The sequence below is a fragment of the Cyclopterus lumpus genome, chromosome 7 (assembly GCF_009769545.1).
Source record: "Cyclopterus lumpus isolate fCycLum1 chromosome 7, fCycLum1.pri, whole genome shotgun sequence".
Lineage (NCBI taxonomy): Eukaryota > Metazoa > Chordata > Actinopteri > Perciformes > Cyclopteridae > Cyclopterus > Cyclopterus lumpus.
The window spans coordinates 12,939,324-13,011,103 of record NC_046972.1 but is presented as its reverse complement, the minus strand read 5'-3'; the positions used below and the strand labels follow the sequence as shown (position 1 = coordinate 13,011,103).

Sequence of the window (71,780 nt, the reverse complement as noted above, 5' to 3'; positions counted from 1 at the left end):
CCACTGTGTGTTTACTGGCTGTTTATATATAAGCATACTGCCACAAAGTCAAAAAGAAGGCACATATGGAGGTATTTTTCAGGGCTTGCAGAGCATGATGTCCAGCTTATCTCTGTCCAATATCATTACATACCAAGTTTATTTTGTGACATCTCTATAATTTGGTTATAAACCTGAGCGAGAGAGAGAAGAGAGAGAGAGAGAAGAGGGAGAGAGAGAGAGAGCGAGAGAGAGATTGCATGTCTCTGTTCAGTGCTTAGGAGGAATCTTGGATGTTTCAGAGGAACAGGAAGAGTAGTGGTGATTAAACCATCTGACCATAAACAAACGCATGCAGGTCTAGTGCCTTACTGCAATCCAGCAAATTCCTATTTCTTCCTTCTTTTTATCTGCCATTAAAACAGAAAAGGGTGGAGGAAACTGTGGCAGCCAAATCCATTTTCATTCTAAAATATGAATATAATTACTATTATCATCCTCCTCAAATGCAGTTGTACACAACCAATATCGAGTCTGACGTTTTAATTGAATGAACTTTAAAACTGCAGGTTTTGACACATCTGGAAATTCAAACATACAGAGGTCAGAGTACACTAAAATATCTAAATGGGTTTCTTTTTGAAACTCTTCTTTCTCTTTGAAAAATGTAGATCTTGATAAATAATTTCCTCCCGAGCAGAGAGTGGTAAAAAACACAACAATGATTATAATCTCCCTCCATACCTGCAGAGGACTGATAACTGCCTCTATTAACCTCTATTCCGGTGCTGCTGAGTTTTTAAATAGATTGAAACTGCTGTCTGACAGGCAGTTCTTATCCAAGCTCTGTGGCAGAAGTTGGACCTCAACAATTTCTATTGCATTCTTGCTTAGTGTGTAATGGAGAAAGGGATGAAAAGGATGCAGGGAATAGTGGAAAAACACAGCCGCTATATAATGTGTTGTGGTTATGTGACCATAAGCACTCTGTACAATCTTACCATCACTTCCTCCTTGAGAGGGCTCCACTGCTGACAAAGGCATCTCTGTGTGTAGCTCTCAGAGGGGGTTGAGGCGGACCTCCCATCAAGCGAGGAGGAGAAGGGGCCTGTACAGGGCCAGTGGGAGCCAGAGGGGCTGGAGTGGGAGCAGCAGGCCACTGCTACAGAAAACCCAGAGCAGAGAGAAAGAACAGGTAAGACCTGAAAGGGCTGCACTGAGCGTGACAGACAGACCAGTTTGTGACCTCAAACCCACAATGCTAGTCCAAACATTGTCCCTAACCAAACCAGTCAGCTTAGAGAGCGAAACACAAACTTCTAGACTCAGCTTGGATTCTTTGTGTGAAACACCTCAGATTTCTGTGCAGTGACGTCTGAAACAGCCCGATCAGCCACTTAATCCCTCTCATGAAAAGTCCTCGCTGCAGTCTGTGTTGGTGTTGACACAGTGATGATTTCTTGAAAAATAAACAACCTTGAATCTATAAGTGTGTACGTTCCACGTGAGCTGCTTCAGTTTCAGCACGGCCTGTGAAACATAAGCGAATTTGGGATAAAATCCCATGAACCGTATCTGATGGTGGTCATTATGCAGTAATAACTTCAGGGAAAGTATCAGATTGGAGTCACTTGAGTGTTGGTAGTTTACTCTTAGTAAACTCCACCCTCTGTATCCTGTATTAGCAATGATGGCACTAAATTGCTTTGCTGTAATGTGCCATACATACGTATGTTTGAGAGAGAAAGAGGTCTTGTGTGTATACACATGCAACACTTTCCAGATGGAGCACAAAAACATTTCAGCTGAACTCGCTTACCCATCCTGCCCTAGACCTGTTGGTTGCACTGGGTTTAGCTTTGAAAGGGTTGCGTAAATTGCTTTTTTCCTTGTGTGGAATTGAACATAAGGACCATTGTAGCTCGATCTGGGTTTGTGTTAGAGGGAGTGTGTGTGTATATATGGGGGGTTCGGTGGCGTGTACCATGTGGCTGGACCACAAACTGTGGAGTACATAGCGTACAGAAGGGGCGTGAGTGAGGCCAGAGGAAGCTGTCACGATGGTTATCTGTCATGGTCTTACTCAGATGGGGTGTGCTGTTGAGGTTATGCTAAATATTATTTTAGTGCACAGCTCAGTGCTCAGAAAAAACAAAAAGTAGGAAAATGCAATATTCAGGGAAATGTGGAAGGATGATGACTGAAGGGAGATTGTTTATTCCAATCCCAGACAAACTCCTTTACTCCATTTTTTTTTGCATAGCACAATATCCTCCGGATGGGGAATTGGATGGAAAATCAATGAAACACAAGGCAGAAAAACATCAACAAGATACAGATGTTGTCGTAGCACAGAATAGGGCTGGACAAAAAAGTATTTTAATCAATTGGCTGTTTAATCGAACCATGACAAAAGTCCCATAATGAATATTATTTAATTGTCTAAAAGAACAGATTTAATTTTATGTTATGTTCATTTGAGTTTTTCAAACATTCTTTGTAAATATCATAATGTATCAATATGATTCACCGATAGTGATTACAATTTTATATTGCAATATATTATATACCCAATACACTATTTACAATCAACATTTGAATGTAATAAGCAGGGATAGCAATCTACAAACATTACAACATTAATGAGATGGACATTTTTCCCTCAACAAATGTGTTGTATTATTATTTATTTAATCAAGGTAATAGTTAATAAAGTTAAACATGGAGAACATGTGATTACATTTAGCTCTGATTTGACTGACAGAGGTCATGGTGTTTTTTCCATCCCTAGCTGTGGCAGTGAAAGAGAAGGGAAAAGAGTAGAGGCCCCTTTTCTTTAAAGACGTTCTTCATGGTGCTATAAGGGCCATCTGTTATATGTTAGACACAACATGCCTGCTAGTGGCTTCCTAAGAATCACAGGAGAGTGCCAACCTCCACGAATTCAGATCCCTTTTCCCCATTTCTCAATTACTTTGCTCTTCTTCCCTCCTCTTGGTAGTGCAACTTACTTTTACAGTTTGGCCTTTTGTTTTTCCCAGATCATCTTCATGTTTCCCTCCTTTCTCTCCTTTGTTTTCCAATCCCTATATCTTCTTTTATTTTTCTTTAAAGAAATATATTTAGCTGTGGTATTTTAAACCTGGCTTCCCCACCAAGTACACAGAGCTGCTGATCATATTTCTCTCAAATCTGTGTCTTGGCTCTTCAGACTCCCAGCAGCCTTATAGTTCATACTCTCACTCTCAGACCCAGACAATGTGTCTACAGAGAGAGTTTCGTAACACCCTTCAGTGATGGATGGCTATGTTTGTCCAAACTCTTTTATGACGTTGTCTTTTCTTCAAGGTAAAATTCATGAAGCCACATCAACAGGAAACTGCACTGAACTAAGAATAACAGTGTAGTGTTTGACCCATAACTACATGCACAGACTGGTCATGTGTTGAGACACATACTTTGCACCTCTCTATTTCTAAATTAGCATGCAATACATATTTATTATTAGAGTAAGAGAAGTTATATCTTTAAATTGTGTTATTTAAACAACAACATGCTATTCTGTTGGACATACATAAATAAATATGAACATCCCTGGGAAAATAATGAGGCACACTTCATACTCTGTGCCTCAGTCTTCACAATCAATGCACACAATTAGAGTGTTTTTATTATTACAATTACATTTCTTTTGACACGTAAAATCCTGAATTTTTAAATGGACTAAAAATACTAGAGAGTTGAGTCCAAGTGTATTTATCTGTATTTAAAAGTCTCTAATAAAAAGCCACTTTTTCTGATGAAAAGCAATACCCATGAAAACATGGTTATGGTTATGAGCACCTCACTGGAGTGCAAATTACATTACACAATTCACCATAATCATAAGTAGATGTGAGTTAATCTATGTAGAAGATGCATGCCCTTGTCCATATCGGGTTTCGTGAGAGGCTGGGAGAGTGTGCCATCCAAGGAGGAGTGCTGGTCCCAGAGGACCCTGGGACTGAATGGTGTGTGGGACCTTAAATGGGCAGAGATCAGCCTAAAGTTGCATCATAATGGATTTAAAGAGCAAACAACTAGACATTATTACCTCACACCGATGGATGCTGTAATTTTGTTTATTTACGTGATTAGAATATCTTGCATGTCTTCTATTGTAATACAAAATAGATGCACTCGGTCGGAGGATTTCATACATTCTAAATTACAAAATATAATTATTCCTATCTGCATAAATTGCTAATGTTTTCCATGTGTTTAATGGGCCCTATACATTGTTAGACATGACCATGTTGTCATACGTATTAAACAACTCTTTGTATTCCCTTGTGATGCTAAGATAGTTTGATATGTCTGTTTTGCAATGTACCCCTGATGTTGTTGTGAACATTGGACAGAGAACAGTCCTGGTTCTGTTATCTAATAATAATAATAATAATAATAATAAATTTTATTTATGTAACGCTTTTCAAAATTCTCAAAGACACTTTACATACTTAACATTAAAATCATCATAAAAGAGCTCAACACTAAAAACATAGAACACACAGTAGTCACATATGATACATTATTGTGCTCCCTTCTGCACTTTTGACCTTAAGATTTGACCGTTCCTAAAAGTATTATTGTGAAATAATAGTAATTTACCTCACGTATATGTGGACACATAGCTTGAATTTGACTTGGCAATGCTGGTCAACTTCCTACACTTTCTGTGGAGTTGCAACAACAGACTTTTTGGCCACTTAGCAGGTGAAACAGCTGCTTATTTACACATCCAGCAGTTACAGCAATGGTATCAATCATTTTGAGTTGTGTGTGTGAACAATTAGCAGATTTGAGAACAATATTATCTCTGTTTTAGCTCTGTTACTGGTCCCTACCAATTCCTGAGGGAAACATCTGGTACTTTAGTTGCTCGTCTCTAACTCTGTCTATCGGCTGAGCAGGTGCTGGAGCAGGTGCTGGAGCAGGTGCTGGAGCAGGTGCTGGAGCAGGTGCTGGAGCAGGTGCTGGAGCAGGTGCTGGAGCAGGTGCTGGAGCAGGTGCTGAGCAGGTGCTGGAGCAGGTGCTGAGCAGGTGCTGAGCAGGTGCTGGAGCAGGTGCTGAGCAGGTGCTGAGCAGGTGCTGAGCAAGTGCTGAGCAGGTGCTGAGCAGGTGTGTGGGTTTATTTGAGCTTTTTTCTGAATACAGCTGCCTGTTGTGCCCTAACACGACACCTTCAGAGTGGTCTTGGCAGACTGGACAGTTAAACAATAAGCTGAGAAGCTTAGAGGAACTGCAGATTTGAGTGATAATTATCTGCAGCTTCATCACTACAAGCAACCCCTTTTACATTGATGCAACTTTAAAGGGTTGAGGACCACAGGTTTATCCTAAGCAAAACATGTGTGAGTGGCCAGCTGAAATATGTGAATCATGTCCTTTTACATGAAAACTTGGGTTAAAAGAGTTGAATGTGTCTATTTTGTGTGGTTTAATTGTACAAGTTTATGTTCTGTTTTCGAAGTGGGTCAGGCAGAGCTAGCTGGAAGGCAGGACACCTCCCAGGCCACTGCTCTGCAGCACAGCTGGCATTTAGACTGCAGACTGACCAGTGAGGATAGAGGCATGCACACAGTGTTACAGGCATGTACACACATACATGTATCTATATACATTATTGTGCTCCTGTACGTGCCACATACACTCACAATAAAATTTATTTGCAATGTCTTCCATTTGAGGGATTTACACACACTTCCGTTGACAGAAAAATCTCTGGTCTCTGTAATTATTAATCAAAGATAAAGCAGCAGTGTCTCTCCATGTGTGGTCCCTGGGTTTTTTTAATTAACATTTTCTCCTTTGGGTGATGTTTTAGCTCAGGCCTACGCCTTGAACACAGTGAGCAGCAGTCCCAGAGTCTCAGTGCTAGCATTGCTCCTTCTAGAGCAAGGTTCACAGAGATAAAGAGGGGGAGGGAGGCTGGGGGTCAGGTAGAGACGGAGAACTCTGAAGAGTTTCAGATAAATACCATCACAGTGGTTTGCTGGAAAAAGAGGAGCTGGATGAGGAAAGGAGAAGGTGTTTGTGTGAATGCACAAAGAGTGTCTCTTTGTGTGTGCTTGTGATTGTGGGTGTTACGTGAGTATCATGAATATTTTGAGAAAGAGGTCTCCACGGGTGGTGTACCTCCCCTTTGTGTAGTGCAGAGCTCATGCTCACTGCATGGAGAGGTACTGAGTTGTACTAATGGTGAAGTGCACACGCACACAAATGCATGCACAAACACAGAGCAACCCACTCGTCAGTCCCCCTGGTGTATATGCCAGCAGTGTTGTTTAGTCTAATTGGATAAAAACAGCAGCTCTCTGCAGCCCTGCAGCCCAGCAGCCCAGAGCAGCAGCATAGAAGAGAACAGGATAGTTGCAGCAGTCTGTGACTTCTGCTCCAGGACGGGACCTCGGCCAAAAGGCAAAAACCTCCCCCTCACACCGATTTGTCCAGAATGCCAGTTTGCCTTAATTGGCGCTCAGCTGAGAGACGACAGGAGAAAGAAAAAGAGAGGGGAACTAAGGGAGGAAAAAGCGAGCGAAAGGGAGGAAGGAAAATCTAAGTGAAGCATATTTTGGCAGGATTTCAGCTGGCTGATGGGGTGAGGAGAGGCTAATGTCAGAGGGGGGTTGGGCTTTTCACTGCGAAAAAGCTGAACTGAGACAGCTATTACTATACATGCTTATGTAATATCAATTTGGTGTATTCGACTGTTCCTTCTGCAGTTTAAGGGTGTGTGCGTTAATAGTGTACATTATGAATGAGTATAATGTCCAGGATGTATTGGATTTGCAATATCTGTATTCCAGAAATGTCACGACAAAAGAACATTAGGAAATTAATTGTGTTCATTTACACAAGCTGATTAGCTGATTCATAAATTGTAATCAAGATTCCTCTCTGAACACGCACGCCTCCTAAACACAGAGTGGAAAGACGATATATTCTCCCTGTTTGGCTGGCTTGGCTCAGACAAAAACACATCCATCTACCAGCGAGCTTATCTTAAGCAAGCCTTTAAATCCAGTCCGATGGGATCATACATGTATGGATTTTATTCATCCTCTCTCCCTGTAGCAGTCTTTCTCTCCCTGTCTGCGCAAGCATATGTGTGCAGATGAATCATCTTTAGTGCGTCTCATGTGGGAGATGGGGAGAGAGGGGGAGAGAGAGAGCGCAAAGATAAAAGGAGAGAGATGAATGAGTGTTAATGCACGCCTCACCTTACATTCCCTGCTCCCCTCTGCAAACCAGGGGAGGAACATTTTTCCCATATTTTTGATAAAATTCAGGGCTTCGTACGTGTCTCCTGGGTGTTCACTGATTCAAAGGTTTGATTTCAGACTGAGAAAAGAATAATGTATAATAATACAAAGAAATAGGATTCTCATACATACAAAAACTACATGTACAATCTTGCCATTCTGTTTATTGTAAGAATGCCAATGTGTTTAGCTGTGGAATATTTTTAATTCCAAACATTTGTGTTGCTGATATTGCAACAAAATATTGATCTATAAAAGTAAAATAAAACATGTTCATGTTTGTGGTGCTTTGAAGAGGCACTGCCAAGTAAGTGAACCAACCAATCAACTTGTGCAACAAGTACAAATGCCCCCTACTGGGTGCCTTGTAGAAACACGCTTTGGCATCCTTCAACTTAAGAGCACATGAAAAGATTTCCCTGCACTCACTTCATGAAATATGAATGCATCTCAAGAGCAGTGTATTCATCCTCATCTCTCCGCTGGGTAGTCGGTGTTTGTGTTGAACGCGCAGGCAGCATTCACTCAATTTGTAATCTTTTGCCCTCGTATTCTTGTCTTGCTGCTTTTAAAACCCTCGGTTCTGCTGTCAAATGTATTGTTCCTCAACCCTTTTTAAATTGTGCTCCTATGCCTAGACAGTGCTTGGCAGCCATATTGGCATCCGACAAGTGGAGACATTCAGCAGTGCTGTTCAATATTCCTCTGGTGAATTGCCCCTTCAATCACAGTCGCTTAAAGCATTCATTATAAGCAAAAGAAAGGCAGAGATGGAGGGAGGCCGGGAGGAGGAAGCGGGGATTGTGATCTATCTATATCTCTGCAGAGTGCGAGTGTTGCATGTGGAAACCCAGTGTGCTGTCTGAGCCTTAGAATAGATGATATATCTATCACTGTCGGCCTTCTCTCACTTGTGAAAAACGTCTTTCTTTTCTTTTTCTTTGACATGGTATAGTTGCTTTAGTCAGCCCTGTGTATTTGATGGTGAGAGCGTAAAGTCAAATGCAACTGAGTGTGTGTATACTTTACTTGTGTGGGTAATGGGTGAGGCAGACATGCTTCTCTGTTTACTCTCAGTCCCTTGTAGAGGACAGAAACATCCTGACAGCAATCTGCCACCACCCTGTCACTATGGAGATGGATAATGAAGCGACAGCACTGCCTACTGTTAAAGTTGACCATGCACCTCAGGGATGTGAGTGATGGTGCTTGTGCGTGCATGTTGGTTCAGTGCCAGACAATACTCAGCCTTCTCTTGTTTCCTGTCGATGCCACCAAAGATGAACCTGAGTGGGTGCTCGTCTTTGTTGCAGTTACCAGGTGGTGATTTCAACGCAGTCGGATTGTAGCTTGTGTGAGAGAAGCATGGCGTGATGAGTGCTGCAAAAGTGACATGGGATTACAAATCATAAACTCAGCAGCTTCAGGCCCATGTGTATTGGTCAGAAAATAATTGCTTGGGTCTCAGAATATGCAGTATTTCATAGTTGCAGCATCACCAAACCTTTTCATCTTCCTGCCTCTGCCTTTTATGTATTGAGTTGTGTCCTATACCGACATCTGTAAGAAAGGCTGATATGTCATAATGTACTGTTGATTGAGATTAATGTGCTTAGATGTAAAGTACACATTTAAATGGTATATTGCTAGGTTAGCAATTACACAACCTCAGCAGCTTCCAGCTTCAACATAATCATGACCTAGATGATGAAAAGCTTTCTGAAGAAGACAGATTGTATGCATGTATGTATGTATGTGTGTGTGTGTGTGTGCACGGATACAGTCCTGTGTTTTCACCTTAGCTTACACAACCGCTCCATAAGATATGCACACTCATCTCACTGTGTCTGTCCTTTTCATTCAGTCTTTGACAAACATGCACACAGATGTAACTAGAACTGCACAATTAAATGGATATTAATCATGAACACAATGTTGGCTTAACACAATTATATGAACACAATCAACTGTGATAATGACATTTTAAAAAACTTGCTGCATTCAGAAAACTATGCTGTATATCAAATCAAGCGCTTCCTAAACTAACAGCCAGCCACCAGGGGATGATCAAAATGTTTTTGTTTCCTTTTGGGGAGCTGTCATACTGCTGCCACTCACAATACAGCGGTATTCCATAAACCACTTTCAGAAATGTTGTGGCTGCAGTCTTGAGTAGAAGAGTAATATACTGTATATTACTTGTTTGACTGGGAGCAGATGGGCAAAACAATCACAACAAAATCCATCTTGTTGGGGCTTCAAGTAATGAACAGCATGCGTGTCTGCTAATTCAGTCCAATCACTGTCCTGTGAATAGCTACGGGTAACTATGGGTGCAGCTGAGGTGCGTGTCCAGAGAGGGGACTCTTCTGAACAACACACCTCCTGTTTCATCGAAAGAAGGGCAAAGAACGACATTAATGCTTTTCTCTATTGAAATAGGTCTTTGCTCCTCTCCCAACTGGCTTCTATAAGAGTTTGATTGATGGAAGGTTCATCTAATCAGCCCTTTCTAAACTGTTTACAATGACTGCTTTGTAGATGGTTCTGTGTAACAAACAATCCTGCAGGTCAGGTTAGGAATGGAGCATAGCACAAGGTGAAAAGGAAAGCAAAGCTATGTTTCAAGTTTTTGCATACATTTTAATTAACTAAAAAGGACCAAATTAATAACATTACTGGTTTCAAACAGTTTATTGCGCGATGGAATGAGAGATAAATTAGATTTAGGAAGCTGAAACGGGTTGAGGGAGGAAGGAATGGGTGTTGTGGGGTTAAGGGATGGAGGGATGGGGTTCGAGGGATGGAAGGCTAAGGGATGGAAAGGTGTAGGGAAAGAAGGGGTAAGAAGAAACGAGGAGGGTAGAGGGGGTCATGTTAAGAAGGTTGGAGGGGGGCAAAGAGGGACCGGTGGCGTCCAGTGGCTGGTGGGATCGGTGGGAGTGTAGACTCTTGAGTTGGGGCTGTCTATTCAGAAGCTCTGGTTGTGCAGAGTCCCCAAGAGACTGCTTTGTGAAGAGAGGTGCCGGTGGGCGTTTCTAATGTCGTTCAGATGGAATGGATGTACGCGGAGGAAGTCCACCGGCCAAGTATCTTAATGATGTGATCTGGGATTCCCTGACTTGAGGAAGTGGAGGTGGCGCCGATGCAGAAAAACTTGTACGTATTCTGGATCTGGCTAAGATATGGCGGAAGTGGTGGTTAAACCAGGACAAAAAGAAAGTGTGGCCCCTTTGCCCATCTCTGTGACGAACAGGGGATCTTGTGGAGAAGTTCGGCTGGCTGATCTCAAGCTTAAGTAGTCTGGTATGGGTTCATACAGAAGGGGTAGATGGGCTGAGGTGAACCATGTTGGTGTTTGAGGTGATAGACAATGGTGTTGGGAGGATGGATGGAGATGTCGGACATGATGGCGTGTCGTGACGGATGGTGGTTGAAGTCAGTGAGGCAGTGAGTTCTGAGTAGCGCAGGAAGCCGAAGAATGCCAAAAAAAGCCAAAGAAAGCCATAAAGAACATGCACTCTAATACTTTGTCTGTAAAGGGAGACCGGTAGCCTGAGTGTATTGTATGGCAGCAGCGTTGAGGAGGTCTGGAGTGAGGGGCAAATCTTTAGGTGTGGAGTGCGGTTCAGCTTTACAGAGCTCTTTGAGTAGCACTGCGATATGTGAGTTGGTCGAGGCTGGATGAACAGGGACCCAGAGACAGTTTTGTGAGAAAGTGAATTCTGCTTATATACTGTAGACCCGTATGGTGGAAGACTTGATCTGAAGGAGTAAGATCTTGTCTGAGTAGACAACGATGAATCTCCAGATTGTTCTTTCTGAGGCCTGCAGAAGCACAATATTCCTTTCTCTTCTGTTCCAGGAACATGATAAGTTCCTTGACCTTCAGAAACTAAGCCACACATGTTTTAAGTCTAATCCAAGATGAAATGTAATAGATCAGGTGGCTGGTGGCATTTTCAAAATCCTTGAAGATAGCATTAAGTCCCCTTTGACTTCTGGATCATCTGCAGAATTCACATCAATATCCACATCCAGTTTAGGCCATTCCTCTTTTGACTTATAGAATAACTCAGGTCCATTATCCCTCTCCTGCCTTTCAGGAAATCTTAATGTTTCATCTACCATATTCTCCATAGAACCCACATATCTCCGCCAAGCTACATCTGCTGCTTCTCTGATTGCAGAGGTTCTGTTTGCCACACAAGTATGGAATCGCCTGAGATTTATTTAAGGACTAATGTGGTGTCTGTCCAGTAGACGGATTTCTCAAGCTTAAGTTGCAACTCCTTCCGACGCATTTGATCAACTCGAACAACAAGAACTGCGAATGTGAGTCTCAGTCGAGGAATTGTAGTCTGTTTTAGTGAAGCAAATCTGTCCGTTCCCAAGAGAAATGTAATGTAATCCCACGTAAAACACTGTTCTATATCCAACTTGCTTGACTGGCATTGAAAGTGGAGTTGTGCTTTTGCAGGATCTCCAAAGTCTCTGGGTTTGATACACCCTCTATGATCCATGAAGTTAACATTCACACTTAAACTGTCAGTTCAACACACTTATAGAGACGCCTTACTGGGAATTACATGACACCTTCAACCCAACACGGCCTCTCCCCTGTAAATAGCATTATGTATCCTGACAGAGTCACTATTTCCAAGAGAGCCAGATTTACACTAGAGAGTGAGGCATTTTGTTTGGTCTTGGAGTTGGATAGTTTAGGACAGCGCATACGCAGTCAAACAAGAAAAAACGTCTGAGAAAGAGAAACAGAAGACAGTGAGAGAGAAAATAAGGGGAGTGGGAACATTATCCTGGAATAGCAGCAACTAGAGCTGCAGACTCCACCCTTCTCACCCTCCCCTTACACGCTCTCTCTCTCCCTCTCTCCCTCTCTGAAGCAGTCTCCCAGTCTGTCATTTGACCAGGCAGTTCATAGAGGCGAGAGCTCAGCTCCAAAAAGAAAACAGAAGGATAAAGAGAGACCGAGAGAAGGGAAGCACATCCAATATAACGATAAGCTTGCTGGAACATTTCCTTGGCTGTTTATCACTATCTGAAAAACCCTGTGAGTGTGGATTTCTTTTTGGCTGCTGCTTTTGTGGACTCTTTCTCTTCTTCTGGATCTGGATGTGGACTTTAAGTGTGTCTGCGGTCAACTGAGGAGGACGATCGACTGACAACTTTGGGGATTTACACTTTGAGGAGTAAACCTCTACTTGAGAGGGGGGAGGAGGAAGAGAGAGAGTGTCGGGCCATGCCCACCTCTGCTCATGGTTCAGCAGCATGAAAGGGGGCCACCATCACCATCGCCACCACCGAGGCTGTGGCTGCCAACACTTGTTCCGTAAAGTCCTGGTCAAGTGTGGCTGCTGCTATGCCCGAGTCAGAGGTCAGTGTCACACACTTGCAAATGCAAACACGGCGACTCATAAAAAATGTTGTTTGTTGATATCGGTAAGTTTCTGTGCCCTTTTTAAGTTGATGCTGTACTTTACAATTGTGTTTGTAAGTCTGTTTTTCTGAGTTGTTTGTGTTTGTGTTGATCATACTGAACTGAAGTGACTTCTGCACTTGATATCGCTACATTCACTCGCTGCTCTTCCTCCACATTTTCTTACATGTCCACCCACTTCTCCCTTATCGCTCCCTCCATTCCTGCCAGCGTATGCTAAGGGTTTAAGTGTAAGCTTCAATCCTTTCGCCTCCTCTCTTCGCCTCCAGCTAAAGCAACAGATGTGTGTCACATACACACATCAGAGCAGGCAAAAAAATAAAGACCATCCTACAGATGACTACACAGTGAGGATAACGAAAGAGGACATGCATCATACATACTTCCATTAAAAATAGAGCAGGAGAGAGAGTGTGTGTGATTTGGAAAGTGACCGTCCTCATTATGATGTGTCAGTCAGGTATGTGCAGCACATGGGGGGATGAAACCCACAGGGGGGCTGAGCTCTACCCCAAACAGTGAGAGCTGAACAGAACAGCAGTGATATAAATAGTCTCTATCTCTATCTATATCTTATCTGTCTCATCTACCAGCAGCAGCCCGTATGTATAGTACAAGCATCAGGTGGCTTTATATGTTCTTACAACATGGCTGGAGTGTCTTGTACACACACACACAACATCCTGTCAAAGTGGCTCGAAGGTAAAGTTAAAACAACAACAATGGCCAATAGCACAATATGAGTTTATTTTTTGGAACCATGCTGTGTGTTTGTTACCTTTTTACAAGCCTACATCAAAGGGATAAACGGTAGACCCACCCGCTGAGGCCCTTGCACATGGGGTGGGGGTCTTTTCATATTATTGGCCAGCGTTGTTGGATGCATACCTCAGATTCCTTCAGTTTAATCTCTTATGTAATAGATATTCTCCCTTTCCATAGCCTGTAGCTCTCCATTGGACCTCTACCATGTTCTCAGAGCAAATATGCATGCTTAGATCATGATGTATAAACATGTGGGGGATTGGAAGAATGAAACATTTCAGGCTATTAAAGGAAATCTCAATACATTTATAGCAAGAGCTTTATTCCAATAATCCAGTAATCTTTGGTTTTAATGTGTCATTAGGTTGTTTTGGATCCAACATGTCAAGATGAGATATTTTACAGTTAGAAGAAGAAAACCTCTTGATCTCAAGATGAGATATTTTACAGTTAGAAGAAGAAAACCTCTTGATCTCATTTTACAATCTGAGCAGGAGAAATATGAGAGTACTATCCCCTCTGGAGAAACCACATTATAAAACTACAGTAGTCTCTTAGACTACTCTTAACTATTTATGCGAAGCTGTGTGCTCTATAAACCCTCCTCATAGAGCATGTAAAGTACATTTATATGTGGCTACCACTGGTTTGGTCCCACTAGGAGCTCACATACAGTCCTCTTCAATACTGTAAAGCAGTTTCTATAATTAACAGTGTTGAAGGTGGGGGTGGAGGTGGGGGTGGGGGGGTGTGGGGGGGGGGGGTGTAGTTGAGGATTATTTTTTTATAGTACTTTCTTCTTTTTGATCTGATCTATTCTAGCTTTTTATTTGATACATTGGCTTTTCAAACTCATTTACTGTGTCTAAAACTAAACTGACATCTAGGACCCTGCTTTTTCTGTTGTGGTGTTTCCAGGAAAAACACTGAACAATGCAGGTTTGACCCCACGAGCTAAGGTCCTCAGCACTGGCAGTCTTAAGACAATGTTCATGCAGGTCAAGCATGTGTATTAAATAATGTCTATGTTTGACTGTAGGGCAGCTTTTTTATTTGTATAATGCACTAGCTCAGTGGTTCCCAAACTTTTTCTGTCAAGACCCCCTTTGATGATATAGGAACATTGGACGCCCCCCCCCCCCCACCCTCCCCCGCAACCCGACCCCAAATTTTTCTTGGTTTTTAATGAATTGCATTATAATGCATGAACCATGCGCTTTAGACCAGTCACAAATCTGTCCATCTTTGTACATACTTCCTTCTCTTATCTTTATCTTTCTCTGTCGCTCCGTATCTTTCTCGCTCTGTGTCGCTGTGTGTCTCTCTCTCGCTCGCGCGCGCTCGCTCTCGCTCTCGCTGGTTTTGCCACAGTCGGTCTGTGACATGAGCCGCTCTGGTGGCGTGGTTGGAACACAGTGCATGTCACGTCGGTTATTTTACATTGTTTTACCGGTGTATGTGTGCGTCTGTGTGTGTGGGTTGGTGATGAAGCCGCGACCCCCCTGTAGTACCACCGCGCCCCCCCTAGGGGTCGCGACCCCCACTTTGGGAACCACTGCACTAGCTGGTTTTTCAGCTCAGATAATCAGTGTTAAAATACACTGCTTGGTGAGGGACGCCAGCTTTCTATTGTGACAACAACAAACAAAGACTTTCTCCTCTATAGTCATTTTCATCTAAGTGACGGGCTGTCTTAGTCTATTGTATCAGACAAAACTGTTTACGATGCATCTACACCATTCATTGATTCTAGAAAAGTCTCTCCGCTGACGCAAGAGGAAATGATAGTTTACTGCATGATTCATCCCCTACTTAGGCATAATAACACCTGCTTGTACGCTGAATGATGACACAGTTCAGTATGCCATTTTGCCACACCATATGTGTATCTGGCATGCGCCTCCAGTCACATGCACACTCGGATCAACACACATGAAGCTATCAGCGAATAAATGACTAATCTAAGATAAGATAAGATAAGATAATCCTTTATTAGTCCCTCAGTGGGGAAATTACAGGATTACAGCAGCATTGTTCACAGTAATAAATAAAAAACAAGTAGTATAATAACAGAAATAAGATAAAAGAGTAAAAACAAGAAGAATATTATATATACAGATGGAGTAGAAATAGAATAAAGTGGATAAAGTGTATAAAATAAATAAAAAAATGTAAAAGTACTTAAACGTATTAGTATTGCACCAGTGGGTGGGCTAAAGTGCTGTTCAGTGCGAAGTCCAAAGTGTTCGAAGTGTTTGTGGCCTACTGGGAGCTCAGCTTGTTGTGTAGCCTGACAGCAGCGGGGAGAAAGGACCTGCGGTACCTCTCCCTCAGACACCGGGGATGAATCAGCCGGTGGCTGAAGGAGCTGTGCAGTGCTGCCAGAGTACCCTGCATGGGGTGGGAGGGGTGGTCCATCAGGGACGATAGCTTGGCCATCATCCTCCTGTCCCCCACCACCTCCACAGTATCCAGAGGACACCCCAGCACGCTGCTGGCCTTCCCCACCAGTTTGTCCAGTCTCCTCCTGTCAGCTGCTGTGATGCCGCTGCACCAGAAGACCACTCCATAAAAGATGGCTGATGCCACCACCGAGTCGAAGAAGGTCTTCAGGAGTGCTCCCTGCACCCCAAAGGACCTCAGTCTCCTCAGTAGAAAGAGTCTGCTCTGTCCCTTCTTGTAGAGTGCATGAGCGTGGTCAGACCAGTCCAGTTTATTGTTCAAGCGAACACCCAGGTACTTATAAGACTTCACAATCTCAATGTCCAGTCCCTGGATGCTCACTGGTGTTGGAGGAGAGCGTTTACCCCGGCGGAAGTCCACCACCAGCTCCTTGGTCTTGCTGGAGTTGATCTGGAGGCGGTTCCGCTGGCACCATCCTAAGAAGTCCTGGTTCAGTTCCCTGTACTCCCTGTCATCATCGGCCGAGATGAGGCCGACGATCGCAGAGTCGTCAGAGAACTTTTGCAGGTGGCAGTTGGCAGAGTTGTGTTTGAAGTCCGATGTGTAGATGGAGAAGAGGAATGGAGCCAGAACGGTTCCCTGTGGAGCCCCTGTGCTGCAGGACACCCGATCTGACTCACACTCCCGTATCCGCACATACTGTGGACGGTTGGTGAGGTAGTCCAGGATCCATGCAGTGAGGTGGTGTTCCACCCCGGTCTGCTTCAGCTTGTCCCTCAGGAGCAAAGGCTGAATGGTGTTGAAGGCACTGGAGAAGTCGTAGAACATGACTCTCACAGTGCTTCCAGCCTTTTCCAGGTGAGAGAGGCATCTCTGCAGCAGGAAGATGACGGCGTCATCCACCCCGATGCCAGATTGGTAGGCGAACTGAAGTGGGTCCAGGGATGAGCTCACCAGGGGGCGGAGATGGACAAGGACCAGCCTCTCCAGGGTCTTCATCAGGTGGGATGTCAACGCCACCGGCCTATAGCTGTTGAGGTCCTTGGGCCGCGGGGTCTTTGGTACCGGTACCACGCAGGATGTCTTCCATAGCTGTGGTACTTTCCCCAGCCTCAAGCTCAAGTTGAAGATGTGCTCCGCTATCCCGCACAGTTGGTCTGCGCAGGATTTGAGGAGCCTTGAGCTGATGCCATCTGGACCCGTGGCCTTCCTCACCTTGATCCTCCTCAGTTCCTTCCTCACCTGGTGACGGGACACGCTGTGAGGTGTTGGAGTGGGGGTGGGTTGCCGGTCGTAGAGTGCTGAGTATGAGTATGAGAGGTGTGAAGGGGGGGCCGAGTGCTGTAGAAAGGGGGGAGGTGCAGGGGGAGGGGGGGGCTAATCCGCAGGAGGTGCAGATGATGGGGGCTGCAGCGGCCGCAGCAGGGAGGTCTGGGTGGGGGGAGGGGTGGATGGCTGGTCAAATCTGTTTAAAAATGAGTTCAGATCATTCACCCACTTATGGTCCCCCTCAGGCTGTTGGTTGAGCTCCTTGAACCCAGAAATCGCCTTGAGGCCCTTCCAGACCCCGATGGTGTTGTTCTGCTGCAGCTGGTCCTCCATCCTGGTCCTGTAGACATCTTTACCCTCCCTGATCTCCATCCTCAGCTCCCTCTGCACAGTCCTTTTAGCTGCTGTCACTCAGATTTAATGACTTGCCCATGATGACCATCACTTCTTGCCAATTCACTTGAATACAGAAAGGGAACTGCAGTGCGTCAGGAAAAACAGTCAAATCAATGGCTTTCTGTGGCCTTATACGGAATACCCTACCAAAATCTTTTTTCACTTCCTAATCAATGTGTAATGAAATAGGAAGAACAGTATTGAGTCCTTAGCTAGGGGTTTGTTGTTGCAATGTGTGTGTTGCAGGTTTATTACAGTCCTGACAAGTGCCAGAAGGCAATAAAATAGTCAGAGGAAATATGACAATACATAAGCATGCGTGCAGGGGGCGAGGGGAGGTGTAGGATTTTTGATCTGAGCAGTACTCAACATGATAGAGAAGCCCAGAAAGACGGACAGGTGGAGAGATGAGTATAATGAAAGAGAAAAGCATGTATCATTTTAGCTCTGATGTTAGCGCTGCTCTACAAGGCACATTAGTGGATTGGCTGCCAGAGGGCCATTAGTGAGGGCTGCTGTCCCAGCAAATACTGTTGACAAACCAGTTAAAAGTAAGTTGTATGTCTTCAGTCAATCCATTGGCCAGAGTGAGGAAATACAACCTGTTGATTCATGAAATTCAATCTTTGTTGTACTTTGAGAAATGTGTATAATGTGTGAGGGGAAGGTGGAATAAAGCAAGTAATATGTCATATCTGGAATATGGCATCAAGGCATCTAATTTCTATTTGAGGATCAAATAGCAAGTTTCAAATGAAGGAAGGAATTCACATAAAATGGAAAATATCTCTATATTGTATGTCATTTTTAAGCAGCAGAAAAATATACAACCTAATCAGACAAAACATTTCTGAAATGCATTTTGAATTAGTTTGGGATACATTTGCAACAGTTTTAAAATGCATTTGAAAGACATGAAGAAGTTTGAATGAGAAAAACCTGAAAAGATTGGAAATGCGCTTTGAAAATTAGTGACACAAATACATTATCAAAACACAAAGATTCACGTTGCATGTAATTTTCTGTACAAACTGCACTGTAAGCTAAGTATTTCTGGTATAAGGAATATTAATCAGGGGGGAAATAAAAACTCCAGCTTTCTTTCCAATAAAGCTCTGATTAGCTGGTTACCAACAGTAACAGGCTTCTCCAAACATTTTTGATGATGTGATTGAAGACAGACACACACACACACACACACACACACACACACACACACACACACACACACACACACACAAGAAAAAAAGAGAAAGGGACGAGAGTGACAGTTCTCTTGTTATGTTCCTATTCAGAAGGAAACGGTTACGTGCTGCTCTGCATGTTCATTGTGCATCTGTATGTGTTCCCTGTGCATCTTTGAGTGTGTTTATTTGTGAATGATTGGCGCACACACACATGCATACACATACTGTATATTTACTTGGTTGAATGACAGAGACAGAGTGGACAGAGAAATACATGGAAAAGTGTACACAAATAAAATAATTGGACATTAAATGGAACTGCCCTCACAAACATTTTTCCTATTTTAGTGTGCTTCCACTGCATATACACACACATGCAAGCAGAAATACATGTATATTCATTGCCATAAGTCAAAGTAACAAACATCTACAATACAATCCTTTAGACCTGTGACATTTAATTGTGAATTTGCTATCTTAAATTACGGCTACAACTAACAATTATTTTTATCAACGATTCTGCCACTTAATACTTTGATTAATAAAGTAATCATTTCCCTGTGTTAAACTGCATGAAGTGTTCCTTTGGTTTTGAACACCCCTTGTACTTTTTCAGCTGATAATGTTCAGCTTTAACTCCAGCTTATTTGCTGCAGTTTCCAGGCAATTTAACATAAAATATTAGATCAGAACATTCTTTGTCCCCTCGCCCTCCTTCACAGACCTGAGTGGGTGATGGTGTTACATCCCTTGGAGGTGGAAGGGCTCAATGTCTTGCTCAGATGCAGGAATTTGATCCCCATGTTTCCCTGAGACCCCTGAGACCCATGAATAATTTTGATAACAGAGTTTGCTCTCGACAGAAAGCAGCGCTGTTGGCAAACGCGAGGGAAAATTGCCGTGACAGAACCGCCGTGTCTTTTCATGTCTCAGTTGGAGAACCGTCTTTGTCATCAGCTTATAAGGCAGACTTCAGACATTACGGAAAAAAGCAACAAAAATAGCTGAAATTGAAGGTATGCTGCTCGCCTGCTGTGGCCCAGCCTTGTGTTCGGCAGTCTGAGATATTTTTAAACTTTGCCCTCCGGCCCACCCTCGCCCTCGTCATCTCCTCTTGCCCTCCCACCCGACCCCCTGTCTCCTTTCTGCTGTGCAACTGATCTCCTCCATATTGTTTCTCTTTCACACATGCAACAGATAAAATGACAGAGGGAGAGAGAAATTGAGTAAGAGAAAAGATCAGAAGACTTGTATCGCAATGACATGGTCTTAATTTATCGCCGAATGTTGCATGATTTGCTGGCTTGGAATGTGAACACCAAGTAAAGCACGAGGCTCATTCTCATTTCTCTCATTCTCCTCCTCTTCCCTTCACTCTCTCAACCAGCTCTGTCTCTCTCTTTCTGAGTGGTCGGCGCAGCCAGTCAGCCTCTTATTAATTGTGTCTTCTCCCCTTTTCATTTCACGTCTCCTTTTATCACATTTCATTCTCCTTTTCTTTTCTCTCTACTAAACGGCCTTGCCCTGGCATATCTCCAGGAGTCCCATGCCCTCTCCTCTATCTCCCACTTTCTATCCCTCTCTTTTTTCCCTTTTCCTCTGGGCTCTGTTTGTAAACGTGCAGAGAAGAAGAATGAGGGAACAAATTATGAAACACACAGGAGTGCATTCCATACCTTGTTTAGAAAGAATTCTCCTACAGCGCAGAGGGGGAGAAGAGCCGCTTCCCCTGTGCGCTTCTACCCCCACTTACTGGGCCATATGGCTCTTTATATGTCTGCAGTCTTCAGGGGTGTCGTGGCATTTGTTTGTACACTATTAAAACTGTTGCTTTTCTCACTCCCTCTTATATTCGTTCAGAGTTAACTGTGCTTTTAGCAAGTGAAATAGAGTACAGTGGGAAAAATACTATTCCACTTTCTGCTCTGAACATCTTTTCATCCAGCTAGATTGAAGCATGCTTACTGTAAGGCTTAGCCACAGGTTAACTACAACGATTGCCTCAGTGACCCCTCAGGCTGTAAGAGTAGAGAGGTACTCTGATTCGGGCTGCTCTCCTCTGCAGTCCTCCCTAGAGAACATTTGATAGAGGCCTCACTGAGAAAGCTTTCCTAATGCAAATAGCAAAGCAAACAATGGAAAGTGACAATATTGAAAGCAATGTGGAGTTGTATTGAACAAGAGGGCTTGAGTTTTGACTAAAATTTAGAGGAGCTGAGGATGCTGATTGTAGAGAACAACGGCTTGTTGTGTCTTATTGGCTCCTTAGTTCTTAATCAAATTGACGTTATGTTCAGGAGAATTACTGTTGTGTTCTGACAGGAATTCTTCCATGTGTTTCTCTGTCGTATCTTAAGTATTACTCGTAAAATAAATTATTGGTAAATCTAGACTAAAATGTAGCTCATAACTTCTTCGCTCTGCAAACCGTTCTCCAGCAGGCACACCGTGTCTCGTGGACGTTTTGAAATGGGGAATTCAGTCATTAAAGAAAGCAAAAGATGAAAGAAAACATTTACCGGCAGTCTTCGGGAGTCAGATGAGTTGTTTGCTGGTGGAGCAGGCAGAAACAAGAGGAGAAGTTTACAAGTCTTTTGTCAGCACACAGCACTGATTGTCGGTGGTCAGCAGGTACCATTGATTGTTACCGCAGACACTCTCATGCTCTAGTTCAGAAATAGCCAGAGCGAGTCTATTGCATCTTATACGAGAGGGTTTGGTCTTGGTGGCCTCGTTAAGACAAAAGCCTGCAGGTAACTGTTGCGACACAGAAACCCCCCTCTGTCTTCTCATGCTTCCTATCAGCATCTTCACCGTAATCTATCTAATGAAGGGAAAAAACCCTCCTGCAACTTCTTCCTGAATGGATTTTGTGTATTCATAAGTCACCCTCTTAATGGCCATTTGGAAGGCTCTTTATCCAAGACAAAAGCTGACAGCTGGTGCAGATGGTTTTCTTCAATTTGGAATGAGCTCTTCAAAGGCATCCTTTGTGTGCATTGTTTTACAAATAAGGCATGAAACGATTTAATGGTGTGTTACTGTATGCATATCGATGCAAATCTATTGCTAATTATTACACTGTGTATGTGATTCCCAGAGACAGGCATGTGTACGTGTGTGTGCCCAAATATGTAGGTTGGGTTCATGATGGCCAATCTTTTCTGCGTCTTTCTCCCCTCTGAGTTTCGTTGCTATGGTGATTAGAGTGGGGAGAGGTCTAGTGCCATGGAAAGGAATACGAATGCGTGTCTGGAAAGCCCATCAAGTCGGACTGAGAATAACTGTACCTGCACGTCTACACCCACAGTGAGCCAAATCAGCATTAGAGCTACACTTTTGGTTTCATGCATCAATAATTCTAATGAGCCTTTATTTCGCCACTTTTTAAAAATAACAAACTGTTGCGACCCAATTCACAATGGTGATTCTATGAATGAGCAGAATTTGTGCATAGATGAACATTCCTGATAAATATACAGCCATTTCGGAACGATATGAACATTCAGGCTCCTTTGTGTGGCTTGAAGGTGTATTGCAGATGTACTAGCTAAATAAAAGAAGAAATGTATTCGGCCACTCTAATAACATCTGCAAAATTCCCCTGTGGGTCCTCACCCAATCTTTGGGAATGACTGCTCTATACGACATTCAGGCCATTAATATAGCATCAACAACTATGTGATATGTAAAGAGACAGTGGAGTAATGTCAGAGAATGAAGGTGCTCACCCTCTGTGTTATAATCACAGTGTACAGGCCACACATGCTTTTAGTGCATGTGAGCGTGCCCCACTGGTTGCTCTTATAATGTCCTTGTGGGTCCTAGTGGGGACTAGGGGTGGGCAGATCGATTCAAATAATAACGCAGAGAATAGAGTTAAACAATCTCCTCATGAATACCTTTCTGACCTCCTGCACCGACACACTCACACCCGCAACCTCAGATCTGCAGACGTTAACCTCCTTACCCCCTCTACTCTGGCCAAGCACCGGACGTGGGGGGACAGGGCCTTCTCCATGGCTGCCCCCTCCCTCTGGAACTCTCTCCTCAGACATTCTCCATCACTCACTTTCAAAACTGCATCATTATGGCCCTGTATTATTTGGTATTGGATTGGAATTTTGGGATATCATTGCACATTGCATTATGGGAAATGTAGAATTGGATGTTCTTAGTTCTTGATCCATACAAGAGAATAAAAGTCTTTGCTGCTTTGATTTTGACAATTCTTTATTTCAATAATGAAATGCATGAATCATGATTTGCGTCCATATTCTCTCGTTGTGTTTTGAGCGTAAAATAGACCACACTGGAACCTTTCCTAGAGTTTACATTAAAAGAAATAAAAGCAGATGGTGCTTGGCGAGTCTCTCTCTGAATGGTTCTGGAGGAATGTCTGGAGTTTTCAGGCCAAGCAACCACAAATATGGTTGTAGTTTCAGACTGCCACAAGCCTGCTACAGCAGCAGCAGAGGAAAAAACAACAGTCTGCGGTGCAACTGCCACTGCTGATGGACCCTTTTTTGTAAAAAATCACAAGATTCAGATGCATGGAGGTGCTGGGGGATTGACTGAAACCTTGGTTGAGATGGAAGCAGCAGCTGTGACGTGTTACAGCTTACTGTTTCAGAAGAGTCTGAATACAATGTTCCATAGACAATAGGATTAATGCCAGCATCATCTATTCACTCTACGGCTATGATGCTTTTTGCTAAAGAAAAACATGCCACAGCAGATGGACCCTGATGGCTTGTTTGTGTTTCACTTGACTGTGTCTGCTGCGCATATTCTTCTGCTCCTGCAATCACAGCCGTGTGTCTGCATAAACTAGTTCAGTAGGAGGACAGGAACGCTCTGTTCACTTGTCTTTCAGACTGCAATGTGTCTCTCCTTGCACACAAATAGACACACAATGATGACGATGGTTGCACCTCTGTCCATGTTCCAAGATTGCTTATATGCTCTAAATTATATCTAAAAGGCGACATGTGCCCTAATCGCTCACTTCAGTGTCTCACTCAATGTTTTAGCTTATAGATGTGCTTAAGCTTCATTTGCTGCTTGAATAATCCCTGATCCCCATCAGCCCATCTCAGCCTTTCCCTCTTTCTGCTGCTCATTTACACACATTAATATTCACTGGAAAGATCTATCAGCCTGAGGAGTTCTAATGTTTAAGGTTTAGTGGCTCACGTAATCACGTAATCACCACTAAAGAGAAGAGAGATTTTCAAAGTACTTTTTCCTTTACTCCTGTGTCCCTGTCTTCTCTGCCAGGTGGTTTTTCATGTCAAGCTTGTGCTGGTCTCAGCAGCTTTGGGGCAGAGCAGGGCCTTGCAGCAGAAGAGGTGTGACACACAGCTAAAAAACCCTGCAGTGCAGAGAGGGGAAGAGCGGTTAGAGTGGGTTAGAGTGCAGAAGAGGTGGTGGAGGCAATATGAAGAAGGGAGGACAGTATAAAGAGAGAACAGCCAAGTGCCAGGATGTATTAATCAGAGTACAAACAAAATACACATGAAACATGTGGCCAAAAGGATAAAATATAATGAGAACAAAAATGAAAGGGACGAAGATAGGAGGCTCAAAGTCAGGAGTTTCAAAAAGGTCCAAACATTTTCTTTTCATTGCAAAAATCACTGCTGACAAGTATACAATGAGATCTTAAATGTTGAATTGTTGTGTTGTTTCTGCAAAAGTTCATCTGAGGACAGTTAAGGGGTTTCCGGTCATATGCATCTGGTACTAAGTGCCTTGTTGTCTCACAGGTCTATCAGTCTGCACATCTGAGTGCCTGGGTGCAGCCCAGGTCTTGCTAGTTGATGGGAAGAGTGTCCATTTCCTCTGAGTAGGTGAAATGTAATATACAAGCAGATGTGCATAAGGTGGGGAAGGCAATGAACGAGTGAAAGAGAATAAAGAAGATAAGCATGGTGTTTTGTTCAGTTGTTGATGACTCAGGCGGGTGTCTGGTACCTGTGTGTTGACCGCTGCACTCTCATAACCTGTGTGATCTTTGAGATGCTGGCATTGATTGGCAGCAAAGCTAGACATTTACCATGTTTGACACCGTGGTGACCAGCAGGTTGCCTGCCTCTGGATTTGCTTTGTTTTGTTTACTGTGACAGACAGATGCCACTGGAAGCTCACATCACAAGTGAACAGACTTCAGCCACACGTCCAGTTACCCTGGAGAAAGTGCCATTTTTGTGCATGTGTGTGGGCACCTGCATGTCTGTCTGTATTGCCGGAGTCCAGTGATGCCTAAATTGCCCATACAGTCCCAAGAGGCTGTAGGATTGACAGAGAGCTGCAGAGTGGAGCAGCTGTGAACAAGTTTGCTCCATTACAGCCAACGCTTTTAGCCTGATTTGTTGGCTCAGCAGCACTCACTTATCAACTGATCAATAAAGGGAAGTTGGACCAAACTTCTTCAGGGGGACCAACACTTAAAGCACATCCATCCACATAATCTACCTACAAACCAGATAATCACTGGATAATTCAATTCAGCTACAATTAAATTCAAAACTTGCTGTAAACCACTTGAAAAAGACAGATAAACATCAACTGATTAAGAGTTTCAACAATCAGAATCTACAACTATTCAATTATATCAATTATTTGTTTTATTCAATGCTGGGCTTTCACCAGTCTCCCACTCACTGTAAACTGAAATGCAAATATGCAAACATATTTGATGGTTCCCACTCCTCAAATGTGATCATTTGTGCTTTCCCATGTCAGTCAATTTTATATTTTTGGGGTTTTGACTGTGGTTGGACAGAACAAGACATTTGATCAAATCACCTTGGCCCCAAGACATTTCGGGGCAGTTTTCTAAAGTTTTACCGAACAACTTATCACTTAATCAAGACAACAATCAGCAGATTAATTGATAATGAAAATAGTCATTTGTGGAAGCCCCAAAATGATTAGACCAGACATTATGTCAAAAACTTGATTTAGTGCAAGAAAAAAGTGGTTATGGATAAATGAAGCATAGACTGCCTAAATTAGACTCTTTAAAGGTGTCCTCTCAGGCGATGAGTTCTGTCAAACTTCACTATTGTGAGTGAACAGCATCAAGAGAAAGCAGAAACCCACTCGGCTCTAAAGTTACACAGTACAGCAACTTTTTGGGCGAGCCTCCCACCCGGTCTCCGCTCAGCCTTTCAGAGAATGAGTGGGCGGCTGGTGAAAGCCAGCATTACCTGATCACCACAGATCAGGCCAGCTTAATGCAGCCCTGTTGCCCTGTGCCTTCAACTGTTCATTATCACTGGCACATAAACAATAGTCAAGTGGCATTAACAGAGTCAACGTGGGTAATCTTTTCTTAGCAGCGCCATGGAGATGAATGTGACTGGGCACTATTAGCATCCAGCAAGACAGAGGGAGAATGGGAAGGACTGTGGTCCTGTAGGTGTATAAATGGCAACAACACCTCTCATCTTGCAATGTGTAGGGAAAGCGGAGGCATGTTGCTCTGTGGGGAAGCTCATCATCTCCCTTTGCGTTTTACAGTTTCCTTGCTGTTGCTGTGAAAATAAAAAGCTGTTAATGATGTCCCCGTAGTGGCCTACGGTTTCATAACAATACAGAGCTTAAGCTCTCCAGGTCCATATGCATAACCATCAGTCGGAGAACTGCAGAGTTTCCATGGTGACGGATGCAGATGTAATAATCTTCATTATAAAACCGATAAATGATGTACACTCTGCATGTTGTAAATCTGTACATTTGACAGAACCACTGTGTCACGCTGACGTTGAGTCACAAATCACGGAGCTGCGCTGCTGTCTCCACTCACTTTTAATTATTTCCAGGCTCAGAGAGGGTCTCAGTCTCTCTTCTCCCATTTGATTTGATGTTGTGAAGCTATCTCAGCAGATGCCTGGGGTTGGTTAGAATCTGTGTTTAATGCGGCTGTGTCTCTGCACTGTGACCCCTAAACTCTGGCTGACTGAACCTGAGCAGGGAACAACACCGGAAAACACAGACCTCTAGGCCTGGTCTTTGTTAGAGGTCAGAGGAGCTGGGGGTGGGGTTATCACATTTATCAGTGCAATTTTCACAGCCTCACTGGGGATCCTCAGAGATGGTGAATGCTTTGCCTCCGGCTTTTACACACAAATAGCTTTCTGATGTTTTTTTTATATCCTATTGTCTTCTACAGCTATGACACTTCCCAACGGGCAGAGGCTTGAACTCAGACTGTTGATCTTTATTATTATGTTGTCTTACTGTCGATGGACCCATCCAGAGTTTCTGTCTATTCCCCGCAGGGTTCAGTCGTCTCCTTTCTTTGTACTCCTCTCTGCTCCCTTGCATCTTCCCTCTGTTCAATCCTCAATTCTGACTCAGATCCCCTTTATTCTTTCCAGCCTTTCATGTGGATGGGGGTGGGGAAGGATGGGGAAATTGGCCACCCTGGGATCACACACACACACACACACACACACACACACACACACACACACACACACACACACACACACACACACACACACACACACGTGCATGATGCCTGTAAAATGTATGTAGAGAGGAGAAAGATTATAGAGGAAATGCTGTCTATGTGGTGACAATTCATTGATCAGTACAGTGACTACTATCGCATTTGGAGTAATAATGAATATAGTGCGGAAAAGCTCAATCTCTTTAAGTAGGAAAACTGAGGGCCACTCAATACAAGCTTTTGGAAGAGGGCATTTTCTTGAAAACTAAAAGTAATTTTGTTTTCAGCTTTGTCACATTCAGCTGACAATAGGCGAGAAATAGCAGCTGTATTCAAACAATATTAAGCCTTGGCAGCAGAGAGTGTTTCTCCAACTAGAGAAGAGTGGTGATTGAGGTTCAGAGGTCAGGTCAGGGGCAAGAACATGAATTGGGAGGCATGACTGAACAGCGTTTGCACACAACAGATAAAACACTCAAGACACCCAGCTTAGAGGAAGAGCTATCTCAGGATTGAGGAAGGGTGGATGAGGCAGGATGGGAATGGGGGACAGGACAGAAAAAACAAACTGTCCCAAGCAAGGATCTTCCCTTCTACAAAGGCTTAAAGTGGATGTCCGGTCCCAGCTCGCCCCCAGCTCACTTCCCATGTCCTCCTGACATCTCTGTGCAGCAGCCGGTCTGCAACCGGTCTGGAGTATTTTTCACCTACCATTCTGAGCTCATCTCTCTGCCTTGCATCAGAGTGTGTGCTGCTCATGTGATTGGATGCACAGCTCAAACATACAAAACATGGTTTGCGTGACATAAACATAATAGTGCATCTTTTATGTTGCAGCTCACAGCTGCACAGCTGTGCTTGAAGAGGAAGTCTATTTATATAGCAACCCTTTGTTTTATGTCTCCCTTCTTTTCTCCTGTGTTGTCACCTCTCACTTCATTTATTAGTCAGTCAAGAGTTATATTGCCCTAACCAAAATGCTGTTTTTGCACACATATTAATTGATGAATAGACTGTGGTCTAAATGAAGAGAGTCAGAATGTACTCTGCCCTTTGACCCATTAAACTCTTATAGTTCTCTAACCTCCAATGTTTCCTCAGACACTCATTGTTTTACCAATACGCTTCTGCTCTATTTCTCTCCCTGTCTCTTGTCTCCAGACTCATACTCAGCAGCAGGCAGTGAGGGCAGCATCTCCACCTCTGTGGCATCACTACCCCCACAGGCATCAGGCAGCTCGGCCCCGAGCTCCCCGGGCTCCAGGCGCTCTGTGAGCACGCTGAAGAAGTGGCTCACGAACCCTGTCCGCAAACTCAGCGTCGGGGGCACCGCCAAAGGGGAGCGTCAAGTCCGCAAACTTGAGGGAAAGCTTCCCCCTCTTCCGTCCCACAGCCACAGCCAGGATCTGGGCAGCCCCCCGAGGTCTGATGATACTTTCATCATCCTGCCTGTCACCCATAGAGAACTGGTGAGAAATTAAAAGTTGTAACAAGGATGCATTTTTTGTTTTTTATTGGTCACATGAATTAATCAAACAAGGTGTTGCATGCCAGCTTTGTGCTTCAAGTTTCCTTTTCCATGTTTGAGATGAACCACCTCATGGAATTATTCCCACACCGTATTATCACTAAACATGCAAAGCTTCAGTCTTGTATAAATACGAACTAAAGCCAACATGTTGACAGTGTCTTGTTTACACTGGGTAGCTCAAGACTATTAGTGGCAACACAGGTTTAACGTAGAGCTGATCCATGAAGGACTAAGTATCATAGCAGGTGGCGATGCTGTTACATAAACAGAGGTACTGCTGGCTCATCCCTCAGGAACTCATGGCGCCATGTTCTGTGATTCATGTGCTCTTTTTTTGTCGTTGTGCAGCTGCCTGTGTGCCCGAATGTATGAGCATGCTCCAGACATTTTGCATCATGTTGATATTGTGTTATTTCGACACTGGTGATGTGTATGTGTGTTCCAGGAGTGGAAAGATGGCCTGGCAAGCCCTGAGGACCTGTCACCAGCTACACTGCAGTCCCCCAGCTACATAACTGACTCGCTGATTGGCTGCACGTCACTGCAAAACACCCAGGTCTGTCCCCATCTAAGCTGTTGTATCTGTCACCGCATATTATTTTTGTGACAAAACATGGCAGGGAGGTGGCATCAGTACTGTTTCCATGGCCCTCCAGTCAGATCTGAAAATGACAAACTACGCTGCTGCAGGCGGAGTTAAACTATCAGGCAAAAATAAACTCAGAGATGAACACAGGAGTGCTGCTTTCTGCAACCACAGATGCATATATAGATATATAGACCTAAGCATATGAACACAGACAACCCCCCACATGTAAGGGAGTCTAAGTGAATACAAGGCCCTCTTAGAGTAGATGGATGCACCAGAGGGCAGAGCTTGCCCTCGACCTGTGTGATGCATGACTCACATTCAACATGTACAAAAGGACATGCCTGGAGATAAATAGAATATAGCACAAAACGGCAGATGTGATGAAAGATGACTCCGCTTCTATGAGCTGACAAAGAACGCTGTGTGTGCAGATACGCTTGCATTTCTCCATCAACACTCAGTTGGAGTCAGTTGCTCACGGCAAAGGAGCGTCTTAAGTCAAGTGTTCAGAGGATCCCTTTTGAGTTGGAGGCATGGCAGAAGCTGGGATTTTCTGAAGCAGCAGTAATATTGCAAGAATCACGAGAGCCTGAGCCTTATCGATACACAGGCAAACAATAATGACATCTTATTAGTATGTATTTGAGCATTGTGGAGTGACTCTGGTTTCATTGTGGAGTGAACCTCATTTCAGTCTGAGCAACACATCAAAAGGCATTGATGCGATTACATCAGGGGGATGAGGTTAGTGTTAGTGTTTAGAGAGAGAGCGAGAGAGAGATATAGAGAAGTAAAGATTAAATGATGTAGTGCGGTTATCTCTGAGCTGTGTTTTCTGTCCCTGTATTTCACCTTCAATGGCCTCATTGTCCAGTGCTATATGCATTGTTGTTTTTCCTCTTTTCTTTACACTAACGTCTCTAATCTCACAACCACAGCAGAGCATAGTTTTTGATGAAATATTTAGTTGGTCAATGGAAAGTTCTTGTGATTGTCAGCAGATAAACAAGATGTGGTGTCAAAAAGGAAGCCGTAACTGCAGATCACAATATTTAATAAATAGCTTGTCCTGAGAAACAGTTTGCACATTCTGTCATCTCGACCCACACATACAATGGTTATTGTGAGATCATTTCAAAACCCAATCCCTTGCGACTAGCAACAATACAAACACATTGCCGTTTTCAGCACTTGAGAATATGTATATAACTGTGTTCCTCCTTGGCTCAGTACTATACCTTTGAATGTAAATAACACACCAGCTTTAAGCCATCAGCAATTATTTCAGAGTATGATGAAAAACATCATACTCAGAAATATACATAAGGAGTAGCATTTATTTATGTCATGCACTTTAATATTGCAGATTTGCATAATGTTACAAGTTCCAACATTAAGCAGTGTCTATGTCCATAAAGTAGCAATGTAGTTATAGATATAAAATAGTTGAATAGGTACAGAGAGATAAACAATTCTAAAACAAATACATATTTGTTATGACTGAACATGTTGCTCTTGGACAACAAAGAACACAGCAAAAGCATCCTGCCATTGTACAACACTATAACATATTTGACTTTTAACAGATGTTTTTCTTACTTGAGACTTGGAGCTTAAGAAGTTGTGACCCATACCCACACACAAAATAATTTGTTACAACCCTGATCCTACACAAAAGCATGACCTCAGCTTTTATTAAAACTGTGTTTTTCATGAGTAGAATACCCCAACTTGTAACATAGGGAGACGGGATGAATTTTGGGCCTTTGGGCTTTGCCACAGCACATCTGGAGGTGATCAGGGGGACCTCTCAGCCCGGCTGGAACAGTGGGGCAGCGAGGGTCTTTATGGAGCCTCTCTGTCTCTCCCTACACCGCTGCCTACTTGGCTGTGCTTTGTCAATTTCATTCTTTTTCTCTTTCTCACACATCATTGTGACAGAACAGAACGCTCACAACTTGTAGACAGCAACCAGTTTATCATGAGAATGGCAGGTGAACAAATTGAACTAGGCCAGAGGGGAACTGGAAAAAATTCCACAGCTTTTTCCACTTGCTTTATGTCTGATTAATGTAGCCCATGTATTTCTCCATGGGTTAGCTGCCTGCCAGGGGATTAGCTGTATGTCGGGGGTGAAGCTCTGTGTATGTGTTTAAGGTGGGGAGGTTCTGCTTGACTAGGATAGTTGGACACGGGGATCTAGGTGAGGACAGACGGCTGCTCCTAGAAGTTTACACAGTCAGGAGAGAGTGACTAGCCTAAAAAGAAACCGCTGAGCAGCATGGCTAAAAATAGAGGGAAGAACTTTTATAAGCATACAACTGAACAGAGGGGTGCCTGTGAGTCATTGTACAACCATATTGTGTTGACTTATTGTGCAAGAAAAATAGAAAAATAGAACATGTTGGTCTTGTATTGAGTTAGTGATGATTTTAGTTTTTGAGGGCTTTGTTCCTGCATGCACAATGATCCTATATTTGCACCAGGACCCCCACAGGAAATTATATCAATTCCAGGAAAAGGCATGAATAGGAGGTCATGTAACGCATGAACACAATCCACTAGATCAGATTAACCTTGCGTTTACCCGGCGTGCATTTCTATTGTTTTTGGTAGATGCAGAAATAGACAAAGAAGACACAGTGTAATGTATTTACATATTGGTTTGAAATGTCAGGTGGAAAATGGAAAATATATTATTTATTAATTTACACATAAATCTGTAATGTAATTGCCAGCGGGCGATCAGTAATTGTACTCATCTTCCTTCAAAGCCAAAACTTAATCAAAAGCCTTCACAGCTTTATTTGTCATCTACAACAGCTTGAGAGCCTGTTGCTCCTCCAACTCTTTATCTTTTAATCTCTTTCTCTCCATCAATCTGTGGCTGATGTGCAGAGGCCATTAACAGTGACAATCTGAATCTGATCTTCTTATCCTTCAATCTCTGATCCTCGTTTCTCTCTACGGTTTCTGGTCACCTTGGCAACCTGCATCATTATCGTCTCTCTTTTGCTCTTTATCTCCCTTGGCCTTCTTTATTCCTGGCATGATCCCCATTACTGCCAATGGACCTTTGATAAACAGTTTCTCTGTCTGTCGGTCTCCTCAGGACACTCAGTCCACCAGTGTTTTGCCAGATGACAGCAGCTCTGTCTTGATGGACGACACCTCCAGCCAATGGTCAGCTGCAGCTGACACTGAGGAGGAGAGGAGGAGTGCCTTAGAAAAAAGCATGTATGTTCTTAATCTTTTTTATTTATCAAGTATAATGAAGTGTTACCAATATATGTGCAGTGTGCAAAATAAATGTGGTAGCTTAACTAACACTAATCTGCCTCTTTTTTTATCTTTACAGGTATGTACTGAAGGAGCTTATTGAGACAGAGAAGCACTATGTGGTGGACTTGGGGCTCATAGTGGAGGTAAACCACAAAGACAGAGAAGAGGGTTCATTTAATGTGCGTCCCAATACCTGTACGACCATACTATTCAGAAAAAGGTTGAGCATATCCCAATATGTCAAATCCAGTATGCCAAAATATGGATTTGTCCTACTGCATCCGGTCGCATGTTGCAGTATGCAAGCCAGCATGTTTTCTGGACATTCTGACCCACAATCCCACAAAAGAGGGTCAAAGTTCAAGGTGTAATGTTATGACGAAGTATGTTCCAATTGAATGCATACCACATGCAACAGTACATACTCTGTAAGGGCTGCAGTATCTAAAAGTAAAAAGAAAATGTGATCTGGAGCTCAGAGTTTGTCATTCAGGCAACGCAGTCTGTCAGAGACGGCCTGGAATCCTTATCACAATTCTTCCACTTTCCTCCATACTTTGGTCTGCCTCCATCCCGCTGTCTCCAGTCTTAAACAGATTTCGAGAATTATTAGCTTGAAGGGTATTATGTTGCAAGGCAATCCATTTTACGGGTGTCTTTAATAGATGGAGTTATTTTGGTTCAGAGAAGAATTCTTGCCATCTGAACGTTAATAAAAAACATAGGATTAGCTGCTGTGTGTTATACTAATCTAGCTGTATGTACTGGTGGTATTCAGAGCCTGGTGCTGGTTTTGTTGGTGTGAACAGACGTCAGCAGTTCTGTTATTTTCCATTGCAGGGCTACATGGCCACAATGCACTCTAAAGGTATACCGGAGGACATGAAGGGAAAAGACAAGATTGTTTTTGGGAACATTCACCAAATATTTGACTGGCATAAAGAGTAAGTCCCTGATTTTTTTTGATTGATTGATTGAGAAAAATGTGTTTGCTTTAATTGCATTTAAAGTGAAAGACAAACTGGGAAATGATTGTGTGTGTATGTTTTCTCCCTGAAGCTACTTCCTGGGAGAGCTGGAGAAGTGTATAGCAGAGCCAGAGAGGCTGGCTCAGCTCTTCATTAAACATGTGAGTACACACAGACACACAGTGGTAGTGTCTGGGACTTCCTTCCGTGCTGTTTGGCGTGAGGGTAAATAGAGCTAAGAAAACATGCAGAGCTCCTGTTTATCTTATGCTCTCTCCTTCTCCCTCCCTCCTTCTCCTTCTTCTCCTTCTCCCTCTCCCTCTCCCTCTCCCTCTCCCTCGCTCCTTCTCCTTCTTCTCCTTCTCCCTCTCCCTCTCCCTCTCCCTCTCCCTCTCCCTCTCCCTCTCCTTCTCCCTGTCCCTCAACTTACTGCCAGCGACTCTCCTTCCACTTCCCTGTTACTGATACGTCTCAGTCCAAGCTGTGTTTTTACAACAGTGCACACGGCAACCACTCACATACACACAACATTACACACCATCCGGTTTTCAGTTTGGCCTGGACTGGTCCAGAAACACCAGGGAAAAAACTGCTGGAAAAGACAACATGAATAAGACGAGGCATAACAAAACCTCAGCATTCACTCTTTGATATGAAGGCCTTTTTCCACCCAAAACGGCGACCGAAGTCCTCCGACATACACTGGCTCAAGAACGACGCAAAGTGATGCATGCATCGAAATATTCACTGTCAAGTATATTGTTCTTAGAATAGAATAGAGCCTGAGCCGGAAATAGTGTCATACGGCTCATACGGGGAGAACAAATAGATTTATGTATATTGGTTAAGTGGTGGCACATGCAGACTGAGCAGACACGATAATTTGACCAACTTGTCTTTTGCTTCTTGTGTGACAATGATTAAGTTAAATGTCTGTCTCTCTTTTGCTATATTCACTTTCTGTCTGAAGCTCTTCAAACAATTCATTAAGGCTCAGCCCACTGGATAATTAACTTAAAAAGCCTCTGGGGGAATAAAGAAATGTGTAACTAAATTTAAGCATAGTGTAACACTTTGAAAGCGAGCAGACTGGGAACATGGCCGTGTGACCAATATGCGACATGTGTGTGCTCACTCACGCACATGCAACATGTAAACATGCAGCCACACTAGTATACTGAAAGCTGGTAGTCGAAAGAGCTCATATTTCACATGCAGCCATATTGTGCTGTGTTACGCAATGTCCATATTCAGGTGAAGCAGCTCACTGGTCTCTAGGTTACAGAGCCATGCAGCTTGTTGCTAGGTACAGCTGTATATCGGCAGTCTTTTAACGGCTCAGGTTGCACTGAGTGTAACTTGGGTGAATTATATATAACCTGATGCTCATCTACATGAAACTCCATTATGACTCTCAGGACGGCCACATCTGCGCTCCCATGCCAATTATTCACAGAAGAGTAAGCACTAACCAGACAAGGTCAGCTTCAAAGGCCCCGCACTCTGAGACAAATCATCATTGCTCTGCTCAGACACACAGCCATTGATTGTTGAGGTTGTTGAGGTTCATTTATCTGTAATGCAATTAATGATAATTTTCTTTGACAGAAAAATAAGTATCTTTTCAATTTGTGACTAATGTTTGATCAAAGGTTCTACTAAATGTTTTTGCAATGAGATGTTTGTTTGGCTTGTAGGAGAGGCGTCTGCATATGTATGTTGTGTACTGTCAGAACAAGCCCAAGTCGGAACATATCGTATCAGAGTATATTGAGACTTACTTTGAGGTGAGTACCTCTTTTTTTGATTAAGCGATCAATATTTAGTTTATTTTCACTCTATAAATGTCAGAAAATAGTGAGAATGTTACTGAAGTCAGAAATGACAATTAACAATATTACATGTTCAAAGATGAAAACCAGCAAATTCTCACACATGCTGAGCTGTAGCAAGCAAATGTTTGGGCTTTTACCTAATAGACCTAAATGATTATTCCATTATGAAAGTTGTTTTTTCTAAGTTTCTGTCATTTTTTATAATGGACCAACAGTTGCATACCAAAGATAGAGCAGTCACCTGCCACTCAGGCCTGTAGTTAATAAGCCCTTTAATATGCATGGATGTCTAACTGTTCCTGTACAATATATTACACATGGCCATGTGGGTGTCTTGTCAGATGCCATTTATTAGACACATTGTAATCAATTATATTTAATTGACAGTAAACACAACATTAAAAATCAAACAAACAGTATAATCCTGGTGATATAATGTTTTAGAGGGATTGTTAGCTGCTGTGTTTTGTGCCCTGGCTGTCATGTTGACTGGTGTCGTGTTATTGTGTCTGTCTCCGCTGTCAGGAGTTGCGGCAGCAGCTGGGCCACAGACTGCAGCTCAACGACCTGCTGATCAAACCTGTGCAGAGGATCATGAAGTACCAGCTGCTGCTCAAGGTGAAAAGCAGGGCACTGCTATGCTGTTGCACGCACGCACGTTCACTCACGGCATTGTAAACATACAAGCACGCACAAAAACCAGGCGCATCTGTTCAGGCTGCTTTCCAGCCAAAGAGGAAATTTGGCTAATTACATAATACGATTATTACTATAGGATTTAAACAATAATATGTGAAAGCCTTTGAAGATGATCGTAAAATGACATCCTTGGTATAAAACTGTGCCTAAATATAAAACTTTGCCCTTTGGCATTCAAATGAAAGATGGGTTCAACACCCATAAATACTCCTCCATATGTCCTCACCTTACTCTGAGCAGTAAACCCAGAATACTCGGGTGAACATGCTGTGTTTATTTGAGCAGGACTTCCTGAAGTATTACACCAAAGCTGGGATGGACACAGAGGAATTGGAGGTGGGTGTCCTGATTCATAAATATAAGGTTTAAAGGGATGATTTGTGTGTGCAAAGCCATACTTGTTATCAGTATTCTTTGTGACAATCTCACTATGTTTTTCTAAACAGAAAGCAGTGGAAGTGATGTGCTTTGTGCCAAAACGTTGCAATGACATGATGAATGTGGGCAGACTACAAGACTTCGAGGTACGTTTCAGGAATCTATACTATCCTTCAAAGTCTTCAAACAATTTCCCATGCCAACTATTCCGCCCAAGAATATCTAACCGTAACCACTTCCTCGGTTTATTGTATTTATCTTTGCTGTGGTATCAGGGGAAGATCACAGCCCAGGGCAAACTGCTCCAGCAAGACACCTTCACTGTGACCGAGCAGGACAGTGGCTTCTTGTCCCGAGCCAAGGAAAGACGCATCTTCCTGTTCGAGCAGCTGGTCATCTTCAGTGAGCCAATCGACAGGAAGAAAGGTTTCTCTCTCCCAGGATACATCTTTAAGAACAGCATCAAGGTGGGCTGAGCCTCAATGAATTCAGATCAGCTCCACAGGATGTTTTAGCTAAATAAAATATCCAAAAAACTATGAAGAACATTTTCCTCCCAGTTTATGAGTTACACAACAGATTGACACCACACTCATTCTATTCCGCATAAATCAGCACACGTTATGTAATCCTAGAGCAGGGACTTTTTAGAGGCTTACATTTGACAAGCAAACCGGCTCCTACAGAACTCCTACAAATTCTAATCAGATGTGATATGTTCCAGGTGAGCTGCCTGGGGGTGGAGCCCAGTGTGGAAGGAGATGACGCCCGCTTTGTGCTGACGTCCCGCAACCCCGATGGAAGTGTGGTGCGCTTCCAGTTGCAGGCCCCCTCCCCTGAGATCGGCAGGGCCTGGGTTAATGATGTGGTTCAGATCTTGGATAGCCAGCGCAACTTCCTCAACGGTCAGTCCTGGCTTAACTACACCACATCTCCCAGATCTAGAAAAAGTTTTTGATTAGTTTATGTGTTTGTTTGACCATGTAGTCTTGGCCTTTGGAAGGTTTACTCAACTTTGACCTTGCATCAGTGGTTTTTAGCATTCCTAACTTATCACCCTTTTTCTTGGTGGAAATGGACTTCGATACTCTTTAACCTCTTTTTTAATCCTTTATTTGTGCAACACGGACAACGTGCTTTACTGTAACCCCCATATATAGCATTAATATGCACTATACAAACATTTAATATAATATTTACAAAACATTATGAGTCTGCACCTCTACATAACTCATCCTGTGGGTATCCAGAAGTGGAGGCTGATGTATAAATAGATAATGAACAACATTATAGTATAACACAGTTGTACTATGCTAAATATGTCTTCATAGGAGAAGTTCATTCAAGAACCAGGTCCAAAGTTGTATTAGAGCTGTCTCTGTTCCTTTGTCTTTCAGCCTTACAGTCCCCTATTGAGTACCAGCGACGAGAGAGCAAGTCTAATAGCCTGGGTCGCAGCATGAGGCCCCTTTTGTCTGCTGCCAGTGCCCTGCGACCACACTCTTCTGCCTCCATTGACCGTCATAAGCTGCCCTCCCTTCACTCTCACAACACCTCCCTGCCCACGCTCTACCTGCCCAGCCAAGGCCAGGGCCAAGGAGCCATCGAGACATACTCACTGCGCGACGTAGGTTTCTTTAGCTGTTTCCTTCTCTGCCCTATAATGGGACACTGTTCTGCAATAACTACCCACTCATACACAGCATTTCTATTTATAAGACCCCGCCGGCCCTGCTCATCTCTTACGCTTTTTTGGCCACAGGACTAGTCTGTTGCACAAATGGGATAACAAAAACAGCAAATGGTATTGTATTGTGCACTGCGGTGTTGGTGAGTTACCTACCTGTTGTTTGCATCTGCAGCCCACTGTGGTCCAGCCAGGCCCTGCTGACTCCCACACTGTTTCTCCATCACATGTCCAACTGGGCTTCCCTGATCAAGCAAACTGTCAAACTGTGTCAAATGGGCTGTACAGACCTACCACACAAAGCGCACAGGTATTGTATATGCATGCACTTAGAGAGTAAGCTGTCTATGTCTATCTACGCCTCAATGTTACATTCAAAACGTCATTATTTTGCACATAGCTGAATGTGCGAACAGTCGTTATTCAATACAGCATTAGGAACATTAATGACAAAACAAGCCGCAGCAAGATAACCGCCAGGAAATAATGGGCATACAACATCTAACAATTAGTACAATGAGCTCATTAAGGGTAATTAAAAGATGAAAGACTTTATTAAATGGTAACCATTTGTTTAGACACATACAGTGACGGGATTTGTCGAGTCATAAGAAGAGTTATTTCTCCCCCTATTGGATGAAAAAGGAATCAATAAAAATCAAATAAATTGAAATGTATAACAATGCACTTGTTTTAGTCGGTTGAATACAAAGAAAGGAAATTCTCTCATCTCACTGTTTTGCACCAAAAAGGACATTTTCCATTTTAGGCCTGTCTGCCCTTACGCTTTGAAGTTTTAACCATCTGGGCGGTCAACAATGGGAACATCTTGTTGTTGGACTTTAAATTACCATTAGCGACGTCTCCTGTCATCATTAGGCTGTTATTCTCAGTGAGGCGGTGTTGACAGGCTAGGAGTAGCGTTCGCCACCTCTCTCTCTCTCTCTCTCTCTCTCTCTCTCTCTCTCTCTCTCTCTCTCTCTCTATGTTAATCAGGCTGGATAGACCTTGTACATAATACAACAGGAAGTCGGTTAAGCTTGCAGAGGAAGTCAGAGAGAGATGCCTATCAAAGCCACATAATCCTTTCCTATTCTTGTGCTGGGGTGAATAGATGGCACTATGGCCAATTCATTTTTCGACTGTGGCTTTAAATGAATAATTTACTCAACTGACACTGTTTGGTGTAAAAGTAAAAGAAAATACAGTTTTAGGGGGCAGTACATGGAAGTACTTTATATCTGTGTGATGAATTTTCACTCTATCCCCAGCAGAGAGCAGGAGAGGGCTGCCGTAGGGGTCAGGCTGCTGATGCTGGAAGCCAGGCTTCACTGTCGGGCCCCTTAGCTGGACGACGCCCCAGCAATCTGGCTCAGCTATCCGAGGATGACCTTTGAACTCTGTTGCCATCTGCCTCCTGGGTCAAGAGGACCACAGCGAACACCACAGCTGTGGAAACAAGAAGACTTGTCTACTGTCTGTTAATGCCAGGCTGAACCTGGTTCAGTGATTATTTCTGGAGGATACTTAAGGAACCTGAAGGAACATATGAAGGAATTATGGGCTGCTCCTGTTTTTAGAGAGCCATTCAATGGGAGGTGACTAGCTTGGCCACCTCTAACAGCACACAGTGAGATGTTTCTGGGTTCAGAGTGAAAAAACTCAAAGGACACTCAGCGCTTTTTACCTTTTTGAGAGTTTGTACATCATACTCTTCTCTCTTTCAAAGGGCAAGGGGAATATGTTTGAAGAAATATCCATTCCTAATTGGGGCGGTCACTGGAGTTACGTGTGTGCTTGAATGTATCTTTATGCAAAGATGAGTGAATGTGTTTGAGTGCATGAGAGTGTGCAAGTAGTGGCCGTGGCACCTCTTGTACCCTCTGGTAAATTTCCTTGATCAAGTTTCTTCTTCTGATTCCCCATTGTGGGACTAGTACATTTGGTCATTCCCCTGCTGACAACTGAGTTTGCTGTTTGTGTCGACAAGAATGCAAAAGGCCGAACTCTTGATGTGAACAAGCCACAAGGACTTCGCTCACTTGCATTTCAAACGAAAGGGAAGAACTTTCCTTCTTGCCACAGTGTTGGGAGCCCCTGTGTGCTCTGTTATTCCGTTTGCTTGGCCCTTGTTTGATCTGGACAAAAATAAAAGGTGTGAGGGAGCCCCTGGAGGTTCTCTGCGAGTATGACGTCACTTCTTAATACATGTTGCTCTTTGGGCAACTCCATGTTTGCGGGAAACAGTAGGTGCATTCAAAGGGACTGCAGTGCTGACCCCTGGTGATTGACTTTCTTTACAGGCCGAAGAGTGCTTGTGGTTTGGGGGGCACATGTCCTTAAAAGTGCATTGTTTAAAATAATACAAATAGTTTTTTTTAGTCCACTGTTGTCATGTCATGGCTGTGCACCATTTCTATACTTGCTGTTAGCTTTTGCCCTCATGGAATAAAAACTGTACAGTGCATACCATATAGGAAAACATTTCCACTTCTAAGATGGAGTACGGCCCAGATATGCCAAGAAGTGTTACCGTTTCAGTTGGTTAAAATGAAGGATGATATGTTGCTTGATAAACAGAGTGATGCGGGTGAATCTGCATGCTCGCTCAGACAACAGTGCCAAAAAAAGCAGCTCACCACAACGTTTCATGCTCTTACTTATTTCAGTTGGCTACAACTTACAAAACAATCGTAGATTTCTGTGTTAGTATCTTGATCGTCAACCCCTACGTGACAAAAAGAGGAGAGTATAGTCGATGAAGAAGGCTGTCCTGCTGTCAGTTCTGCTCTGTGGCCAGTAGAGGTCCCCACAAGACTTTCACTTTCAGTTGAGTTAGATCATACAGCTGCACCAAAGATCTGTAGGCCTCATATTTCAATGCTCACAATGAAGCTAAAGCTGCTCAATAATCTGTCCAAAACACCATTATTACACATGTGAGTGGAGACACCTCACAGAATCCATCTGCAGTTAATGTAAACTGGTGTGTTTTCATGGGAACTGCTGCTCGGACAGTGTTTCTTTAATACAAAATAATACCACTACAGAGAACCAAAAGCAAGGATATAAAACCAGGAGAGGGTTGGTTAATGCCATGTACGATTGAGTAGGAACTGTTGTATAATATCAAATAAAAAGTGTCTTTTTGAAACTGTGTGCAATGTTTTTTCCGCTTCTTAATCTCTAGATTAAAATAACTATACATGTAATGTCTACAGGGACCTCTCTGCTGCATTGAGGTTTTTTTTATACTGAAGGTTTTTTTAACCCCTCATGACGACTAATGATGTCATCCATATACATTCTCCTAGTGTGCTCATTTCTTATTAATGTAATTAACTATTATCAACTTATTGCTTAAGACCCAATGGAAGTCTTCAGGCTCTACTTTTGGGAGCCTCTGAAGAAGACAAAGGCAAAGCACTTGGCTTGCTGTGTCAGAAAGTTCAAACAGGATTAAAAACAAAGAGAAGAAACCCCTGGATGAGCAGACATCTGGTTGGCTGGCCTTTGAATAAAGCCCCATTCTGGGCAGTAAAGCAGGGCCGATCGTAACACGACTGTGATATATGGAGGTTGGGGACGGAGGGGGTATAAACTTTCACAAGGGTGCAAAATCAAAGGGAGTTCCTGTCACCACTGAGGGGGTCTCAGCAACAGGGGTCCCATTCACAGGGAATTCCTCTCCGGTGCCCTCTGTTGCATCTGTTGACTCAATCTTCTCCATTGAGAGAAAGAAAACACTCATTAAAAGCCACATGACTGTGAACTTGATTGCAGCAGGCGAGACAAACAACCCCATCAATGGATTGACTATTTACTTTGAGGTGTGAAAATCTTTGAACAGCCCACCATGTTAAGGCTTCTTTGGGAGCTTCTTCCTTCACACCGACAACACCATGAGCAGCATTCGTATTCTGAAAGCAATCAAATTATCATTTAAATAAAATGTTGGAACTCCGGGCGTTAGAGATTCACACATACTGAATGAGCTAAGAGGGTTAAAACCACTGACTCTCACAGTCTATCCTAGATATTTACCAAAATGTAAGAAAATAACATTATTAGAAACAGGGAATTGTTTCAGCAAGGACAATGTTTATTAAAATGTACATGCGGTCATAACCCTAATAAAGTTGTTAATAATATTTATACATAATTTACAAAGATTTGGAACATTTCAAATGTTTGCTAATCTGGAGCAACGGCGCTTCACATTACTGCTTAAGAGCAGACAAGATAAATCTGTAGATCAAAGACTTACATTTCAAAAAAGATCCCAACCTTAAAGCTCACAAATGTATGTTTTGGAATAATAATCGAATTAATAGCAACAGAAGCATATTTCCATTCTAAACCCGTTAACAAGGGCAGGAATTTTTTTTGTTTTTTACAGCAACCGTTAGCTGTTCTAAGGCATACACATATTCTGAACACAATATGGACAACATATAAAGATAAACCTTGCAGGATTTCTCTGATATCTGTCACATCCTTCTAACGATATTTACAAAATGAATGCTGACAATGTTACGATTTTTCACATCAGTTGAAATTTAAACAAATCTTAAATTGTAGAAGGCATAAAATCTGTTTTGATTCAGGGAAAATCTGTTTGTGTGGCATTACACTGCATTCAGCAAAACTCAAAATATCACTGAAAAAGGTTTCAAGTATTCTTCAAAGGTGCCTCAAATAGCACACAATTACTTTGATTAAAAATGGTCTTTAAATATATTTTTGTTGTACTAAAAGTCAAAAGTAGGGCTTTGACGAGAAGCCTTCGGGCCGCTTGATGCTCACCCTTGAGTGCAAACCTATGGCGGTAAGTGTAAGTCACACAGTCTGTTCATTGTTGGTTATTATTTTGGAATGATTTGATCACAGAGATCACTCTCTTTTGATATTGGTGAGCAGAGGGTCCGTGCTCTGTGAAGGCTGCCCAGACCGGCTCTTCCTGGTCTGGTGGGTCTTGACATGTTTGGAGAGGTGATCACTCCTCATGAACCTCTTGCCGCACTGCTGGCACCCAAAGCGCTTCTCTCCAGTGTGCGTGCGGAGGTGCCGCTGGAGCTCGTCTGAACGGGTGAAGCTTTTACCGCAAAAGAGCCAGTTGCAGATGAAGGGCCTCTCCCCGGCATGCCAGCGCAGATGTGCCTTGAGGTGAGAGGTCTTCTTATACACTTTGCCACACTCTGGGATGTGGCAGATGTGCAGTCTCTTCTTTCCGAACTCTAACCCCCCACCATTTGCCTGGCAGTTGGGGCACTTGCAGCGGCGGCAACGGCGCGTGGAGCTCAGCAGGCCCTTGGAGGTGCCTTGGAGAAGAGCAGCTATCTGGGGCTGGTGGCCCAAAACCAGCTGTCTGCCTAGGGAGAAGGGATGGTTGGCAGGGGTGGCGTTGGTTTGGGGTAGGCTCCACCACTGCTGCCCTTCGTCCACATGGCCACCAGGCAGGTGGTGCCTGGCTGAGGAGTTCTGGATGAAGCTGGGGAAGTTTTGTCCCACACTATTGTGCTGAGGATAATAGGGGCCGGTGGCCTGCGGCTGCGAAGACAGCACTTTGACAGGGGAGAGTTCGAAAGAGTAGGAAGATGGGGGTTCAGCTGGAGGGGTGAGAGGCAGCTCATGATGGTGGTGGTGGTGATGATGGGGATGATGATGATGATGGTGACCCAGACCAGGCTGCATGTGTCCCGGGAACTGCACCTTAGGTACCGTGAAGGTCATCTGGTGTGTGCTGAGGGCTGTGCTTGGCGCTATGTCGTTGCTCCAGAGCTGAAACATTCCTGATGTGGAGCTGACAGTGCTTTCGTAGGGGAACTGGGAGCCTTCTGAGCCCATAGCGCCTCCAACCTGCCAGGCCTGGCTACAGGTGGTGGCCAGGAAGGACAGGGCGTTGGGTGCTCCCTCTGGAGACGAGCTGGGCGTCCGGTCCTGAATGGTGATACACAAATAATACATCATAAGTTGTAAATCTACATTCATTTTAATGAATACATTTGTTTAATTACATGATATTAACACCTTCAGATAATGTCAATATATATAACCCAAAGAGTTTCAACAAACCAATTTTCGATTTACCTTTTGTCCTAATTGTTCAGTCTAACTTGCCTCTTTTTCTATTATCTTATTTTTTTTATTTTTACCACTAAAACAAGTTTAAGATTATGTTCACACAGATCAAGCACGTGAAGCACAATCAGTCGTGACGCACAAGATGCGGAGAAATGCAGCTAATACATCCACGTGCAAAGTGTCAAATATACAACAAACCTGTAAAAAGGTGTGTAAAAAGTTGTCAGTCCTTTGTATCGCCAGCGCAGCCATCTGTCCTCGCGCTCCTTCTCCGCGCACCTGCAACACCAACTGCGCCGAGAGGCGACGACGTGCACGGACTACAGCTCGGAGCGCAGAACAACAAGACGCGCACGTTCGGGTCTCTGTGACTGAGAGACTTTGGCAGAGTGCGCCGGGAAATCCTGCGTCATTCAAATGTCCCTCAGTCCACTACGTAAACACTTTCTCGCGTGCTCGCAGTCCAGATGATTTGGTGTGGAAGCAGCCGAGGACGCCCGTCTGAAGTTAGATGCAGAGTGGCGCGCAGTAAATCCGTGCGATCATCTCAGAAGCGCCTGAGCTGCATCTTCTCTTTATAGAGAGAAAAGATCCTCTCAACGGGGTCTCCAATATGATGCAGGAGAGCGAGTCAATAGAGAGGAGATGTGTGGGAGGAAGGGAAGGGGGGTGGGTGGGGGGGGGGGGGGACGAAGGGGTGGGCTACTCATAATTTCACTCAATTTCAACCAAATGCTGACCCCCAGAGTTGACTCCTCCTCCAATTGTTCTGAAAAAAAAGATGTTCCCTGTAATATCTACATTATAGAGTATCTGGACACCCTCATGTTTGTTCCTACTTCTTTAAGTTTCAAATAAACCCACACAACTTTATGATCCGTAAAACATTTTAAAAGTATTCACAATTAGAGTTTCAGCAACTTTTAACTTCTACATTTAGGAGCCCATTTTGCACAAGAACAAAATGCTTAGTCTGTTAAAAGATCTAAAATTAATATCGCAAGCTTAGTCAAAATATGATTCACTCAGGGAGTATTTGCATACTGCTTCAACTCTGCTGTGGGAATTCACGTGAAGATAGTAAATACATGGATATTGTATTTTTAGCAAATCAGTGATGCGGTTTTGAATTACAAAAGGTGGCCAAACTATATCATCTCAACAAATATCAAGTCAAACAAAAAGATACAAAATAATACATTTATATTTACAGGAAAGTATATAAAGTATATTTTTTGATCAAGTCAAATTTGACATTTTACAATGTGAAGATAGAGTTAATGTGCATAATTCTTCTTAAGTTATTTATTAGTAGATGAGCATAACAAATACTTATTTTTTAAATTTTTCTCTAGATGACACACTTTTTGGTTCTTAATGCTGCAGCAGGCCGCTCCCTGTTCGTTCAGGCGTGAGGCTCACTCACACTATGAAGACAGTAACAGTATTTTCCCTCACAAAGCTAATTGATAAAACTCAATCAAAGCCTCAGAGTTCTCACCAGTGGGTGACATGTCAAATAGGCTGCCCTGTGTGACATCCTCACATTTCAGAGTTCAAGTAGAGGCCGCTTCAGATCTGCTCCATTAAATGCAGATTGAGGCTTAATCTCATTCTGTAAGTCTGTTCACCATTACAATGTTAAGAGTTTAAATCCAGGCTGGGAACCTGTTTCTCATGTAAATTCCTAGTTCCTCACTTATCTACGGCTCCCTGTCTCTGGATCCCTCTGTGATCCTTAAATAAACATACCTCAAGCATGAGCCAGCCAACATTAGAAATAAATTAACAAAAAAAAGTATACTTAAAATGTAAACAGACATGCAATGGTCATTGTATTGTAATTGTTAGTCTTTACAGCTTTGAAAATAAAACAATTTAAGGCAGTAAAGATAAGCACTCAACTGTAGCATTCGGTTTGGGCCTTTCTAAAGTTATTAGTATGAAAGCAGAGCAGACAGAGTGCAACTTTCTTTATGTCCTTGACAGAGACGCCTCAGCTTGAAACAAGATGTCTCCAGACTCACAATGACGTGCTCATAGATCACACAGATTGTGTTTATTTTAGGTAAAGGCAAAACAGAGAAAATGAGTTGGAATGAAAACACGACAATAATATTTATCCATAAAAATAATTGCAAGATGTTAGACTAATTAGCCCATTATTATTTAAGCAAAAGATGCCCCTTGATGTATTATAATTGTCCAAATGTTGCCTAATGCTTCTGTCTTGATATACAAATACCAAATACATCATTTCAGAAAGGTTGAACACATGCAGGCCTGTACTGCCGTTAAAATGAGTTGACATAAATAAAATGCACTGTTTTTGTTCGATACAAATCTCCTATATGCAAATATTAATATGTGTGATGTAACTCCAATAGCATTGAGGTAAATAGTCTAATTCCTAATTAAATTGAACATTTAGGATGAAAGAAAACAGTAGTAAAGGAAAAGAGAGTGGAGGACTTGGAAATAGCAGTGTGTCTTGTAGGCAGAGGTATACTGTTATGTCTCCGGTTTATTACGGAGCAGAAGTTGTTAATTACCCTGATTCTTATTTCCTGTCCCCTCTCCCCCACCCCACCCCACCCCCACTGTACTGCCTCCCAGATGAGTGGCTTTGAAGTGCAAAGTACTCTCTCCTCACTTTGAACTGTGAAAACAATGCTCATGTGGTGGTGCTTACCTTCCCCATGTTACCTCATTTAAATAGACCTGGATACGGCTTCCACAGTTTTCAAGGGAAAACTCATTCCAGAGAAAGAGGTCCCTGTGTTCATTAAACAGCTGGTGAGATTGCTAGTAATCAGGTCCGCTCCGTCATACATTACATGGCTGCTCCGACTGGGTGGCTACCAGAAAATCCAACTTCCAAACTATCGCAGGCTAAATCCCAACAAGGCGATGCAGACACTCTCAAGCACCAATTTCTGAACAGAAAATACATCCAAGAAAAACAGAACACGCGTTAAAACTCAAGAGGACTTTTAGTGATGGTGTAATAATCTGAAATCTCCTTTTTTTAGTCCTTTTGCTCGTTGTAAAAAACAAATGGTGCTGTTTTTGTTGCATACATTATCTTACTCTTAAACTCAGAACGTAGAATATTCAAGTGGCTACTCAAGCTGTTTTTATCATGCCTGCGGGGCAGTTTAAAAGTCCCAGATCACTAAATTGTCCCAGCTGTCTTGACCATCTGCACTCAAAAAGGACGACCATAGAGGAGAGCGAGCGGCTTTTGTACTGGTGGCCGTGTTAAGAAGCCAATTTTACAGCACCGTGCTGACTCAATGGCTCTCATGTGACAAATGTGGCCTAATGGATGAGACAGACAGCATGTTAAAGACTTCTGCCAACTGTAGTGCTTCACTCTTTAACCATTCAACTGCAAGACAGGACAAGATGGGGGGTGGTAGGGGGGGGGGGGGGGATTAGCATGACACTTAGTTGCATTGGGATGAGGAGCAACACCAACAGCTGGACTTTACAGTGCTACAACATGATACCTCATTCAGGAGTCTCTTTCCTGTTTCCTATTGAGTTAGAAATGTATGGGTCTGTTTATGAGTGTTTGAGAAGGAGTGGTAGATAGATTGATGTTTAGAGTCACGCATATTGATAAGGTGTATCTCATTTTATGAGCCTATTGATCAGTGGGGCATTGGAGAATTTGTCAATCATGAATCATGATGCTATGTTGAAACTTGTCACTTCAGTCACATTAGTTCAGTTGTGCCGCGTCATCTGTGCAGATACATGTCCTCCTCCTCCATCAGTGAACATTGTGGAGACGGAACACTGTGAAAGCCCACTTGCACTCACCTTGCTTCCTGTCAGTTCATTCAGAAATTTAATTTAAACTCAACTAACATAAAAATTACTTCTGCGCCTAGCATCTTTCAACATATATTATTTTGTTCGAAGTTCCATTATTAATTTTCTAAGAGATGGAAAAACAAACTTCTTCTGCTACCAATGACACAGATGCGATGCAATGTTTAATGAATCCAGGAGGACTACCTCAATTAAAATCAGTTATTCAAAACGTATATTTTCAATATATACGTTCAGTAATCATAAATCCATAATTAATGAGTACATTTTAGGTTTCACTCACATCATTTTTTATTTTCATTTATTTGCTAACTAAATAAACTGGGAAATTATAACACGCCTGATCAGGATCTAAGAAAAATTAAACAACAAATCGCAGAACTGCAATGTTTTTACATTACTACTCAAGTATCTTGATCTCGCAGCAGAGTTCTGTGAGGATTCCCACCCCTGTACCACAGTTTACATTGCTAGGTGTGTGAGACGTAGAAATCTATAATAATTCCCTCATCTCTTGTCCATTAGCATGTACGAAATCCCCAAAATCTCCAGTCTTGGGCAGACAGCACACATCTCCGCTTGAGAAAACTTTTATCAATACCAAGAGCACTTGAAGTTTGTTTGCATTTTGTTTTCCAGCACTCTTAACAACTTCAGAAGTCAGATCACAGGAGTATCTGATCAAAGCGCTTCGTGGTTAGTTCTGGAAACACAGGAGTGCTACGCCACGCTTTGATACTCCACATCAATATTTCAATTCAACAATCACTTGACATGCACCCATACTCCCAGAGACGAAAGACGGAGGGGGAGAGAGAGAAATCCAAGGAAGATGGAGGTGAAGTATATAAAAGAAATGGATTGAAGAAATTGCTGCCTTCTTCACCTTTAGTGGCAATAAGATTAACTGAGATGCTCTTTACACAATAAGAATGTAGTCTAATATACTCACATCTTGAATATGTCAGCCCAACTTTGTGTCACAAAAAGAAATCTCAAAACTGTGAGCTTTTTGTTTAATAGACTCACAATAACTTCACCTAGATCTATATATCAGTGCTGAAGCTGAAATACTCATCACAGACTGGAAATCTGAGCGCAGGATGTTTCATGTTTTATCAAAGGAAAGTCATACAGGAACTCTGTAGTGATAAAGATGGATACAGTCCATCTGCCAATGTCACTTTCATAGTGATTCATAATCATTTCATCATCTTGACAGGAAATGACATGCTTTGAAGGATTCAGCCTATAAAATATGGCGTTTGATCTGAAAAGGAGAGACTTGTCGCATGAAAAGATGTGTAGTCAATCAAGAGATAATATGTGACACTGCTAGTAAAGCCTCAAGTGTGGGTTACAGCACACTGTAACTAAACAGAGTCATTTCATTTACTGCTAGCCAAAGGACTAGTTCAACATTTTTGGGCAATACACTTATTCGCTTTCTTGACGAAAGTTAGATGAGCGGATTCGTACCACTGTTCTAGTAATATAGTCTATGTTATATCTATTATATTTGTTAATACATTTTTCAACACAATTTAATCTCCATATTTGTGGTATATGTATATTTATTTTATTTAACCTGTACATAATAACTATTTGTTTGTCTGCTTAGCTTCTCAGTCTTTGTTTGGTTGTATGTCTACATTTGTATCTAGACAGATTAAAATTCCTTATACCTCTTCTTTAACACACTTGGCTAATGGTGTTAATTGCTGTTTAATAAAAGACACCGACAGTGTGTCTGTCAGTTGTCTGACATCCTATCTGAATTTCCTGTTGGTGCCCACTGTCACAGCCTTTCCGAGCCCGATACGTTTATGTTAATACATATCCCCAACACAACATTTAAAATTAATGATAACTAATTTACCAGGAAAATAAATATTGTTTATTCATAGGGTTTGCTGTGTAAACTCCCTTAAAAGATGAATTCCCTACAATTGCCTGTCTGTACAATGCCACATAAAATGAATAATAAAAAAGCAAACGCAGAGACAAAAGAAAAAAAGAAACAATGGAATTATCAATCATGAAGCGTCTCCATACGCATTAGGACAAAGATGAACAGAGGTAAATAATTAGCTGTAACACTTGACAATATCATTTACAGCCATCAATTCAATGTGGGTATTGTAGCATGCAGGGACCCTTGCCAATTGATCTTATAGCTTTGTTCAGTGGCTGTGAGAGATGTGAGCACCTGTCACAGTGATACCAGCGTCTGATCTAAACTACTGTACTCAGATGGGACTGACTCCAGAAGGAAATAGGAATAAAATCACACCAGTTATCAAAAGAATGGATTCTCTGATGTTCTGTATGCTCATGTTTAACATCACAGGAGAAAACGACTGTGTAGAATATTATTGTTGTGTACGCAGAAGGCCTAGTGGCAAAAGCTATGGATCCCATTTCATAAATATTACCCAGGAAGCCCCGACAGGGGAAGAGGGACTCGCGTCAGTACAGTAACCGGATCTCATGGCAAGGCTCCAGCTGAAATCGAAAATTCAAAGCAGGAGCAGAGATACAAGGGCTACATGTGCAGAGGAGTGCCGCACAGCCAGAGCAGTAGATTTATTTGTAAACGTACGCTTGTGATGCCACTATCTGTTAAGCCCCTCCGTCAGCTCAGCCTGCGTAATATGAGGGGAAGTGTCACCCTGTCACCACCATGCCAGGGATCAGCCGGCTGTTTGTGTGTACTGTGAGCCAAGCCAAGCTTTGAGAAGGAGGGGAGAAAATGACACGGAGGCTCTTTCATCTAATCCGTGTGGTGTAATTTGCACCTCAGTAAATTTAATTGATGACTACTGATCAAATACTTGCCTTTGAAAATAAAATCTTTGGGATTGTTATTTTCCCCTTCAACCTGCAAAAAGAATTCTTAATGCACCTGATGAGAGGTTTCTCACTGATGGATCAGCTTTTGAGAGTTTGAACTTTGGTACAGTATATTGAGCAATTAACCGCAGAGCTGTACAAAATTCATTAAGCAAAGACATAGACTTCTCTTTCTTTGGCACGCAGCAGTAGCATATGCACCTTGGTTCTGTGTCTACGGCTTCCTCCAGAGATCCAACCTGAGCATCAATGTCATTCAGACAAATGGATAGTGACAGGCCGAGCTTATCAGTGTCAACGTCAGGCTGCTCTCCGGGACTTTGATTCCGCACTTTTCCCACAGCTGAACAGAAGGCTGTGCTTTGCAAAACAAACCAACAAACAGGGAACCTGAAGAGTGTGATGAAAGAGTAAACAACACGGCCCGGTAACATGCCCCACAACCATGACACTTCCTAAGTAGGTTACCGTGGAGGGTAACCCAATTTAACACATGTGTCTGATTGCAGTCAGAACATGCTGAGCACTTCAGGAAGTTCACACTGGCCCGGCAGAGTGAGGATGATGAAGATTGATCAGTCTCAGGACTTTGGCCTTGAAAAATCAAATGGGCCCACTACTAATGCCCTTGCACGGGTACAAAGCAGTTCATTATCAAGAAAAATTATAGGGAGTCAATCTATTGATGTTGCCTAACTAATTGTAAAGCAGGGGATTCAAAAGCAGATGTTGCATTTCAAAGCAGTTGTGAGCAAGGAGACAGGTTATGATTTATGCTAAAATGTGTGGCTTCAAAGCGTCGAACGCGGCTTCTAAACAAATTGAACAAGTCAAGCGCTATTCACCCAGGACCAGGAGGGAGCCCGGCGCATGTAGATCAGAGGCGCACGGCTGCCGCTTGTAATATCACTCAGTGGAGGAGGGGTCCCACTGGGGGAAGCAGCACAGAGAGGCTAACACTGAGCACTGCTCGCACAGAGAGGAATTATGTACGAATGCAGCTGCAACACCTGCGCAGAAACTACTCCCCCCTCCCCTCCTTCTACCCTTCTGGAGCATCATCCACGCAGGGGGAGTGGAGAGGGGTGGGCAGCACCTTGAGACTTGACATCCTTTCTGTGCATGGCACTATTATTTGGGAGGAGATTGCAGAGTTGGTGGAAGATACGGGGCCTATGTCAACATAGTGATGCAATTTTAGTAAACATGGATAAAACCGGGTTACTTGTTGGGAAGATTGGTGGAGGGGGTTTAAAATGTGTTTATCCCTGTTGTCTTCCAAATGAGGCAGGCTGTGTGAAATGTCTTTGGGAGATCATAACTGACTGGACTCACCTCTGGCCAAGGTTACTGATTTGGAGAAATATTAATAAGGTTTTACAATAAGTAGGAATTATGGATTCTAATCATAATTTAACATTTGATTAATTGTTTTCTGTGTAAAAATATACATTTACAAGATTTAATATTGTCATTAATGATACATCCTCTGTAACGAATGACGAAAATGGTGTTAAGGATTGGTTTATCATCCTGAACTTTACATTACAGAAGTGTTCCTCCTTGTTGATGCTGCCATACATACAAAAAGACAGACAGCACGGACTCATTTTTCCGTCTGTTTTCTTCTATTTGATGCTGCCTAAATTGGGACGGGAGAAACGAATTGCTAAATTTTTAATTAACTTCATAACATCTGCACTTGTGCTTTGAGAGAGCAGCGAGATTTCCTTTTAACCTATTCCAGCACATTTGCACACCAAGGTAAATCTTGATGCTGGCACTCTTACAGAAAGGAGGAAAAAAAAAAAAAAAAAAAAAAAATCAAAAATGGAAATGAACTCTCACTTGTGTGTGCAGATCAAAGAGGCAAAATTATTCAACTTTTTGCCATTGCTTGATCTTCAAAAAAGAAGAGAGGAAAAAGTAGAGGAGATCTAGATGGATGAATCAGTTTGAGTTAGTGTTCTTCAGTTGTTTTATGAGCTTTCCTTTTTTCATCTGGTGCGTTTACTTGTACTTCATCCTGTCCTGTGCTGTGCTGTTTCATTGTGAAGGTTAACACATGCATGTGCTTATGTGTTGACTACACTCCAAAGCTTTCTTTTTTAAAAGAATTGGATTTCCTCCACTCTCTCTCGCTCTCAATTAATTGTACTACTTAAGTATTTAAGTTCTGGTATTTCTCTGGAAAGAAATACCTATTAAGACTGAACAAATATAGTTAAATATTTATTTTCTAGAGAGAAAAGAAATGTAACCAATGGTATGAATGCATCAAAATAACTCATCATCGTTTTGACCAGGTATTCGTGTATTGATGACCAAAAAAAGTCCCAGTGACACTATTAACCTTTAATACGCAATAATTCGTTAAATGTCAATACAGTCTTTTCATACCTACATCACTGTACGCTCGTGCTGCTCGTTCGCTCTGCTGATAAAGACCAAACATTGTGCTTCTGGTAATGCTGAAATGACAATTACTTTTCATGGGCTTTCTCCTGTCTTGGATATTGCAGCAATAATTTTGTGACGAATAGCTTTTGCACAATGTCACCTCTCTGCTGTAAAAGTGCTACGTAACTGAAAGAGAATAGTATTGCTTCCCTTTGCACATGTGTAATTTGAATGCAAATTTAATCAATCACTTCGACAGATTTGATCCACTCCCCTCAACATGTTTCACCCAAATGAAAACTAAATCTGTTTTACCACACGTGCAGCAGACAGTTCGACGCTTCCCCACTAGAGAGGGCTGTTGATGAAGCAGCACAAGTAGCTGAAAGATACTTTCTGTTACGGGAGAATTCAGGATCACGTCTCTACAGAAGGCCAACATTTACAATTTCACATGTGGATTTTAAGGAAGGAGGAGATTGACTTATAATTTGCTTAAAGTCAGCAGAATTGTGACTTCTGGTAGTTTTGTATACCTTCCCCTCTGCTATTACAGTGTTTCCAGTCAGGTCAGGACTCTATGAAATTGGAGGCAGGTGAGTCCCCCCCGCCCCCCCCCCCCCCCCCCCCATCTGCACGGGCAGTCCTGACTGATGTGATATCACAGCACACCAAAGCTCCTCTAACAAATCTCCCTTTGATACAGCACACACAATGGTGTCTCTATAGGAACCCCCTTGCCTCTGTCTGTGTGTGTGGTGTGTGTGTGTGTGTGTGTGTGTGTGTGTGTGTGTGTGTGTGTGTGTGTGTGTGTGTGTGTGTGTGTGTGTGTGCGTGTGGGTGTGGGGGAGGGGGGGGGTTAGTCTCACACAGAAAAGAAAAGAAAAATGGCAGAGCAAAAAAAAAAAAGACAAAAAACGGCTAAATAAGACAAAGCTGGTTCTGGATTTAGAGGGAATGAATGTGGTGCATTTTCTTTTACCGTCTCCCTCCACAAGAGGACACTGCTTCCATATTGGATCTTGTACGCTGTCACCAATTCAGCCTTTCTCCTGTTTCTTTATTTTTTTGTCCTCTGCATGGTTGCAACATTTAGACCTGTATCGGTTGATAAGTAGACCAGTTGCACTTTTCTGATCTGTATTTATTCTAAATAATACATTTGTATAACACTTTGTTAAAACAAACAAGTCAAGGTCACACTGACATGATATAAAGCAACGCACTGGCTAAATCTTCTGGTTTGTTTCTTTTATGAAAAGGAAAATATACTATGGAAATCAAGAAAGCAATCATTTATTATTATATTATATCATGGTATTTTGTTATACATAAACAGAGTCATGTGTAACTAAACTGTAGTAACTCTTGACAAAATAAATGCAAGTTGCACTTAACCAAGGAACTGATGTTGGTACAGAACAGGATTACCGTTGCTCTTCCTGAAGTTTCCTGTGATTTTTGGCTATAGAAGTAAAATGGACTCAACAGAAATGACCCGGTCTTGATGAAATCTGAGTACCTCAGACAGATACAAAACTGCTCAGTAGCATTTCTATTTTTAAGGAAATCTCTTGATTAATAAAGCTCCCACAAAACATTATTGCTCCTATCTATACCATAAGGCCTGTGACAGTAAGATTTCTTGTTATCCGGTGTTTGAGAAAATCATACAATCGGCAGCTCTGGCATTTTCCCTGTTGACTTCTTGCATTTTGTTTGCAAAGCATGACAACTTGAGCTTGATAAGGTTAATTGACCGCAACGATCATACAAGGCTCATGTTCATGGATATTTAATGTGCTTTTAACACAATTTTTCAAAGTTTGCTTGAAAGAAAACGTGCATATTCTAATGTCCATGAATGGATTTAAGCTTTTTTTTTCAGATTTGTGAGATTGAGGACAGTGTTCTTTCAGCTTCACTCATCGACTGGTTCACCCTGGCAATGTGTTTCCTCTCATATATAATTTACACAAAGCATCTGTCAAAGCAAATGTGACAAAACCACAACCTCAACCTGGTGGTAGAGACCTAAATTAATCTTATGTAAATGATATGCATCTGGATACAGTGTTTGACACAATGTACGCTTTCAACTAAATGTGAAATGTATTTGTAAAAATACACAACAAAGCCTTTGAGGCCTGTTTTGGGAGCATCTGGCCAGTGAGCTGACAAGTGTGTGTCTTGTTGGACTGTCCTGCGTCCTGCTACCCCTGCAGAAGGACTTCTACCTGCAAAAACATACAAAGTCTCCTTTGTTTGCTCAAGAATTAAGATGAATCTGCACATCATTGTACAACATCTCTACACCTAAACACTGTATTTGACATTCAGCTGTAATATATGTTGGTTTGCCCGTGTAATCTTTCAAGCCTGTTGTATATCGCTCATCATGCGTGTGTGTAATCATAATACATTTGACCTGACTCAAAGCAGAAAAGAAATCTTAATTTATTACTGTTTGTTGATTTACTTCTTTCTACGAGAAATTGACGTGTATTGCTGCTCTAGTCACTTGTAAGTTGATCAGTCCAAAGGCCTCGTCAGTATAAGTATACCTTGCATTGATCAAGATCACTAATAACTATACAACGATCATATCAGTGTGGTCTAGCAAGCTATGACTTTTGTTCAAAGACCCAGCAAATGTGTTGCGCTTTTATATGTATCAGTGTTTGCAGAGCTCCTTTCTTGAGCTATTGACATGTGTAAAAAAAATCAGGAGATCCTTAACGCAGCCAGTGAGGTGGGGGGCCCAGGCTCTTGGCTTTGTCTGCCTGTTGAGTGGGGCCATCAGATAACAGCCAGGACAATGGTGCTCCATTCTGAGGACTTTCTTAAAATGAGCAGGAAGCCGCGATGAGTGCCGAGTGCAGGCTTCTGGTGGACTCCCTGGGGTCCGCTCAGCCCTGACGAAGCACGCCACCGCTGAATGGCTGTAGAGCATGAGAGGAAATGAGAAGCTAGTGGCCACCCAGCTGGTGCCACGGGTGCCCTTTGATGCTAAATAAGTATGGATGGGCACAAGGGAAAGGTGATGCATGAAATATGGTGACATAATACATTATAGAGGCTGATCTCATTGGTGTACAAGGCATTGTACTTTGCAATAATGTCTGAGCAGCATCCGTGTCACAGATACTGACTGTCATCAATGATGGTATGACCTGGGCCATTATGTCAGGCTCACCCGGCGTTATATGTTGGGATCATGTGGCTAATAATATAATGCATAATAAACTCAAGTAATCCTTACTATCTTTCTGGTCAACTAAGATGTTTGCATTATTTGTTATACCTCGGCGTTGCCAGTTTAAATGTTCTGCATGTGACACTGGCTTAAAATAAGAGGGGGTGCAGGAGCATGGTTTATCAGGGGGTGAACAATAAAGAACTACTGCCTAACAATGCAGCCACCATTTTTTATTATTTTATTCTAGCACAATGTAACAATACAAAAACCCTTCTTTCTTGCACGGTGTGGCAGGAAGGTCTTGCAGAGGCTGCCATCACAGTTCTGGGTCCAGGTCCTCCTGCCCTCCACCCTGCTGCTTTCTGCCTGGTTCGTGCTGTAGAGGGTGTCTGGTGAACCACTATTTAGAGCTCTGAGGCTGACGGACGAAATATCCGAAGACTGAATATTACTGAATGGAATTAGTGATGATAGGAGTTAAATAAGAAACGGTAATGAATGTGAGCACAACCCCAACAGGTTATTGTTCTGCATTGTGACTATTTAATTATGCACTGGAGAAACAGTAATACCCTTTACTTGCAATGAACTGTATGGGAAAACAATGTTGTGTGTCTTCTTGGACCTCACTTGTGATATAGACTTGTTTTGGTCCTTAGTTCATCAAGTCATTAACTGAAAAGTGAGGCAAGTAATTTGCAAGTAAGAAGACCACGTGCAGGAATCATACCTTCCATAATAAATTTCTCTTTTTTACATGTGCACTTGGCCAATGGGTGAGATATTGTATTCAGTACTTAACTTGAGTTGAGCAAAGTATCTTCCACAAATAAATGAAAAGCGCTGGCTCCTATTTAGTGGGGGAATAAAACGTATGTGCTAGTCTGGAACTGCCCAATGTGACCTTTAACCCCACACAATCCTGTAATGTTATGAGCCATTGATATGCACCTCTATGCTTATGAACAGCAAACCTCCAAGGGTAACAAAGGGACATGTGTATCTTCATCAAAGTAAAAATGGACCATGATAAAAGGCAAACACATATATAGTCACTCTCAGAACGTTTGTGCAATTCTCATTGGATAATTGGTTCAACAGGCTTTTAAATCTATTGGGTGGATTTGAGGGTGGGACGTTGACAACGGCAACTCCCACTTTTGGATTGTCCAATTACCCAATGAGAGTTGCACACCTGTTCTAGATTGAATATATATGTCTGCCTTGTGTCTTTGTCCCTTTTGACTCTAGCAAAGACACACTGGGGTTGACACATTGTTCTGTCCCTTCTTTCTTTATGAGATATGCTCCTTTGCCTTTATAGTGACTTCATGTAAGTCTCACTGCTGTCGGTAGTAAGCTCTTTAGCTGCGCATGCTAATGTTTGAAGCTTCCATTTGAACATATAAACCCCCTTTATTATGTAGGTACAGACTACTCTGTTGGTGCACACAAAATAAAATGACTAAAAGTTGTTGAGTCAACATTTTTGGGCGATGAGCACAATATACCTGCCCTGAACTCTGTGAGGTGAACCTGGCTGCACCAGTGATTCTCAAGGACCTACTCCATCAGAGTCTCACGCACAAGACCAAATACTAGAGTCCCGACTGGATCAAAATCCCATTCCCTTCAACCCACATCACTGTGGTGGATTTCACAGTCTGAATATTTGGTTATGTGTGGATCTTTTACAGTTGTTTGCAATTGCTAAAACACAATTTCTGAAACTAGGGCCCTCTTGTTTTCGGTGTACTACATTCTTTGGTAGTGTACACTCACCAGTAATGAAGAATGTACAGTTGCTGTTACGGTGAAGCAGACAATCGAGCAGCCGGTCTTACAATGTGGTTCAAGGTTGTGTCGCCGTTCTGTACTTGAGCTGCACAATGCTTTGGCATGGGCTAGGAAGTGACACATCCCATAACCCAGACCCTCTGTGGGTCAAAACAACTCCCCTACATGGTTAATTGTTATTCTGGAAGTGAGAATAAAAAACTGTGGATCAAAACAGTTTTATACAAATAATAACATATGCCTCATCTCTGCCCTGAAAGAGAGTAGAGATTTTAAGAGTGTAAGTCAGCAAGAGGGGAACGCGTGACTGTCAGACAGAAATACCGCAGGTGAGACTAAACACAAGCAAGAGGGGTTTTTCCATGTGTGGCACCATATTCAGACAGGGGACAAACAGGACATAGACTTTCAGCAAGGAAAGGAAGGTCAAATGGGAATCCAGGTCTCACCTTTTGTTCTCTTGAGCTGATGGACATGCTGACATTGTCCTTTTAAATTGCCTCATGGAAGCAGAAAAGAGATTCCATTACCAGCAACACACAAAATAGTTACTGTTCATAAGCCACAACTCGGCTTAATCAGATGGAAATGGTAAGACGATCATGTGCTTAAACCCAGGTTGAAATCAATGACGTCCTTAAATCATCCTCTTTGTTCCCTTAATGAGAACATAAACTTGTGGAGGATGCTTTGTTAGTGCATTTGGACACAGTTCAGCCTGTGGATGTAGGCTGGTTCTGCCTTACCCGCCCAGAAGATGCATGACCCAGATGTTTGATGACTGGACATGGCTGGTGTAGGTGTGGTGGAGGTCAGCAAACGTTCATTAAGAGTGAACAGGAAATCAGCAACTTACACCCAAACCTATTGGACTCGCGCATAGAAAAATAAAAACGTGTTTCAAAGGGAAGGTACAAAAGAAATACTAAAGGCCCTAATGCTTTACAATCAAGATGTATAATGATCATATATGTGAGCAAGTGAGGGAGCAAAAGGTAATAAGATGTTCGCGTGTTGCCCTGGGAAATCAAGACATGGCAAATTACAGGTACAGTCGTGAACAAAAGATTAAGATCAGAAAAGATTAAGCTCAGAAAATGTGTTTAACGATCCAATATTTGTTGAATTATTGTATTGCCGTAATAATAGAGCTCGACAAGCTACCTTAAAACATCCACTTTTCAACACACGCATTAATCACATTATAATGGTACTTGTAAAGCGCTTTTCTAGTCTTCCCGACCACTCCGAGCACTTTTTTTAACTACAGGTTCATTAACCCATTCACACCCATTCATACACTGATGACAGGGCTACCATGCAAGGTGCCACAGACCCATCTGTCTTCTAACTAATTAGGGGAGAAATTTGGGGTTAAGTGTCTTGCCCGAGGACGCATCGACATGGACTACCAGAGCCGGGGATCGAACCGGTGATCTGATTGAAGGACGACCCTGCTCTATCACTGAGCCACAGTCGCCCACATCAAAGGGCAGTGAGAATTCCCGGCTCTTAAGCCCTACAGAAACCTTGTATGGCGTGAGGGACAAATTAGAACAAATTCTGTAAGATTCAGGAATAATTCTTCAGAAAGACACGATTCGTGAAGTGAAACAGAGTAGATGGAGAGGAGAAGCAAACGGAAAGGGATGGGAGAGGTAGGGAGACAGGGACACAAGGAGCAGTTTGGCTGCCAGCGGTCAGCCTCATAGAAAAGGTCATTTCCAAACTAGCATGGGGGGTCGGGACAAGCATCCCATCAAGCAGATAAAGAACAATAGTAGGAACTATAGTCTGGAGCCTCTCCCTGGACCAGAATAATAGAAAGACCCTGTAAGATCAAGACACACACTTAGCTTGAAGGAGACAGGGAGGAAACATTTGTATAATGTGATTAATGCTAATACAACAAGCAGAGTGGGTCCATGAGGTATGCTGCCAGACTTAACTACAAGCCTCACAACACGCCATGAGTGCTTTTGATGAGTCGAGAATAATTACTTGTTTTGCAGGAAAATATTGCTCTTTAATTAAGGAACATCCAAAAAGTTGAAAATGACATACTTGTGTGACTTCCCATTTTAAATATGCACTTTTGTCATTCAAACATGGTCATATCCCTCGACACATTTTGTGACCAAAGAGGTGTTGATACCTTCTTTGTTGTTGATGTTGTTAGCTGTTGTTAATTTAACGCACATTGGATGGTAAAAGTGGCAAGTGTAGGCTGTACTTTGTGGCCCTGTGTGCCACTCAGGTATTCCCATTGGCATTGTTTAAATGAATAAAGAGCTGTCGGTGTTATGATGGCGCAGAAGGGCTTCGTCGAGTTTGGGGTTAACGCTCCATATCCTTTTCTATTCAACACATTGTTTCTTTTACCACTGATAAATATCTTGTTTAAACAGCCCGCAGACACACCACGCCGTCTGTATGTTCATAAATCCTCTGGAGCTGATCAACACAATGGCCCACATTCCTGGCATTTAAAGGAAGTCCCTTATGTCACTGCATCTCTTCTCCACTAGAGACACAGACATTTTAGGAATATGACACTGGAACAAAAACAACTCTCCATGCGTGTGTGTTTATTTCATTTTGTTTAATACATTAGTGAGACTGGGACATAACACACTTTAAGGGGGTGTACGTCCAGCACTTTGCCTTTTGCAACACAACCCTGGACTTCTCACCTACACCCTGTTTAACTCCAGTTACATCTTTTAGCAATCTCTTTCATGGAATAACAGCATTCTCCTTCAACATTAGCTATTGTTTTGGTTTTCAATAATCAACAATGGTCATTAGAAAGAAATGGAGACATTTATCAGAGTTGAATCATTTGACCTGACTCTAGCTGTATGTGGGATTACCAAAACACCCCTTGCTTATTATGGCTTCTTCTGGGCTCATGAGGTGTGAAAGTAAAAATTACTTCATATCCATTAGATTAAAATTAATAAGAGCTAATGATAACTTTTGACATTACCAATGAGTCAGAAGTTTCTCGCAGGGATGAACTCAGTTATCATCCAACTCTGCAGCTCTACACCTTTTATCTGCTTTTTAGCTGGTCTTCTTTGTTTTCTTCAGTCTTACCACGCTCATCAACCCCATCTCCAGCAGGAACAAATGGCCTTTGTTATTGTCAACAACAACAACAACAACAACAAAACAGAAACTGACTTTACGTTACCTGCCCAGTTGCAAACGACATGCCAGACAAAATGAGCATCTAGCTCGTAAATAAACCGCTCGGTCAAACTCGCTCACCGACAGCAGCACTCTGCACACACCAGAGGAGAGAGGCGGATAGCAGGGGACACACTGAGGACGTACAAACACACACAATGTAACAAGCCATTGGTTGTCAAATAGCAACGCTTTGTAGGCACCAAAGGGTGCCTCAGTATCAAACGCAGAAGGGCATGACAGCAGTCATATGGATATCCAACATGTGTACAGTAAGGTATTATGGGTAGTTGTAGGTCATGACGATGATGATGCACACCATCAAAATCAAAATCTACACATCAGGCAAGTTGATTGGTGGATTTAGCTCCTGTCGGTATTAAATCCGGAGAATAAAACATTACTGTGGCTTTACAGCTTTAACATAGGTGAACAAAGTTTGACCTTTAATGAGAATCATAGCTTTTGTAATATTATATTGTAATTTCATCAATATGGTGAATACCTACTCTGATTTATGAAAAATGTATCATAATTGTTGGGTGGCACGTGACAATCTCAGTAAATGCACTGTATGTTTGTGTTCCTATTACCAGGCTGGATAATTGATACAATTTTCCCCAGCACCACACATTAAATGCTCAATGCTTTGCCATCTTTGATGTCAATTTTAACGTGTGGTACATGTTGAACGGCTTTAAACTTTCCGCCCTTCTGGCCAAGGTCAGGGCCCATTCAAGCCCAAATCCTTGGGTCCTTTAAAAAAATAAAAATGGCCTTGCCTGCACTTCCTCACTTAGTCCCATGAGATGAGAGAAGGTCACTCACAGCACCCAACACTGAGCTAGCACCAGAGATGACTTTCCTTTTGTTTTATATCCACCAGTCAGACTGAACCTCTCGAGGTTGGGATTTACTTTTCAAGAAGTAAAGTTCTATTCTATTCATATTATAGTTATATATATATATTATATATTATATATTATATATTTTGCAATCAATATGTTATCCTGTAGACACGAATATCCTGATTTTATCTTGTATTTATCCAAAGCTCCCTTGACTTCACTCCTGTCTGACAAAGAACAACATCTCACTCATCCCAGACAATCTCTGATCAGAGTCGAGGTGTGGTTTGATCCATGAACCAGGCTGCTATGTGTGATTGAGTTTCACAGGGGTCTCATGGGTGCCAGACCCCTTTTCCTTGTGGCTACACAGTTTAAATGGCCACCCATTACAGACATCCATCCTTCTCGGAAATGAACTCCTCGCTAACAGATATGGTTTGAGGTTACACCTCAGCTCCACCAACAATAAGACTTTGATCTCCTTAGGCGTTTCACAGTGGTATACATTGTATGACCTGATAGTGCCTCCTCTGAGCTTGTACCTCCCGTGTAGCTCTCTGGAGGACATCAGGGAGGATATACTGTGTGTAGTGCAAAGTATAGTGTGTGCGTGTGTGTGTTTGGAGGGAGGGGTTGTGAGTGAAGGAAAAGCAGTTAGTATGCCTGACTTTCTACTTTCTGTTGAATAAAACCCTTCCAGCAGTAGGACCCAGGGGATTTTTTTAGGGTGAGGGGGTAAAATGGACCAGCACACCTTTATGATATCTGAGGCATGACAAAGATGTGAAAAAAAGTTCAACACTAAGAAAAAAGGTTGAGCTTTGAGCCATGTCATTGGCTGAGAAGAGTGTGACAGTACAATCCAAGGGCTCTGGAGGTCAGCGCACAGTCTGCTATAAATGTCTCGCAGACTGACTCTGCAACAGGTCTTGCATGTTGAGCCCTCATCGCTCATCTTTGCAGAGACAACATGAGCGCTTCTGTGTCCGTGTACAGGAATATTTACACGGAGGACCGCTTTAAACAGGCCTACGGTTCCGATGATACCACGAGTGGAAGTGTGCGGCTCCGGGAGAAGCTCGCCGGGAGGTGCAGGTGTTCAAGGCGAGCATGCCTTCACCTGTTGAGGGACAGAGTGCCCATTTTTAACTGGCTGCCAAGATACAGACTAAAGAAATGGATACTAGGAGATACTATAGGGGGACTGACAGTTGGTATTCTTCACATTCCGCAAGGTGAGTCATCATGATCAACAGGCAGATGAGGCTTGTTTTGTCTAACATTATTTAAGTATTTAATATTATTATATTATTATTAGAATCAACTCAGACAGGATTTTATTATAATGATTATACCTTAACAATAATACATGATGATGATAATAACTAATGAGAAAAGACAACAATGCAGTTATTATTATATTCATATTGATATACATATATAGTTTAGAATACATGTTACAACAACCATACGGCTAAACTGTTCATGGTCAAATGGAGATATTACATACAGTCTATATGTGTTGTAGTCCAGTCACTTTTATTATCTGTATTATACTTTTTGTTATACTCAACAAAAAAATGTACTTACTGTTTTTAAATGTCCTTCTCTAAACAGGCATGGCCTTCGCGTTACTCACATCCGTAGCACCGATATTTGGCCTTTACACCTCTTTCTTTCCTGTGGTTCTCTATATGTTTTTTGGCACAGGTCGCCATGTGTCCACAGGTAAGACTTGTGTCCACATATCATCTAGTGTACATTCTAGATGAGCTTCATGAATCAACAGGGTGACATTATCTAAAGCTTGCACCCAGAACTTTTCCAATGTTTTCCACTGTTACTCAGATGCTCAGTCTGCTCGCAGGTACCTTTGCTGTGGTGAGTCTGATGACTGGTTCTGTGGTGGAGCAGCTGGTTCCCACTCCTCTGGAGATGAACTCAAGTTCACCTGAAGCGGCCGACTTTGAGGCCCAGAGGATTGGAGTTGCGTCAGCTGTAGCACTCCTCTCAGGAATTATTATGGTAAGACAGATGCACGACGTCTTTGGATTTAACACAACATGAATAAACAATGCAACTGTGACGGCAGACCTGTCTCTTTATGAACACTAGCAGACTTGATTCCCCAACATGGCTCATAATTATGCGTTCATCTCTTCTGCCCCAGCTCTGTATGTTTGGCCTTCAGCTAGGCTTCCTCTCCACCTATCTGTCAGAGCCAATAGTTAAGGCTTTCACCAGTGCTGCTGCCTTCCATGTTACTGTCTCACAGCTGCAAAGCATGCTGGGGCTGCGGCTCCCTCGGCACACTGGGACTTTCTCCCTCTTCAAGGTAAGCAGCGTTTCTGGATGAAATCTTCATGGTCTAATCCAGCATGTTGTTATTTGTTTTCTTTGTGCTGTTTGCTCACAGCTCACTTACTCTTGTGTTCAGATGTTAGCGTCAGTGATGGAGAACCTGCCTCACACCAACATGGCCGAGCTGCTGATCTCCTTGGTGTGTTTGGCTGTTCTCGTGCCAGTTAAGGAGATCAACATGCGTTACAGACAGCACCTGCGTACACCTATCCCTGTGGAGATCCTCACGGTTAGTCAACTGTATTTATGAATGTGCTATTTACACTATAATCAACAGGTTATGAGTCATGGTTATACTTTATTCTTCAGGTGATTATTGCTACAGGTGTGGCCTATGCCTCCTCGCTGGACTCTACTTACAACATTGAGATAGTTGGCCATATCCCAGCTGGGTAATCTTTTTGGATTTGAAAAACAAAACAGACCTCACAACACGGAGCTCAGTAGCTTTTCGTAGTCTGACTTTTAATTCTCCTCACCTCAGATTCCCGAGTCCACGGATGCCCAATTTGAGCACTTTCCCCGACATTGCTGGAGACACAGTAGCCATAACATTTGTCGGTTATGCTGTGTCGGTCTCTCTGGCAATGATCTATGCCGATAAACATGGATATTCCATACATCCCAACCAGGTAAAGTGTGAGAATTTCCCAGCTTGTTGACTTGCTAGGCTTTCACCAATCTGTTAAGCTGTACAATAAATCACCTCTGGCCAGATCCTCCCTAAATGAACATCAATAAACCTTGCACTGCTTTCACTTTATACTTTAGATACACTGTATACACTTTCATTTTTATTTTTATATTTTCATTTCCTTTATTATTTAAATTCGTAAATGTAAAATGCCCTGCTATTTTATTTATTGTATTGTATATCTGTAAACATGTTTGCTGCTGCTTCACTAAATGTCCCCCTGGGGATGAATAAAGTAATATCTTATCTTATCTTATCTTAACTTCTTTGTATGGAACCTGTGCTTTGTTTCAGGAGCTCCTGGCTCACGGTATCTCCAACACAGTGTCTTCTTTCTTCACATGCTTCCCCAGCTCAGCCACTCTTGCCACCACTAATATACTCGAGAGTGCTGGAGGATACACGCAGGTAGTGTACCTGATAACCAGTCGGTTCTGTGTCACACTCAGAAGCCAGTAGACAATGAAAACACTTCACTCAAATAGTTTGAAAAGGTCTCTTTTAAGTTATTGTGTTTACTGATGCTTTAAAGACAGCAGCAAAAAAGGCGTGTATATTCAATCACGATCAACAGAGAAATACAAAATCCTTTTTTTTCAATCTATATTTTAATATAAATTCAATTCATGCTGCCGAAAATGTACAGAATGGGGTTTTATGAGTTCTAATCCACTTGAATGCAGTTGAAATGTTAAAGAGAGCATTTATGTCCAACTGTTTTAGGATTTTCTTGCATTTTAATCTTCTATATTATGGGATGCAGAAAATACTCCAAACAAGGATCAACAATACCGAGATTTCCAGTAAGGGATGTGTGTTTTATATATGCAAGTGTGTGTGTGTGTGTGTGTGTGTGTGTGTGTGTGTGTGTGTGTGTGTGTTCCTGCAGCTCTCTGGCTTGTTCACAAGTCTGGTTGTTCTGATTGTCCTGCTTCTGATTGGACCGTTGTTCTACTTCCTACCAAAGGTGTGTTTGATATGTGTGTATCTGTCTGTACCAGAATGAGATAAAGAAAAGAGGGGAAGTTTACTCATCTCATCCTTTATCTCTCTCCCCCCAGGCAGTGTTGGCATGTATCAACGTCACCAGCCTCAGGCAGATGTTCCTGCAGTTCCAGGACTTACCTGAACTGTGGAGAATCAGCAAGATTGACTTTGTAAGGCAATATATTAGTACAACAATATTCGTATTCCACAAAATGGTCTCCATACACGAGAATAAAGTACAACCGACTGAAAGGAAGATAATTAATCAGCTCCCGGTAGTTACCATTAGGTCAACAACTGACCCATAGTATCTGCTCAGACTGAAGTCCTTTTATAAAGAAATAAAAAACATCCTTAATTCACCTCATCTGGAGTCAAATAGGATGTGCCTTCAGCAACATATTACCTTTTTCATTTGGAATTTAAATGAAACTGGACTTCATTCTTGTGATTATAATCTACTGGTAATTTTAGCTGAAGCTGTGTGAGATACTTCACAGGTTTTCATAGTCTGAATCGGCTGCAGTTTATCAGTTATCAATCAGGCCATGCTGTCATGAGCTAGTAGAGCACAGGTTGCACACACTGATTGCTATATCTCACTGACTTGTTATATCCTGACATGATAATACATTATTCTGGCTTGTGTAGATGGTTTGGGTGGTAACCTGGCTCTCTGTAGTGGTCCTCAACGTGGATCTTGGCCTCGCCATCGGAGTAGTTTTCTCTATGATGACCGTCATCTGCCGAACACAAAGGTACATTTTCCATTCCCTCTGCACAAGTACTACGATACAATCCAGTTAGTGCTCTTGCCAATTACTCTATCATATGAAATATCATGTACATCTGAGACGTTGACATGAACTGAGAAGATCACACTTCTCTGTGAAAGAACTATGTAAAAGTATGTTTCATAGGAATTATAAAGCTTCAGTAACAACCAAATTATAATTGACATAATTGATCAAATTGAAGGACATTGGGAGTATTATATTTTTTTTACTATTGAATTAAGATTCATCACAGAGAAGTAGAGGATCACTTTATACTTGTCAAGCTATGTCAATCACACGTTATAATGTGTTTAACTAAAGTTGATGGTTCCAACAGGGCTGGTTGTTCAGTGCTTGGTCGGGCTAGCAACACCGAAATTTATAGACCTCTAGAGAACCACAGCAAGGTGAGAGGACGTGCTTACTGTTAAATACTTATTATTATTAAACTTAAATTGTAGGCACATTAAATCGTAGTTTCTGATTCCAACAAGTGATAATCATAATCTCAGAGACGATATAGCCCATCCTAGAATGAAGTTAGGACGATCCTGTTTTCTTTTCAGTGCTACGAGGTACCTGGAGTGAAGATCCTGACTTACAACGGCCCTATTTACTACGGCAACCGTAGCTTCTTCAGGGAGGAGATGAGCAGGCTGCTGGGCCTGACGCCAGAGAAGCTCCGCAGCTGGGAGAAAGCCAGAAAGGCCCTGGAGAAGAGGGAGAGAGAGGCCACCGTTAGCACTGTGGTACAACTACGAGAACTACTGACTGAGCTGCGTTATAACAAATATGAAGTTCTCACTGTACATTTTCATTTCAGTGTCTTATGTTTTTTTCTCTCTCCATTGTTGTTTAGGAACGAGGAGTCGCAAACACATCGTTTTCTTCAGAAAATGAGTTCTTTAAATCTGGTAAATAATGAGCGTGGGCGATATGAAAAATAACAGTTCTTTAGCCATTACGAAGATTTTAGATTGCTCTATTTACATTTGTTTGTATACATGTGCAGATAATTTAAAGCTTTCCTGTCATTACCTTTTTTCTTTTCTGTAGAAAACTCCAAGAGTGATGTTCAGGCGGTGCTAATCGATTGCAGCAGTGTGACATTTGTGGATGTTGCTGGAGCAAGACTCTTCACACAGGTTAGTCTATTAAAGCAAGACATTATTCTTCAAACTTCACTGCATAGGATTCTCCTCATTTCTTTGTGCCTTGTGTCAACATGATTGCTTGCTTTTGGCTTTTTTGCAGATGTGTACTGATTGCCACAAAGTTGGAGTTCATGTATATTTGGCAAACTGCAATGGTAAGGCCTGAGTAATGTCTTACATAAGGACATTGTATGTTTATAGTTTATTCACTTGCATGAAGTGAATGCTGATCCATGATTTATATCCCCTCAGAGAGTGTCTTAAAGATCCTAACATCAAGTGGTCTAATGACCCACATGAACCCTCAGCATATTTTCGTTACTGTTCATGATGCAGTGATGTATATTCAACAACAGAAGGTAAGTTGGAAAGCAGATATTTCCCACAAATATTAAAAAAACCTTAGTTTCTCATTACCTAGATTGTTGTAAAAGCCATTGTTGTCTGATGTAGGATAAACCTCCAGAGAACACCACGACTGTCTGGGTATGAGCCAGGAGGACAGTGATGAGTCATGCTTCCATCAACCAAAGTGTCTCGGACTAAGAAGACAGAAGAAGGCAAATGAGTCTTCTACTTTTTGTGTTATAAGCAGCGACTATGTCTCTCTGCTGTATAACAGTGCACCACTATACACCAGTGTTTTAAAGGAACAGTAGCCTGTTGTAGCATATCATGAATTACAATAATTATTACATTAGTATTATCAGTTTTCTCACAAATATTGGACTCTCTTCTGGACACTTAAATCTGATTTTAGTAGGTCACAAATTCAGAGGGCTTCAAATAAGTTAAAAAAAAATCTCATTTAGTCTAAAAAAGAAAGAAAAAAACAACAAGTGATTTTTGTCCTATTTTTTGTCCTGTATATGACAGATGCTCTTTCTTTTATTGTTCTATATGCTGGAATATCAGCATAGTGATATTTATTCAGTTTATGTTTGTTGTTTGCAATACAGATGGATATAAAGTGCACTGAATAGTTTGTTAAATACTTAATGTATTTCTTTAGTTTTTAAATATGTGCCTGAATATGCAACTATGTAAAGTCCAACTCATACGGCCTTAAAATGTTCTCTCTTTGAACTCCAGAGAGACTGCACAAAATATTTTATGAAATTACTTTTGTATTTGGCAGCAACTGTGCCAGACAGTGGCTGTTTTGTCCATAAATGTATCTCAAAGAACAACGTCATATTGATTCACAATGAAATATATAAAATTGGGTTAGGTTTTTTTCTTCTTCAATACTTGGGTTACCGTGGTTATTAAGTGTGAATACATTTTAGGGGGAAACACAGTGTGGAATGTGAAGCACGCCACTCTGTCATATTTTGAAGAGAGAAGAAGAGAAGTCTTTGTAATGGATGAGATACCACAGACCTGTGTGTCGGCACTGAGATATGATGAAAAATGAAAAAATGCATTATTCAAATGACGAAGACAAAAAAATATATATATATTTTACTGCGGGGAAAATTGGGAAAGTAGGACCGGACCACAGGTCATTAGTTCTGCAGAATTATGGTTTATTTAACATGCATCATCATGCAAGCTACACTAGTGTCAATTCATGTATATTTTCCTTTAAACTGGAAATCACATTAGATCCAGCCTGTCCACCACTTTCTACAGAAAGAAAGATTTTCATATTATAAACCACATCTGACAACCTTCTGAAAGATGTGCTGGATATGTGTTACCGCGAGCTGTAAATGCGATTACATTGATTGGAAGTGATGTGTTAGCTCACAGCCATGATGTCCTCTGCTGTCCAACAGTTACAGGTTTCCCACCCTGCTACTCACGAGAATCCTGTTACTTTGACCTGATAAAACTATATGCGGTGTGAGTTCAAAACCAGGATGAAAAAGGAAAAAAAAAACTAATTATTTCCTTGCTTGATGTTAGATAGCCAAGTTATTAATTTTTTCCAGTGCATATTTCAAAGAGGCCTCTAGACACTGTACCCTTTGGGTTTTCCCTTTAAAGCTCAAGGAGTGTTTCACTAATTGGCAGGAAGTAGTCCACTTCAATTAGAACATGGTACACAAGACTCTGGCCAAATGTTTACTAAGCCAGATTCTACCGGCAGACCTACTAACTGTACACAAACATAATCAAAAAGTAACCCGGCAAACTCCTCCGGGAAGGTCAGTGATTGAATGACAACGCTTTGATTTACCTTCATGAAAAAGTGCTTACAGGTATCGTGTTCTAATAGTTATGTTAATTGACCCACACATAGCCGAGTGAACCCCCCCCCTCAACAAATGGAAGAAAGAACAGAAGAAAACAGTGGAATCATATTTATGAAAGGATAAAACATCGTCATTTATATTATTTCTTATTAATGCAATTAGTACAGAAACATCAGAAAACGTTGAGATGTACTGTTAAACACAGGCACTCTAAACAAGCCACGTGGGCTGCTTGTACTTATTCTACTGATATAACTACGACTGCTAGTCAGTACACTTATGATAACGACGGTAAGGTCCTCACAACAAAGTAGAACGTCATGAAACCTGTGCGGCATTATTCTGTGATCCTTTGTCTCCATCTTGTGGTGAAACATTGGAATGACAGCTGCTTTTTTTAACGAAGGGTCACATGACTTTCTGGTGACAGTCAGCTGTGACCAGAGTAATACAACCTTAAACAAGAAGTCTTTATTTTTCTTTGTTGTAAACACATACCGTATGTGCATACATCACGCTATCAGAAAGAGGTTGTACCTTTAGGACAGACTGTAATAAATGCAACACAAAACCTATTTCATATATTTTTTTTATTTCACTGTATTTTGTAAAGAATATATCCCAAAAAGGCTTATAAGTTGAATTATAATGATCTCAAGTGAGCGTTTTTTTTCTTTTCTTTTGTAGCATAAATGGAACAGGCCACAACTGCGTTGCCTAGGGAAACCCTGTGTTGACAATACATGAACCTTGGACCTTGAAAGCTGTATTCTTTCATCACTTGTATAATTTAAAGAGCCAAGTACAAGCTTTTCAAACATTCGATAACTACAAATATAGCACAACAGTGTAATTTATATCCAGTTTACTTGCACAGTAAGACATCGCATCACTTTTTACACATACACAGCCAAGTGGAAGAAGACAGTGTCACAATACATTCAAAACATATAACATATATATTACCGGAGTAAAAAAACATGATAGATCTATGAGCCATATTTTATTGGGAAAACAATGAATAGGATTAATAAGCCTTGACCTTTGAGTGGCATAACATACATGTTGAGCTGTTGCCAGTGCCGTGCAACATGTCACACATACTGTAGGTTTAGCAAAACAAATACCTTTATTTAATTGTAATAGTCGTATAGAAAAAATAAGATCAGACATTCATACATGCATACAGATACGTTC

General features: G+C 42.2%; 4 protein-coding genes across 7 annotated transcripts in view; 2 read left to right on the top strand and 2 right to left on the bottom strand.

Moving 5' to 3' along the window:
• Nucleotides 1-12,233: 12,233 nt before the first annotated feature.
• On the top strand, nt 12,234-41,328 carry arhgef25a (Rho guanine nucleotide exchange factor (GEF) 25a). Of its 2 annotated transcripts, none has more exons than XM_034538374.1 (16): nt 12,234-12,678; nt 28,384-28,691; nt 29,199-29,309; nt 32,458-32,582; nt 32,704-32,770; nt 33,468-33,571; nt 33,687-33,756; nt 35,293-35,382; nt 35,956-36,048; nt 36,415-36,465; nt 36,576-36,653; nt 36,783-36,974; nt 37,232-37,412; nt 37,905-38,134; nt 38,370-38,504; nt 39,469-41,328. In XM_034538374.1, exons 1-16 carry the CDS (start codon nt 12,573-12,575, stop codon nt 39,589-39,591), a joined length of 2,064 nt encoding a protein of 687 aa, XP_034394265.1. In that variant the 5' UTR covers nt 12,234-12,572; the 3' UTR covers nt 39,592-41,328. The 2 variants fall into 2 exon arrangements, with proteins under 2 accessions (XP_034394265.1, XP_034394263.1); XM_034538372.1 differs by having other exon boundaries at nt 39,466-41,328.
• Nucleotides 41,329-43,087: 1,759 nt separating this feature from the next.
• sp5l (Sp5 transcription factor-like) lies at nt 43,088-44,530 on the bottom strand. Its single transcript, XM_034537739.1, has 2 exons — nt 44,477-44,530; nt 43,088-44,134 (listed from the first exon to the last, which is right to left on the bottom strand). The coding sequence occupies exons 1-2, from the start codon at nt 44,528-44,530 to the stop codon at nt 43,088-43,090; spliced, it is 1,101 nt and encodes a 366-aa protein (XP_034393630.1).
• Nucleotides 44,531-63,380: 18,850 nt separating this feature from the next.
• Nucleotides 63,381-68,874, top strand: slc26a10 (solute carrier family 26 member 10). The gene is made up of 18 exons (XM_034537696.1): nt 63,381-63,645; nt 64,028-64,138; nt 64,278-64,435; nt 64,581-64,745; nt 64,848-65,000; nt 65,081-65,163; nt 65,256-65,403; nt 65,760-65,873; nt 66,355-66,432; nt 66,527-66,622; nt 67,104-67,210; nt 67,566-67,635; nt 67,795-67,977; nt 68,088-68,142; nt 68,285-68,373; nt 68,483-68,537; nt 68,635-68,741; nt 68,836-68,874. Exons 1-18 carry the CDS (start codon nt 63,381-63,383, stop codon nt 68,872-68,874), a joined length of 2,076 nt encoding a protein of 691 aa, XP_034393587.1.
• Nucleotides 68,875-71,191: 2,317 nt separating this feature from the next.
• The window catches only part of b4galnt1a (beta-1,4-N-acetyl-galactosaminyl transferase 1a), an 8,722-nt gene continuing 8,133 nt past the window's right edge, over nt 71,192-71,780 (bottom strand). For all 3 annotated transcript variants that reach the window (XM_034538378.1, XM_034538379.1, XM_034538380.1), the window contains one exon: nt 71,192-71,780. This exon is cut by the window's right edge. The gene's annotated coding sequence lies outside the window, so the exon portion shown is untranslated.

Coding starts and splice junctions, on each gene's coding strand:
- sp5l (XM_034537739.1), bottom strand. CDS start 44,530: ATGGCTGCGCTGGCGATACAAAGGACTGACAACTTTTTACACACCTTT. Junction 44,135..44,476: donor TTTTACACACCTTTTTACAG/GTTTGTTGTATA, acceptor ATCACCATTCAG/GACCGGACGCCCAGCTCGTC.
- arhgef25a (XM_034538372.1), top strand. CDS start 12,573: ATGAAAGGGGGCCACCATCACCATCGCCACCACCGAGGCTGTGGCTGC. Junction 12,679..28,383: donor CTGCTATGCCCGAGTCAGAG/GTCAGTGTCACA, acceptor TCTTGTCTCCAG/ACTCATACTCAGCAGCAGGC. Junction 35,383..35,955: donor ATATTGAGACTTACTTTGAG/GTGAGTACCTCT, acceptor CTCCGCTGTCAG/GAGTTGCGGCAGCAGCTGGG.
- slc26a10 (XM_034537696.1), top strand. CDS start 63,381: ATGAGCGCTTCTGTGTCCGTGTACAGGAATATTTACACGGAGGACCGC. Junction 65,164..65,255: donor GTTGGCCATATCCCAGCTGG/GTAATCTTTTTG, acceptor TCCTCACCTCAG/ATTCCCGAGTCCACGGATGC. Junction 68,143..68,284: donor AAATGAGTTCTTTAAATCTG/GTAAATAATGAG, acceptor TCTTTTCTGTAG/AAAACTCCAAGAGTGATGTT.